Source organism: Bidens hawaiensis, unplaced genomic scaffold (assembly GCF_021521415.1).
Source record: "Bidens hawaiensis isolate Kalapana, Puna unplaced genomic scaffold, B.hawaiensis_p1.1 tig00025175_1, whole genome shotgun sequence".
NCBI classification, from domain to species: domain Eukaryota; kingdom Viridiplantae; phylum Streptophyta; class Magnoliopsida; order Asterales; family Asteraceae; genus Bidens; species Bidens hawaiensis.
The window spans coordinates 44486-116574 of NW_027494001.1; the positions used below are offsets into that span (position 1 = coordinate 44486).

The 72089-nt window shown below is 38.3% G+C and overlaps 2 protein-coding genes and 1 pseudogene across 3 annotated transcripts; all 3 read left to right on the top strand.

Moving 5' to 3' along the window:
* The first annotated feature begins 19506 nt into the window (after positions 1 to 19506).
* Positions 19507 to 39328, top strand: LOC143570916 (uncharacterized). Its single transcript, XM_077056435.1, has 7 exons — positions 19507 to 20637; positions 20789 to 21078; positions 35898 to 36033; positions 36148 to 36317; positions 37002 to 37116; positions 37230 to 37500; positions 38025 to 39328. The coding sequence occupies exons 1-7, from the start codon at positions 19968 to 19970 to the stop codon at positions 38047 to 38049; spliced, it is 1677 nt and encodes a 558-aa protein (XP_076912550.1). The 5' UTR covers positions 19507 to 19967; the 3' UTR covers positions 38050 to 39328.
* LOC143570917 (putative serine/threonine-protein kinase PBL15) lies at positions 21147 to 23841 on the top strand. The gene is made up of 5 exons (XM_077056436.1): positions 21147 to 21288; positions 21396 to 21562; positions 21909 to 22023; positions 22102 to 22378; positions 22922 to 23841. The coding sequence occupies exons 1-5, from the start codon at positions 21147 to 21149 to the stop codon at positions 22944 to 22946; spliced, it is 726 nt and encodes a 241-aa protein (XP_076912551.1). The 3' UTR covers positions 22947 to 23841.
* A 6889-nt stretch (positions 39329 to 46217) lies between the features above and the next one.
* LOC143570919 (arogenate dehydrogenase 2, chloroplastic pseudogene) lies at positions 46218 to 48658 on the top strand (annotated as a pseudogene). Its single transcript, XR_013142018.1, has 2 exons — positions 46218 to 47389; positions 48452 to 48658. The product of XR_013142018.1 is annotated as an arogenate dehydrogenase 2, chloroplastic pseudogene (transcript).
* Positions 48659 to 72089: the final 23431 nt, after the last annotated feature.

Sequence of the window (72089 nt, forward strand, 5' to 3'; positions counted from 1 at the left end):
CCTTAAAATCATAGAAAAATAATAGTTAGGATGGAGACAACCCCTCCATCTAAGTATCATCATCACTAGATGTCGTCATCTGAGGACACTTCTGAATGTGCCTCCTCCTCAGCCGGTTCTTCCTCCGGTTCTTCTTCGGGTTCCTCCTCGGGATCTTCCTCGGGATCCTCCTCAGGCTCCTCTTCGGGATCTTCTTCAGGTTCTACTTCAGGCTCTGCCTCGGGCTCGGCCTCAGGCTCTGCCTCAGGTTCTGCTGCGTTCTGAGCAAGTTGCATTTGTAGGATATCGCAACGTTCTAACGCTATCTCAGTTCGGGTCCTTGCTTCTTGGAGTTGCTCTTGCAAGTCTATCATCTCGGCTTGCATCTTCATCATAACCTTTGTTTGTTGCTTACTAGTCTCTTGCATTTCTTTCATTGCCGCTGCCATGCGGGCAATCTCCTCCTGAGTCTCGGTTCCATCTTTAAACAGTCTGGCAACATTTTCTCTAGTGTAGCGCATGTAACCCACATCACGCTCCAAACAAGAGACGACAGCTGCGAGAACTCGCTCCACGGGTTCGGTTATGGGTGGTAGAGTGTTAGGGTAAGCAGGGTGGTTCGGGTGAGGCAACGGGGGAACTTGTTCACGGTAGACCATACGTCTGATCATGTTGGGGTACCAATCCCAGCTAACGTCGTTTTCATACAGGCCTCCGGATAGGCGGTACCTCTTCGGTGCAGGAGTTTTGAGTTCCGGGACTACACGGGGTGGCGAGGCAGTAGGTAACTGCGGTTCCTTCCCGTGAGCATGCGTCATCGAATCGGATGATGATGAGGGTGGCGTCGACATTCCTACAGGTAAGCCGTGTATATGCGCGCGTATGAGTGAAGGAGGTAAAGAAATAAGATTTCAAGACTACACAAACCTATGCAGTGCGTATCATTATAACTAATGGGTCGTCGCGGTTATAGTCTAGTATGCATGCAGCTTCTAGTTCGCTATAACCAATGGCTCTGATACCAATCTGTCACACCCTCAAAATCCACTAACGGAGTTTTACCGTCAGAGGGTGTGAACTGGCAGGATCGGAATCATCAGTTATAATCAAACCATAAAAACGTTTAAATGCAAATAAGTGCGGAAGCGTAAAAACCTTAATTCAAAAGTTGCGTCACGCAGGACGACTTAAAACCAAATGTAACTGTTAAAATTTAAGTTTGCAGAATAAAGATGGTTTCAATTAATGCATGCTCCTAAACCGCGCGCCCCGCCTCGGCTACCTGAGAATAACATACTAAAAGTGTCAACACAAGGTTGGTGAGTTCACAAGTTAAATAAGATAAATCGTTTAGCGTTTTGCGTAACCTCGTTACGGCGTTTCAGTGTTGCGTAACCCCGTTACGACGTTTAAGTGTTGCGTAACCTCGTTACGACGTTTAAGTGTTGCGTAACCTCGTTACGACGTTTAAGTGTTGTGTAACCATGTTACAACGTTTAAGTGTTGCGTAACCTCGTTACGACGTTTAAGTGTTGTGTAACCACGTTACAACGTTTAAGTGTTTTGCATTACCAGATAGTGTTATGTCAAATTATATATCGATAGGTAGCTAATCTATACAACAAGTATCGCTAAGTGGTTCGCGACCGAAGCTGACTGTTTATCAAGTGCCCGTCACCAGGTCAATCCAGACCATGGTAAGTGTTAGCCAAAATTACACCCACTCAACCTCCAGTTGAGCTTAGCGTCGGGTGGGGTTTGTCAAACCCAGTAGTACTACTCAACAGTGACTCGCTATTCCAAATATTAACCGGTCCGATGTGTGGGACTTCAAATGTTACGTTTGCCGCTTAGCCCTTTACAAGTGATATATAATTTATAACAAAATCTTAAATATGCGTTTATCTCAGAAAATATGTTTATCGGAGTATGTTATCTCCCCCAAGTGAAAAACGTTTGAAAACAGTTCAAAGAGCGGGGTAAGTGAAACTTACTGTTTGCGAAGATTATCCCGATCTAGATCACCAAGTGATGCGCGTCGTAGAAACTCTCTAGCGTTCTAAATAACAAAGAGATTTTCTAAGTATCGGTACGTTTAACGAGTCTCTAGACTCGGCACATAATACCTATGCACGTAACAGATTTCGTGTTTCGTTTGTGAATCGTGTGTGACTTAAACAAGTACAATTGTGATATGATACATGAGTGAGCAATTACTTTCGTGTCACGTACTAATAACATACTTTACTAGCAATTATTCCCGTAAGGGCATTTTGGTCACACACAACAATTAACTAGCAATTATTCCCGTAAGGGCATTTTGGTCAACAAACAAAGACTAACTAACCATTATTCCCCATAAAGGGAAATTTGGTCAATTCATGGCAATCAACTAACAACTATTCCCCGCAAGGGTATTTTGGTCAAAATACAACAATTATATAAAAACTATCATATTTCATGCATTCCTATACAACTCAGCAGCTAGTTTCGTTATGACAGAATTTCTACTTGAAAGATTGCACTAGTTCACCGATCATAACGTCTCAATTAATTCACCAAAAATCACCACAGAAGCATACATATCTTAGGTTTCCAGAACATATTTTATTTTATTTTTATTCCACATATTTTTCTTATAATGACCAAAACATTACAGCAAACTCATATCAGTCAGATTCATGCGCAACAGAATGTTATTTACAATTCCCGTTAAACGAAAAATCCAATAAATGCAAGACCACTTGGGTTTGGTTCCTAACTCAATGTGTCAACTTCCAGAAGTGGAACCAACCCAATTGGTCTCGTAGTTCATGAGATATAACATTTACAACATAACCTAACAGCAGGTCTAACAGCTCAGCTTTGCATCACGTTTTTGTAAAATCATAAAAGTATATTTCCACTTATCCAAAAATTACGAATTTATACTTTATGAAAACTAGACTCAACCTAGTTTACTGCAGTACCCACAATCTCAACCAATTTTCACGTTTACACTTCGTTACAGTCACTTGAACATCGTACATACATTCTGTCCAGATTCTGTTCACATCAAAACTCAACAATTTCACTAGCCATGGATCATAAATAAATCATATAACATGCTAGACACTAATACTACTATCCATGCAACTCAATTACACCATACACACATGGTTAGGGTTTTATTTGAACTCACAATCAAGGACACAACAATTAACATGCAATACTATCAAACTAGTTATCAATTCATTATCCAAATAACAACAATCATATTAATCATATGCATGAACAAAATCGGCCAGCTAGGGTTTGTTATTAACCCAACAAACATCAAATTCAATCAACAAGGATGTGAAGGATGATCAAATATACCTTCCTAGCACTTTGTTCTTCAATCAAAGGCTTGAATTGATGGTGTATGTGTGTGTGTTTGTGGACGGCAGCCAAGAGAGAGCAAGGGGGAGGCCGATCGGGTTGTAGGTTAATAAAATAGGTTAGGGTTTGTAGTTAAGGTTATATTTATAGATATACAAGTTACACTCTAGTCCCTAAACTTCCAAATGTTACCTCTCTAGCCTAATTAGTTGGTTCTTGTTTCTTGTTTAACACTCCACATAACGAATCAAGTAACACACATATATCTAACACATAATTTACACATAATTATTGTTTTGACGTTTGTCGTTTATTTAACAATCGTTCGCGTCAACTTGTTTGCGTTTCGGTGCAAATCCCGAAAGACTACACATGTAGTAAGTGTTAAGCGTCATTTAAACCCTAGTTTAAATGTAATGAAGTGTGCGTTATAGATTCAACGATCTTAAAGTTTGAATTGACGGAGTTGAGTTAACGGGGTTAACCTGAAATTGACGATTGTCACATCATTCCCATGTTAAAGAATTTTCGTCCCGAAAATTTGAGTCAAGTCGTGATGAGAGCCTGAAAAAGTAAGAAAAATTTTCAGTTGTCATATCATCCCCTAGTAGAAAGAAATTTCGTCCCGAAATTTAGTTCATACCTCCGGTGATGTTTGACGGTTTGCCGGGTTTCGTGGTTTTCGGTGTTTGGTTAGCCCTTCAAAAAGGTGAGGATACTTTTTCATCATGTGATCCTCGCGTTCCCACGTGAACTCCGGTCCACGTCTCGAGTTCCAACGAACCTTAACGATTGGAATTTTGCTGCGTTTGAGCGTTTTGGTTTCCCAATCCAAAACCTCTACTGGTTCCTCAATGAACCGTAACTGTTCATCAACTTGTAGTTCCTCCAAAGGGACTACTTGGGTTTCATCAGATAGGCATTTCTTCAAATTTGATACGTGGAATACATCATGTACGCCACTGAGTTCTGTTGGTAGGTCCAGTCGGTACGCCACCGGACCAATGCGCTCAGTTATCCGGTACGGACCAACATATCGTGGGTTGAGTTTGTTTCGCTTACCAAAGCGAACCACACCTTTCCAAGGTGAGACTTTGAGTAACACCCGATCGTTCACTTGAAATTCGAGAGGTTTTCGGCGCTTGTCGGCGTAACTCTTTTGGCGATCTCGTGCTGCTGCCATGCGATTTCGGATTTGAACAATCTTTTCCGAGGTTTCGAGTACCAGTTCCGGACCAGTGATTTGGCTATCACCCACCTCTGCCCAGCAGAGTGGTGATCGACACTTCCGTCCGTACAGCGCTTCAAACGGCGCTGCCTTAATACTTGCGTGGTAGCTGTTATTATACGAAAACTCTACCAAGGGTAAGTGGGGTTCCCAACTTTTTCCGAAATCTAAGACGCATGCACGCAACATATCCTCCAGGGTCTGAATAGTCCGTTCACTTTGCCCATCCGTCTGAGGATGGTATGCTGTACTCATATCGAGACGGGTGCCCAGTGCGCTTTGCAGCGACTTCCAAAAGTGCGAGGTGAAACGAGAATCTCGATCGGAAATGATCGAGACAGGCACTCCGTGTCTAGACACCACTTCTTTCATGTATACTCGAGTCAGTCGTTCCATTTTGTCTGTTTCTTTAATCGCTAGGAAGTGTGCCGATTTAGTCAACCGGTCAACGATCACCCAGATGGTATCGCATCCCGTCGGTGTCTTAGGCAAACCCGTAATAAAGTCCATAGAGATGTGTTCCCATTTCCACATTGGGAGTTCCGGTTGTTGCAGAAGGCCAGATGGTTTCTGGTATTCTATCTTGACTCTGGCACAAGTCAAACATTTGCTCACGTAGGTGGCAATGTCGGCTTTCATGTTCGGCCACCAGTAAAGTGCCTTTAAATCATGATACATTTTATCTGAGCCGGGGTGGATAGAATATCGGGACTTGTGAGCTTCGTCCATCACTAGAGTTCTCAACTCTCCGTATCGTGGAACCCAAATCCGGTTCTCAAAATATCGGACCCCGTCCGATCTGGTTTCAAGTTGCTTGCTCATGCCCCGCATGAGTTCCGATGGAAGATTATCATCTTTCAAAGCTTCCAGTTGCGCATCGCGAATCTGATCGGGCAAGCTGGCATGAATCGTGAGTTGCAATGCTCTCACCCGTCTGGGTTTATCTGTTTCTTTTCTGCTGAGGGCGTCGGCCACCACATTGGCCTTGCCAGGGTGGTACTTGATGGCACAATCATAATCTTTAAGCAGCTCGACCCAACGACGCTGTCTCATGTTCAGCTCCTTCTGATCGTAGATATGTTGGAGACTCTTGTGGTCGGTGTAAATGGTAAACTTGGTACTGTACAAGTAATGCCTCCATATCTTGAGAGCAAACACCACAGCTCCGAGTTCCAAATCATGGGTCGTGTAGTTCTTCTCGTGAACCCGTAGTTGTCTAGAGGCGTAGGCTATAACCTTCTCGAGTTGCATCAGCACACAACCGAGACCTTGTATAGATGCGTCACAGTGTACCTCAAAATTTTCCGTTCCCTCGGGGAGGGCTAAAATAGGGGCGCTACAAAGCTTGGTTTTCAACAGTTGAAAAGCGGATTCTTGCGCGTCACCCCAGTTGTACTTAGTGCCCTTGTGAGTCAAAGCGGTGAGGGGTTGAGCAATCTTTGAAAATCCCTCGATGAAACGCCGGTAGTAGCCGGCCAGTCCTAGGAATTGTCGCACCTCAGTCGGAGTCTTAGGTGCTTCCCAGTTCTTGATGGCCTCTACCTTACCGGGATCGACATGGATACCATTCTCGTTGATCACATGTCCTAAAAAGTGAACCTCGCGAAGCCAAAATTCACATTTCGAGAGTTTAGCATACAGTTGTTCCTTCTTCAGTAGTTCCAGAATTATCCTTAAGTGCTCTTCGTGGTCAGTCTCATTCTTGGAGTAGACGAGAATATCATCAATGAAAACAATCACAAACTTGTCGAGGTACGCCTTGCATACTTGATTCATGAGATCCATAAATACGGCTGGTGCGTTGGTTAGGCCAAAAGGCATAACTGAAAACTCGTAGTGACCATACCGTGTTCTGAAAGCCGTCTTTGAAATATCATCTTCGCGCACTCTCAGCTGGTGGTAACCGGATCGTAGATCGATCTTCGAGTAGTAACTCGATCCCTGAAGCTGGTCAAACAAATCATCAATTCGGGGTAAAGGATAACGGTTCTTGACCGTCACCTTGTTCAACTCCCGGTAGTCGATGCACATTCGGAAAGTCCCGTCTTTCTTTCGGACAAACAAGACAGGGGCTCCCCATGGCGATGAGCTAGGTCGGATAAAACCTTTATCCAACAAATCTTGCAACTGAGTGGACAACTCCTGAAGTTCCGCCGGTGCTAGTCGATACGGGGCTCGTGCTATGGGTGCTGCACCGGGTGTCAACTCGATTTGGAATTCGACTTGACGAATAGGAGGGAGTCCGGGCAAATCCTCCGGGAAAACTTCCGGAAAGTCTCGCACAATCGGTATGTCCTCAACTCGTTTCTCCTCCGCGGGTTTCTCAACAATCTGCGCCAAAATTGCCGGATGACCCTTTCGTAAATACTTCTGTGCCTTCAAAAGGGTAATAATGCTGGTGGTCATGCCGCTTCTCTCGCCTCGGACCGAAATGATCTCGCCGGAAGGGGTGGTAATATGGACTATCTTATCATGGCATATAATCTCCGCTCGGTTCTTGGATAACCAGTCCATGCCGACAACGACATCGAAACTACTAAGCGTAAAAGGAATAAGGTCGATGTCAAAGACATGACCTGACAGTTTCAACTTACATCCCGCAAGTATATGAGTTGTTACTACAGTTTTACCGTTAGCTAATTCAACAGGAAACTTAGCGTCTAACGGGGTTGGAGTAAGGTTTAAAAGTTGGCTAAAAGCTTTTGACACAAAACTCCTATCAGCTCCAGTGTCAAACAAAACAGAAGCAAAACAATCGTTTACAGGGAACTTACCAGACACCACATGCGGATCATTGCGGGCTTGACCCGATCCAATCACAAACGCTCTTCCTTTGCCATTTCCTCCACCGTTACTGCCACTTCCATTACCCCCATTATTGTCATTCTGTTTCAGCTTGGGGCAATCCTTCCGGAAATGACCTTCCTGTCCGCATTCAAAACATCCCTTAGTCGTCATCGGTGGCTTAGGAGCACCCTTCGCCGCAAGGTCAACTCTACATTCCTTCGCTTGGTGACCTATCTTTCCGCATCTTTGACACTTGACACGGTCACACTGACCAACATGATGAAAGTTGCACCTGTTGCACTTTGGATATTTTCCAGCATATCCGCTCGAAACCTGCCCGCTACCGTTGTTGTTGTTGTTGTTGTTGTGATTCTGAGTATTGAAACTCCGAGTAAATTCGGGCTTACGGTAGTGGTGTTGCGGTGGGAGGTTTAAGGATGAAGTTCTGGTGTTGTCAAACTTTCTCTTTCCGCTGTTCGGGTTACTGTTGTTGTTACTGTTGCTGACGTGGTCATTACTCGGGTTGTCACGGGCTTTAGCAGTCGAACCCCTCGGTGGTAACGCACCCTGGGTCACAGCCTGATCCGTCAGTTTGTGAGCCAAACGGATCGCTTGTTGTATCGTGGCTGGTCGGGAAGACGTCACCATGCCCTGAATCTGTGGTGCTAACCCATCAATGTACAACTCTATTCTCTTGCTCGGCGGATCCACCATCCGCGGACACATCACTGCCAACTCGTGCGAACGAGTAGTGTAGGCTTCAATCTCCGAACCCACCATCTTCAACGACCAAAACTCTGACTCTAACTTCGCAATCTCTTCCCTCGGACAGTACTCCTCTCGCATCATGTTTTTGAACTCCTTCCAGTTCATCGCGTTAGCCAGTTCCAATCCAAGGATCTGGACGTTCGAATTCCACCAAGTGAGGGCGGAATCCTCAAGTGTCCCAGCAGCGAATTTGACCCTACTGGCAGGGGGACAGTTACACATCTCAAAGGCCGTCTCGGCCTTCTCAGCCCAACGCAGGAAGCCTATAGCTCCCTCAGTGCCCTTAAACGTACTGGGCTTGCAGTCAAGGTAGTTCTTGAAGGTACACGTTCCACTTGGACCTCCAGTTTGATTCTGAACGTGTGCGGCTAAAGCGGCCGCCACATGGTCATTCAGCAGAGTTTGGAGTTCAGCTGCAGTCATGCTGATGTTACCACGTCCTCGTCCAGCGTTTCTTCCGGCCATTTCCTAAAATCACAGTATAAAATGTTAAACATGAATTTTTCTTTCATATACAACACACCATACATGTAATAAGAGATAGGTAAGAAAAAAAAATCACATCACAACCACATATTAGTCTAAATAAAAATTCATGATTAAAACCATTGTATTCGCTACAAAGTATTTCCAATCAATCCTTAAAATCATAGAAAAATAATAGTTAGGATGGAGACAACCCCTCCATCTAAGTATCATCATCACTAGATGTCGTCATCTGAGGACACTTCTGAATGTGCCTCCTCCTCAGCCGGTTCTTCCTCCGGTTCTTCTTCGGGTTCCTCCTCGGGATCTTCCTCGGGATCCTCCTCAGGCTCCTCTTCGGGATCTTCTTCAGGTTCTACTTCAGGCTCTGCCTCGGGCTCGGCCTCAGGCTCTGCCTCAGGTTCTGCTGCGTTCTGAGCAAGTTGCATTTGTAGGATATCGCAACGTTCTAACGCTATCTCAGTTCGGGTCCTTGCTTCTTGGAGTTGCTCTTGCAAGTCTATCATCTCGGCTTGCATCTTCATCATAACCTTTGTTTGTTGCTTACTAGTCTCTTGCATTTCTTTCATTGCCGCTGCCATGCGGGCAATCTCCTCCTGAGTCTCGGTTCCATCTTTAAACAGTCTGGCAACATTTTCTCTAGTGTAGCGCATGTAACCCACATCACGCTCCAAACAAGAGACGACAGCTGCGAGAACTCGCTCCACGGGTTCGGTTATGGGTGGTAGAGTGTTAGGGTAAGCAGGGTGGTTCGGGTGAGGCAACGGGGGAACTTGTTCACGGTAGACCATACGTCTGATCATGTTGGGGTACCAATCCCAGCTAACGTCGTTTTCATACAGGCCTCCGGATAGGCGGTACCTCTTCGGTGCAGGAGTTTTGAGTTCCGGGACTACACGGGGGTGGCGAGGCAGTAGGTAACTGCGGTTCCTTCCCGTGAGCATGCGTCATCGAATCGGATGATGATGAGGGTGGCGTCGACATTCCTACAGGTAAGCCGTGTATATGCGCGCGTATGAGTGAAGGAGGTAAAGAAATAAGATTTCAAGACTACACAAACCTATGCAGTGCGTATCATTATAACTAATGGGTCGTCGCGGTTATAGTCTAGTATGCATGCAGCTTCTAGTTCGCTATAACCAATGGCTCTGATACCAATCTGTCACACCCTCAAAATCCACTAACGGAGTTTTACCGTCAGAGGGTGTGAACTGGCAGGATCGGAATCATCAGTTATAATCAAACCATAAAAACGTTTAAATGCAAATAAGTGCGGAAGCGTAAAAACCTTAATTCAAAAGTTGCGTCACGCAGGACGACTTAAAACCAAATGTAACTGTTAAAATTTAAGTTTGCAGAATAAAGATGGTTTCAATTAATGCATGCTCCTAAACCGCGCGCCCGCCTCGGCTACCTGAGAATAACATACTAAAAGTGTCAACACAAGGTTGGTGAGTTCACAAGTTAAATAAGATAAATCGTTTAGCGTTTTGCGTAACCTCGTTACGGCGTTTCAGTGTTGCGTAACCCCGTTACGACGTTTAAGTGTTGCGTAACCTCGTTACGACGTTTAAGTGTTGCGTAACCTCGTTACGACGTTTAAGTGTTGTGTAACCATGTTACAACGTTTAAGTGTTGCGTAACCTCGTTACGACGTTTAAGTGTTGTGTAACCACGTTACAACGTTTAAGTGTTTTGCATTACCAGATAGTGTTATGTCAAATTATAGATCGATAGGTAGCTAATCTATACAACAAGTATCGCTAAGTGGTTCGCGACCGAAGCTGACTGTTTATCAAGTGCCCGTCACCAGGTCAATCCAGACCATGGTAAGTGTTAGCCAAAATTACACCCACTCAACCTCCAGTTGAGCTTAGCGTCGGGTGGGGTTTGTCAAACCCAGTAGTACTACTCAACAGTGACTCGCTATTCCAAATATTAACCGGTCCGATGTGTGGGACTTCAAATGTTACGTTTGCCGCTTAGCCCTTTACAAGTGATATATAATTTATAACAAAATCTTAAATATGCGTTTATCTCAGAAAATATGTTTATCGGAGTATGTTATCTCCCCCAAGTGAAAAACGTTTGAAAACAGTTCAAAGAGCGGGGTAAGTGAAACTTACTGTTTGCGAAGATTATCCCGATCTAGATCACCAAGTGATGCGCGTCGTAGAAACTCTCTAGCGTTCTAAATAACAAAGAGATTTTCTAAGTATCGGTACGTTTAACGAGTCTCTAGACTCGGCACATAATACCTATGCACGTAACAGATTTCGTGTTTCGTTTGTGAATCGTGTGTGACTTAAACAAGTACAATTGTGATATGATACATGAGTGAGCAATTACTTTCGTGTCACGTACTAATAACATACTTTACTAGCAATTATTCCCGTAAGGGCATTTTGGTCACACACAACAATTAACTAGCAATTATTCCCGTAAGGGCATTTTGGTCAACAAACAAATACTAACTAACCATTATTCCCCATAAAGGGAAATTTGGTCAATTCATGGCAATCAACTAACAACTATTCCCCGCAAGGGTATTTTGGTCAAAATACAACAATTATATAAAAACTATCATATTTCATGCATTCCTATACAACTCAGCAGCTAGTTTCGTTATGACAGAATTTCTACTTGAAAGATTGCACTAGTTCACCGATCATAACGTCTCAATTAATTCACCAAAAATCACCACAGAAGCATACATATCTTAGGTTTCCAGAACATATTTTATCTTATTTTTATTCCACATATTTTTCTTATAATGACCAAAACATTACAGCAAACTCATATCAGTCAGATTCATGCGCAACAGAATGTTATTTACAATTCCCGTTAAACGAAAAATCCAATAAATGCAAGACCACTTGGGTTTGGTTCCTAACTCAATGAGTCAACTTCCAGAAGTGGAACCAACCCAATTGGTCTCGTAGTTCATGAGATATAACATTTACAACATAACCTAACAGCAGGTCTAACAGCTCAGCTTTGCATCACGTTTTTGTAAAATCATAAAAGTATACTTCCACTTATCCAAAAATTACGAATTTATACTTTATGAAAACTAGACTCAACCTAGTTTACTGCAGTACCCACAATCTCAACCAATTTTCACGTTTACACTTCGTTACAGTCACTTGAACATCGTACATACATTCTGTCCAGATTCTGTTCACATCAAAACTCAACAATTTCACTAGCCATGGATCATAAATAAATCATATAACATGCTAGACACTAATACTACTATCCATGCAACTCAATTACACCATACACACATGGTTAGGGTTTTATTTGAACTCACAATCAAGGACACAACAATTAACATGCAATACTATCAAACTAGTTATCAATTCATTATCCAAATAACAACAATCATATTAATCATATGCATGAACAAAATCGGCCAGCTAGGGTTTGTTATTAACCCAACAAACATCAAATTCAATCAACAAGGATGTGAAGGATGATCAAATATACCTTCCTAGCACTTTGTTCTTCAATCAAAGGCTTGAATTGATGGTGTATGTGTGTGTGTTTGTGGACGGCAGCCAAGAGAGAGCAAGGGGGAGGCCGATCGGGTTGTAGGTTAATAAAATAGGTTAGGGTTTGTAGTTAAGGTTATATTTATAGATATACAAGTTACACTCTAGTCCCTAAACTTCCAAATGTTACCTCTCTAGCCTAATTAGTTGGTTCTTGTTTCTTGTTTAACACTCCACATAACGAATCAAGTAACACACATATATCTAACACATAATTTACACATAATTATTGTTTTGACGTTTGTCGTTTATTTATCAATCGTTCGCGTCAACTTGTTTGCGTTTCGGTGCAAATCCCGAAAGACTACACATGTAGTAAGTGTTAAGCGTCATTTAAACCCTAGTTTAAATGTAATGAAGTGTGCGTTATAGATTCAACGATCTTAAAGTTTGAATTGACGGAGTTGAGTTAACGGGGTTAACCTGAAATTGACGATTGTCACAATAAATAAGTATCTCACTGAAAACCAAACCACCATTCATCCCGTGTATCAACAATTTTGAGATTCTTGTATAGAAGATATAATACAAACAAATAATAATAATAAACAACCAACTTAAAAGAAACATATTAGTATTTCGAACACCCTACTCATGATGTTACTCTTTACAATATTTTTTATAAAATCGGTTTGCTACACCCATAATTACAATCATTTTCCTATCATATATAATAGTCAAGTATACTTTATGGCCTTAACTTGTCATATTTAAAAAAAATGGCCTATAAGAGACACCACAATGTCATCACAACCATATACCCTTTCAAGAAGATATGAATTTTGCTTCATGAATATAAATGAATATCATCAAGGAAACAAAACTCACCATTACACCACTGTATTTTAGGGATCAAAACAACACATTTTCTATATCAGCTTAGCCCGAAACTCTAGTTGATAGAAGTTTGTGGCAATGAATAAGCACAATGGATTTCAGTCTAAGTTAACACGTGACAAAAATATACACATAATAATTAGATATAAAAGTAAGAGTACTAATATACACCATCATCAAAATACTATTCTCCTTGAATGATGAATGTTGTCACTTTAGCAAAAGTTATCAATACATATAAAAAAGTTTATTATATAGAATTAATAGTAAAAAAATAATCAAATGGGATGAAACATTTTCGTATTGCTCAGAGTAAAGACGAATAGTGGCACCTTCTAAATCGGTCACTAATAAAAACTAAAAACACACAACACAAATTTACACACACTAAAATCATTTTCAAAAGTTCTACACACATTCTTTTATTTCTATTTTTTTACTTTATTTACTACTATAAAATTATAGATAAGTCATTAATATGAAATGTTTAAAATATTTATTAATTTTTTTAATTATATAGTTATAACTTTCAAACGTGGATAATAATTATGCCACTGGGCAAAAAATGAGACAATTAAGTGTCATGTATCACAACAATGGTTTTTGTTTATTATATTAGTAGATGGAACCAATTATTTTATTATAAATAAGTAAACATACAAAATATTAAAAATGTGTACTTGGTTGTGATACATGTAATACAAAATATCAATTTGATATTTTTTATATATTATATATAAGTAAATATATGTAATACAAAATATTTGTGACTGCAAATACTATCAAAGAAAGGTGTTTAGTAATTAGAAATATAGTTTAACAAATTGTTACGGATATTATAATTCAAAAACCTATTATGATAAATAGCAATTATTATGGTAACTAATACATACTCTATATTAGTTGTAAGTAATTCAAAAACTTATTAAGGAAGGTTTTAAAAATTAATAATTGTTTTAATTTAAAAAAATAGGTATTTAAAAGTTAAAATATAATAGTGCCATTTAGCAAAATATTAGGCTAATAATTAGAGGATATGCGGTTCAACCATCATTTTTGTTTATTATAATAGTAGATATCCCATCATGTAACTGTAATATTGGTTATGAGCTTATAAGAAAACCTAGTTGCAATCCGTGGTTGTGGGTCCCCTCGTGGGGACCAAACCACGTTAAATTCTTGTGTCATTTATATTTTCATTTATGCTTGTTTATCATTGTGCATATGTGTGTTGTTTCGCTTCCATGCGGTGATTTGTTCCTAACAAGTGGTATAAGAGCTTTGGCTTGTTATTACACACAGTTTTGCACTGAGACGATTTGTAGAAATTGGTTTATCGTCATTCGTTTAATCAGATGCTACGGTTGGCGGCTGATTAAGGCTCTTGAAGAATAGATGCTTGAAAAGGAATATACTTATTTGGCCATGTGAAAGAGAACCAATAATATATTTTTTGTTGGTATGTTGCCTTGGAGGAGCGTCCAACGTTTTGGTGTATCAGAAGCAACTTTGCAAACTAGGTGGTTTTATTTTTTAGGGTTATTGTTTTTTCTGTGATCGGGATTGGGTAATAATCCGTGGAGCTATTTTTTCTTGTGGTGTTCTTCTGGTTCAGTTGCAACAACAGAAAAAAAATAAAAGGAACATATGAGTTATTTTGTCAGTGTTTAGTAGAACAACCGTCAATTTTAGGCCCGTGCCATAGTTTTGTCTATCACTGTCCGATCTGTGCTTCATGTTTTTTATTGTTATAGTTGAAGACGGGATGGTTGTGATCAGAGTGTTCAACAGTTATGGGTTGGTTGGTTTGTCAAAGGGAACTTGAATGTGGTACTGATATGGGGTAAACCTGGAGAAAATGGAACCAGTGGGTGTGCTGGTGACGACATAAGTGAAAAAAAGGTTATTGGCAAGTAATGTAAAATATTGCTCATTTGGATGATCTTTGGTTAGGGTTTGCGTTAACTGGTCGTGTGTATGATCATAGAACCCTTGGTACCACTTAATTTCATGAAATTTCTACTACTGTTAAAACCGTTTGCATGTTAGCTGGCTCAACTCTGTGATTCTTATTTCTTATTTCTTATTCGTTTGGAATTGTGAAGTCATATCTTGTTTGTTGGTGATTAGTGGTACATCATTTGAGAGGTTCGGTATCTTGTGTTGGGTAAAGTTATTTTCTAGGAAAATATGAGTGGGGTTCATCTCATGGAGTGTTGGTGTGGCATGGGTTGAGATTGGGATAACAGAGACAGTGGGAGCTAGGCATAGTCGACTTGGTAGGCTGCATGGAGGTGGGACATTTGAAGAGTCGATGTCGAAAGGTTTAGAATTTTGCTTCTGAGAATGTATATGGGTTTGATGCATTGGGACTCCGTGAAGGAAGTGAAGACTCTTGGGTTCAAGATTCCGGTATACTTGATTTCTTGTTACTCACTTTAGTGAAGCATTGTTGAATATTTTAGTTAAAGACTTTGGAAGATACAGTTTCTGTATTATCGGAAGAAGTGAACCAGCTTTCGAGTTATAAGGTCTTGGCTCACTGAATAGGGTAGAGCTAAGGGTTTCAGCTTGCAGACATGAAGACAGTGATGTCAACATGAGCATATTCGGAGGTATGATTGGTAAGAGTGGGAGCACACGATGTGTAATGGGTTTGTTTCCAAAGGGACGTTGGGTTCGGAAGACCGGGAATCCGAATGTGAAAATATCTCTCGGTATAGTCTGCTGATTTGGAGAGTGTTTATCCTTTGAAAGTTTTTGGAGATGGTAGTGTGAGTAAGTGAGGGCCAGATGAGTCATTGGCAGGTTTTGCCATGGCTGGGTTATGATGACTGGATTGGAGCTCTTGGGAGCTTCAGTAGGCCTTTTAGGTAACTGGTGAGAAGGGCCGCTGCAACTAGGGTGGATTGGTAGAAATCTTAGCTTGTTTCAAAAGAACTCGAGGCTTAGAGAACTTCTGTTATTAAAGTTTTAGATTGTTCTTGGAACTTGGAACTGGAGGCTTGCTAGATTTTTGTTACTTAATATAACTAGAATTACTGGATGACTGGGATTGTTATTTTCTTGGATGGTGGGCTAGAGTATCGCAAGACCTTCAAGTGGGAGACTGCTGGGTTATGAAGGCCTTTGGGCCGGTTTTATTAGGAGGCCCAATTTTGGTTCCTAGTTATGTTTAATCATAATCTTGTTTATTATATATATCCTATCATGTAATTGTAAACTTGGTTCTGGGCTAATAAGAAAACCTAGTTGCAGCCCATGGAATTAGGTCCCCTCACGGGGACCAAACCACGTTAAATTCTTATGTCGTTTATATTTTCGTTTATGCGTGTTTATCGTTGTGCATATGTGTGTATTTTCGCTTCCGTTTGCCGCTTAGGTCTTAACAATTGTCAGTGGAATTTATCCAATGGTGATTTAATTTAGTGATAGTGAAATGTTTGGCTCAGCAAGACAACTTTGATTTGGACATTTCTTTCAAAGGGCAATTCCATTTTGCCTAGGTCTTGTGAATTTCTGCGAATGACCCCTTGATTATTATCTTCCATGCATTTGCGGTACACACCCGGTTCATTCACGTAGTGAGTCTTTCCCTACCAATTTAAAGTTTGGCGTTGGAAAAATCTAAGTTGAAGTGTCCGCATGCTTATTTCCATGTAGTTTCCTCATAAATTGAGAACAAGTTATCTATAATCGTCACAATATCCAATTGCATTATCCACAAACCATTCTATACATACCAAACCCAACCCATTGTCATCCCTAGATCAGCTTGATGGGTTTTCTTCCGTCTCCATCCCAGTCGCTCAATAATGCAGGATGGCTGACCGCAAAGTCAACTTTCTATTATGTGAACCTTCTATACCAGTTTTAACTATTCTTATTAAGGCTATTTATTTTAATCTAGGAGGAAATCTTATGAAAGAAGAATGCGATCGTGTGAAAAAAATATATAATAGAGACAGAAAATATATAAAGAAAAATACTAGTTTAATTTAACGACTAATCACAATTGAATTGAAGATTTTGTTTTGAGTTCTTGACATTTCTCAAACTTTTTCATTCAGGAGTTTAGAACAAAGAACCGACTCAAATTACTATGGTTCGTGTTCGTGTTCAAGTTAGTATTTTCTCTGGTTCCGGTTCCACAGTTCAGGTACGTGTTCTTGGATCATGTTTCAGTATTCGGTTAAAAGTGACATACCTCCCCAGTTGTTCCTTTCAAATAATCTTACGGAGACTAGAACCCGTGAATTCTTGTGGGCTCCTTACTTACCTTTCCTGTAAAGCCCAAAATAATTAATGGAAGTTCAGCCCAATGTTTTCTTCAAATGGCCCATTCCACTTTGGTTCCAACCATTCTTTTCTTTTAATCCTTCACTCTGGCTTCCTGCTCGTTTCACTAGCATCTCTTTTACACACTTAATTTACTCACAAGATATTCCTTTAAAATTTTCACCTCATATTATCAACAATATTTGAATTGATGCCTTAGAGTGCTATGCAAGTTTAAATTGGCGTGCAAGGCATAAGTTTAAAAAAAGATGAGGATGCTAAAGACTCCTAATACGCGTCGGTTCAGGATTTATTTATTTTTTAACTTTCATCCTATTTATAGTCTAACGTATCTTAGGTTAGTTTATAAAAACCATGTAGGGTTTCATTACTGCTTACATGGCAGTAACGTGACACTCTAACATACATCATATGTTAAAATGAAAATCACTACACATTGTCTAGTGAGACCATACGGTTTTAGTGGTGTTTTGAAGATAAATAAAACAAAATAATTGGTAGGGGAAGGCCTCCACTGGTGGTTGTGAGAATGCCAAATTGCCAGTGGAATTTATCCAATGATGATTTAATTTAGTGATAGTGAAATGTTTGGCTGTAGCAAGTCAATCTTGATTTGGATATTTCTTTCAAAGGCCAATTTCATTTTGCCTAGGTCTTGTGAGTTTCTGCGAATGACCCATTGATTCTTATCGTCCATGCATTATACGGACAGGCACGGGTCATTCACGTAGTGAGTCTTTCCCTACCGATTTAAAGTTTAGTGTTGGAAAATCTTTTTTGAAGTGTCACGCGTGCTCATTTCCAAGTAGTTTCCTCTTAAATTGAGAAATGGTTATTTATAATCGTCACAATATCTAATCACATTATCCACAAACCATTCGGACATACCAAACCCAACACGTTGCCATCCCTAGATCAGCTGGATAGGTTGTCTTCCGTTCCCTTCCCGGTTGCTCATTAATGGTGTAGGTTGACCCTAACGCCAACTTTCTATGATCTGAATCTTCAATACAAGTTTCAGCTATTCTTATTTATTGATGTAGGTCTCATAAAACACGAATATATCAAACAAACAAATTTGCTCTTGATAATCGATTGAGACGGGTATGGGAAATCATGCGATTGAAGAAAAACATAAAGATAATATAGAGGTTAAACGATTCCGTAATCGGTATAGAGAGATTCAAATATTGAATAAACACCGACCCCACCCAAGGTGAGCTCCCCTTGGGTGGGTGATTTACACCAAGAAAACACACACTAAATTGAAATACAAGTGTCATATTTATAGCCAATAACATTCCTTATAGAAGCTTTCTCGCCGTCGAAGCTAAACGCGTGCACTGAAATACTCGTCTAGAATCCGGATTGCTCGCTAAATTTAAACGATTGATTGACCAAATATATATTTAACGGGTTTTGCCACTTTGATATCGTAAGTCATAATTTTTGGCTTTACAATTGGCTATTTTTTTTAATCAAATGAAAGAAGAAAGCGATGTTGTGGAAAAAAATATATATAATAGAGACAGGAAATAAATAAAGATAAATACTCATTTAATTTAATGGAAGACCTTTGGGATGGATAGTCACAACACAATGGCAGAACCAGTCAAATAGGGTCACAAACATTAAAAATATATTCTAGACTTTATTTCATATTTTTAATATGTATTAGATTAAGAATTAAAACTATGTCAAAAATAATAGAGAAATAGTCAACAATGTTGTCGATTATTTGCTTCAATAGATTTCATATATATGGATGATCCAATCTGTAATTTGTGTTCTTGATATCCAACAACAATAAATTTCTTTTCTCATTTGTTTCAACTAATCTACCAATAACAATTTGATGTATCAAACTACTAGAAAGCCATAACTTGGATTCTCTGTTAATAAAACCTTTTACATTTTACGAAGAACATGACTCTACGATTTTAAGGGGTCGGTGTTTTGAAAATAAATGATATAAAAATAACTTGTATGGATTGTTTGCGGTCAAGGTCTCGTGGGTGGTAGGAATGATGCCAGTGGAATCTATTCAATAGCAATTTGATAAAGTCTGTGAAATGTTTAGCTCATTTCCTGTAGTAAGATATTCTTGATTTGGACATTTTCTTCAGAGACAAATTTCATTTTGTAGCCCGGGTCCCTCACGTAGCGAGGCTTTCCTTACCATTTTAAACATTGACTTTGTATAAAAATCTTATTTAAAGTGTCGCACATGCTTATTTCCATGTAGTTTCCTCTTAAATTGATAACTAGTTATTTATAGTCGTCTCAATATCCGGTCACATTATCCACAAACCATTCAGTACATACCTCAATATGTATTCTGCAATTTGTGAAGCTGCCAAACTGTCATCATCAACTTTATCGCAGCCTTGTATCCGGTTTTCTCTTGCAGAAGTCGAAGCTGGAACCGGAAACTTTGATGATGAAAATGTCCTCGGAGAAGGTGGATTTGGGAAAGTATATAAAGGTAGTGTTTGCATAGAAGAAACCACTCATGTTGTAGCATCAAAAGGCTGGATTCTACATCCAGGCAGGGCGAAAACGAGTTCCGAGCTGAAATTGAGGTGATTTCCAAGTTACGGCACCAAAACTTGGTGTCCCTGATTGGTTTTTGTGATGATAACACGGAGAAGATTCTTGTTTATGAGTATATGCCACATGGGACCCTTTACCATCATCTACACAAAGCCGATACTCATTTAAGTTGGGTTCAACGAGTAACGATAGCCATAGGTGTTGCACGTGGACTGGACTATCTTCACAAAAGTGATGAGACGAAACAAGGAATCATTCATCGTGATGTGAAGAGTTCCAACATTCTTTTGGACGAGAACTGGGAAGCTGTCATTTCTGATTTTGGGTTGTCGAAAATAGTATCAATTGACCGGTCAATTTACACGAGTGCAAAGGCTCATTTGGGTATATGGATCCAGAGTTTAATCACAGGGAAACTGACACCGGGAACAGATGTGTATGCATTTGGAGTGGTGTTGTTTGAATTGTTATCTGGGAGGCATGCTATAGACTTTAACAGAGGCGAGGAGTCAACTTTGGTACGGTGGGCCCAAAGACATATGAAAGAAAGAAAATTAGATCAGATGGTTGATGCTAATATAAGGGGAACAGTTTCCTCAAAATGTTTAGGACGGTTTGTAAAAATCGCGGATCGTTGTTTGCTTAGTGATCTGAAAGAACGACCTAGCATGGCCGAGGTTGCAACGTCACTTGAAGATTTACTACAAGTACAAAAGAAATGGGACAATTCCGCAAAATCATCGGTTACAGCTTTATTCACTTGGATGATTCCTATGTTTATCCAAGGTATGGAAAAAACTTCCTAATATAATTGTGTATGCATATTCTTTCACTCTTTAGTCTTGAAAGCACATTATCACTTGATATATTGCCCTGAGCCCCTGATATAACTTTCATTAGCCATTTGTTTATTTTATCCTTTTGTTCGTTTTCCTAGACCATAGACGCAACTTTCCACCAACACACCCTGAAAACGATATAGATCGGGTCTCTTCAACCAAAAAGGAAATAGTTGCTAGAGATTTGAAAGTGTACACATTTGACGAACTGAGACGTGCAACGAGGGGCTTTTCAGAAGGCGCATACTTGGCTGCATGGAGTTACGGAGATGTTTACAAAGGCCGGGTTGATAAAACAACATATGTTTTTTGTAAGAGTAATAAAGGAATGCCAGTTGTAATTAAGTCACTTTCTTGGAACAAAACTATCAAACTTGAAAAGGCCAAGGTAAGTATCTCTTCACATCTCTTCATGAAACCCGACACATACAGTTGTGATGTGTGATCACATTAAAAATGCAGTTGGAGTTGGAAATTTTGAACGAGTCTAGACATCCCAACCTTGTTAAGCTCCTTGGATATTGCTTGTCAGACAAACAACTCTTCTTTGTGAACGAAGTCGTGCCTAATGGAAACTTTGAGGATCATCTTTTTAGTGGTATGCAAAATAAATTAGATTAGAGATAAACCAAATAAATCTTTTACTGTATGTTTGAAAATGATGCAAGTTTATCTTGAAATACTTTATATGTTCATGGTTTGTAGGAGCTATAGCACGACTTCCGTTGGTTACAAAAGTGAAAATAGCTGTAGGAATTGCTCGAGGGATTGCTTTCTTGCATGACGCACGAGATTATGCAAACCCACATTTGCATTGGGGAGGAACAAGCAGTATGTTTCAGCTCGACAGGCGTAAGATATTGCTGGATGAGGTATAATATGAGCTCTTTTGCCATAGGCATTAAAATACTAGGACCATATATAACCTTGTTTGAAGCTCCAATTTTTGAATGTGATGATTTTACGCAAACTAAGACATTTTGTAAATATGTGTGAAAAATCGATGTTATAATTCATGCGTTTATTTTGTCATCTAATTTTTCTGCTCTCCCTTTCCATGTTTAGATTTTACTTTAACGGCATGATATGCTAGTTAAATCTTTTAGGAATTTATCAACTTTGTCTTACACAATGTGCTTTTATTAATTATTTGTTTCCGCTATGCATCGCATTCTTTAAAACCCCTTCTGCCTATATTCATGAAATATGAATTTGCAGGATTTTACAGCAAAACTTTCGGATTGCGAGCTTACTAAGTTAGCACACACTCACTATCCCTACAATATTCAGGATGATAATGGTCTTGTTTACGGCGACTATTATCCAGGGTTCAGTAAGTTGCTTCATCCCTGTTGTAATATTGCTAGTGTTTATCCAATGACATAGAATAATTAAGGATTTTTTTCTGCAGAACCCTTGCAACTGCAAAGCAATCTTGATGGTTTTACACTTATACTTGTGGAGGTTCTAACAGGGAAACAAATCTCTTATGATAATGAAGTTCAAAACATGGATGATTTATTGGTCCAAAATGGAAAAATGTCCATACATAATATTGCAAAGTTATGTTTTGAAATTTGCAATGAGGATGATGCAGAACTAAAGATGCTCACATTGTTGGAGGAGCATGAGATGCATATCTACGACGCATTTGCAACAGCAACAGCAACAGCCGAGAGTTGTTTAATGTAAGCATCCCATAATTTGAACTCTTCGATTTCTCTAGATTCATTCAGGGACATTTTGTCAATTCGCAAATCTCACACAATAGGTCAAGTTAGGTAAATATTTTCATGTTTTGGGTCATTTTGAATTCCTAACTAGTCAATATATTATTAAGTATGCATGATAAACCAGTATTGGTCAACGCATGCGTGTGTGGGTCAAACACGGGCTTTGTATTTATTTTACACTATAACAGGTTAAATGGGAAAAAAATCAAAGGGTTTAGCTTAGAAGGAAACTGACCAAACACTTTAAATGTCTTCTAAGAAGTATTTCTAGTACAACTTTATCAATTAAGTTACTTAAAAACATGATTATACAATAGTAACAATATAGTTACTGTAATAATATTAATCCGCTCAATGTTTCAGTATTTAATGTGTTAAGTTTATTCTTCTAGTTTTGTGTGTTACCTCATTTTCTAGTTTTATGTTTCAGTAATTAATATAGCCTTTGATCATTTTTATGCTAATACCATCGACTTTTTTTCTTGGTTGTGTATGTAGTAGGGGGAGGTCATGCAGAGTATAATTGCAGTGGGAATGGATCGATATATAGAAATGGGATTGATTCATTATATGATTCACATAATCATCCTAATTACACCAGAGGTCCTCTGTTTCCACTACTTAAATCCATGACTTTTAGGTCACATGACAACAACCTTTGTCCTTATCGTTGCTCTCTAACATACTAGCCTTAAATGACTGAAACCTAATTGCAAGCCGAAAAGAGTTTTTGGATCCACAACGAGCCAACTAAAAAAGTTGATGGAAAAAATCCTAAGCTTTGTTCTCTCACATTTGGGTTGAAAATCCATTATGTTTATGGAATTGTAGCAATTTTTTTCGGCAGTGTCATTCAATCCAAGCATGTGATTGAGTTTCTTGCATGAAAATTTTGGATTATAGGTATGATTGTAGTATCGATGATAGGTATGACAATTTGTAAATGACTTGATATCTTTCTAAATCATGTGGAGTTGGTTATCAAATTAAAATATTCCATGTGTAACAAAATCAATCATCGAATAAAATCGAAGTTTGTTTCCAAAAATTAAAAGTTTTTCTTAGTGAAATTCAAGTATGAAGTTCGATTAATGAAATTAGACCAAGTGAGTTTTCTATATATGAGTCAAATCGACATGCAGGTTGCCAGGTTGGGGGTGTAAAGTCGCAATGGTACACACATATAGTTATATCAATTATGATGAAACTACAACAGTAACTTAGGTACTAGAAACTGTACTTTGGTATTAGACCCAACAACTATCAAAGTTCTACGTGACCGAAGAGATTCAAATCCGGGTAGTTGGGTAGTTATATGTGATGTCACGGGAGAGATTTAGATTCGGGTGGTTGTTAACTCGCCAACATAGTGTCTGTGTTTGTGTTTTGTGTGAAAAGGAGGACTTGCGGAATTTTCAAGGGTGCTGGATTGATTTTCTGAAATATGTGTGGGGTGCGGAAGATGAAGTGTGGGAGTGGGTTGTCAAGCCACAAGTGGGAACCATGATTCTTTGTAACTTTTTTAAACATAGATATTTCCCGTTATTTCCTTCAAAAGTAGTAGATTAGTTTACACTCATCCACTCCAAAGATCATGCGAATTAAGTACTAGTGAATAATAAGGACTACTAGTGTAATCTTAGAAAAGTATGGACTAAACCTGCAATATGAAAAACCACATTGATCATTAGTGTAATTAACTCTTATAATACCACTACAACAAAAAAAGCTTTTTAATACGTACAAAAGCGTCCTAAAATGCTATTTTATAGGACCTTTCATTTAATAGGACAACCGAGAAAAGCGTTTCATGTAAAGGGGTCGTAATAAGTCTTAGAATTCAAAAAGCGTCATGATATCCCAAATAAGATAATGAAACCCATTTTATGGTCACATAATATATTCATTAACAGCCCAAAAGCGTCTCAATAAAAACATATTAGGACACTTTTACTATGTTTTGACATGTGCTTACCTAATTGTAAACTTTTGATACACATGCAAACGTCCTTAAAAATTAATTTATAGGGCCGTGATGATGGAACATTATAGTACCAAGAAAAGGGTCCTAATATCCCAAACAAGATTATGAAACTAAATTTTATGGTCACATAATATATCTATAAACAACTTAAACGTCCAAAAAAACATATCATGACACTTTTACAATGTTCTAACATTTAGACAAAAATTTGAAGTCCTAACAAATCATGTTATACAACCATTTTTTAAACGTCCACACATACATTTTTACTATACGATTATGGACATCTAAATATTGAAAAAAATAAAACTTCATTATAAGAAAAAAAACAAAACATAAATAAGTTATAGCATTATCTAACATAAATTCTTGTAACATTCAACAAAAAAAAATTAAAAGCAATAAAAGAAACCAGCACCAAAAAATCTTGAGTCATCATACGTACGTCCTCAATCCTCACGGACTACCTACAAATAAATCATCCATGTATAAGCATTAAATTCCATGTTATTAAAATTATTCGTATCACATGTTTAACAAATTCACACCGAGATGAATGGACAAGGTCGTGCGATGGATGCACCAATACAATCTTGAATTGTGGAAAGTAACTCATATGGTCTCACCAACTTTTCATCTATTTTTATTGGTACTTGAACATTTACCTCACACCATTTTGACCACCAACTAACTCATTTGGGTCCAAGCTCTTCACCCATCCTCTTGCTACAGGCTCAATATGGTTTAGAATACTTTTGAGGAAAACTTCATCTCCGACCTAGATTTTAGTTTTCAACAAACAGTTATATATTAAAGTCGAGTCATCATAGTGCAAAAATTATTTCACAAAAAAAAAAAGGTTTTACACTAGCAGGCTAACATTTTATAGAAAAAATAATATGATAAAAGCATCAATAGACATTCTGCAATATGAAAACATGTATTGCAACGACTTTATACCACTACACCACTTTTTGTATAAAGCTTCATTGCTAACTGAGACGCCACATGTCAGAAAACAATCAAGAGTAGAACTCTATCACTACATCAGTGATACAAACTTGCACCCATCCAAATAGCAGTAAACATAGCTTATTGGTCACTCAGATACCTGAGAATTAAAGGATATGTGAACCCCTAAGTTTTATGCCTTTATAAGTTACTAGCTTTAGAACCCGCGTAATACACGGGATGAAAAAGAATTATAAAAATAAATATTTTTATGCATTAGTGTATGTTATATGTGAACCAATATATTACACATAATAATGATAAACTGGATTTTAATACCACAAATCACAAATATGTTAAAACCTCTTTGTCATTTGAAGTTGTATTGGTAATTCTTTTTCCCTTTTATTTAAATTTAATAGTTTTAGTTCGTCTATTTTTCACCATGAATAATGCAAATGGCACCACCTATCATCTTAAAAATGCATTACCAAACTCGATTAGAATCCTAAGGATAATATGTTCCAAAATCATTAACACGTAAAACAAAACAAAAAAAAGTGGGACCTAAAATAAATACCCTGGGTTGTGTGGTTTAAAGCCTGTCATATACTTATAAATGATTCATGCATTATAGCCTGATTTAACTTATAAAGTCAAAGATAACAATTCAATTTTAGGTAAACACAAACTATGAACAATAATCGGTTATGAAACCTTCAACTCTAGATAGGTAAGGAACATATACATATTTATGAGATTATTGACAATGTAAACCAGAACACAGCTCCATTAAAAACTGAACAAAATATAGAACAATCATCTGGATCTGCAGCAATCTGCTAACATTCCAGGGCCTAGCAGACTGATCTGCAGTCCCAGATGTTGAATGCCCACACGAAGAAATAGACAACTACCAATCAAAACAGTCCAATTCATAAGTCAGTTTATATACTTCCACAGTGACTCCAGAGCCCGAGGAACCAAGGATTTATATTTAGTAGAATAGGCTTTGCGATCCAAAAGGGGATAGCGGCGCAGCTTGTTGCTCGCTTACCCATTATCCAGATGTAGTTTGTTTTGTGTTAAATGATAATAAAGTAAAATGCATCATGACAATGAGAATAAAAATTTGTTGTTGTTTTTGGGTGATTACATAAATCCAAATCCTAATAATAAAACTGAAACTAATTAAAATATCAGCAAGCACAATGTATACAGATTGCAATCAAATACACACATATACAGCGAGGTGATCCGAAACAAACCAGCAATCAGTGGAGAGCGACAATGATACAAACTTGCAACTGAGAAACAAAACTGAAACGTGCGAAGCGGTGATGGATATAGGGTTCGCAAAATCAGTGATTAGATAAGAATGTAAAAGAGATGCGCAATAAACAAAGAACCGATTATATAAAAATATAATAGATAGAAGAAAAGTAATACCTTGGAGATAGATACAAACTAATTAAACCTTGAGGAACAATTAACAGGTCCTTGAGATGAATACACAATCGAGATATAATGGAAAGGGATTTAGGGTTTCGATGTAAACGATAATTTAGAAACATTATATTGAAACCGGGTATGCGTCATTCATGGCCCGAATAATTTTTTTAGTTTGGCCTGTAGGCTTAAGAGGGAAAACATAAGCCTGAACAGGTGTACCTCATTATTTTATTTTATTAGAAGAGTAAGGCTAGGTTGGAATCTGTGTAATACACGGGATTGTAAAAGAAGTAAAATGAGAGAAAAATTATAATATATACAATTAAAAACATTATCGATTTCTATAGTTAAAATCAACAAATACAGAGTAATAAATAAATGGGAACAAAAATACATATTACATATCAAACGAACGTAAGCAAATCCCGTTGAACTGTTCACTATACTTCATTCATATGTATGCCAACCATTAGGAATGGTAGATGATATCTCATACTCCTTTATGAAACCAATATCGACTCGAAGAAACTCGTTGGAATATCCATAAATGTTTTAATTGAAAAAAGTGTTCATACAATTAAAATAGAAGAATTCAAGATTTAAAAATTGTTAATTTTCTTTGTAAGCTAGTGGGTTAAAATTGGTTGAATGTAACTAACTCTTTAGTGCTGAGTATGTATAGTATTAATTCTTAAAATTTAGCATAACAAATACCTCCGATTCAAGTTTGGCTACATGAGATTCTATTCAAGTTTAGCTGGCCGACATAATCGCATGATAATCAACCCCAATCATTGTTGGGATTGATTTTCATTTATTTAAATAATTTCTTTTTAAAGGGTAGAATTGTGTTATAATAAAACTCTAGCGAATAAGCGTCCTATACAACATATGTTTTATGACACAAATATTAAATGTCTTATTAAGGTGTATTATAATAACACCATAATGATTAAGCGTCTTATAAATGTTAAAGTGATAAGACCATAGTGTAAAATGTCCTATTAAGTTATGTTCTTATATGACATCGACTAGAAAGGGTCCTATAGCACCTAACATTTATGACTTAACTACAAATGTCCTATTAACTTATGTTATAATAAGACCTCCAGTGATCAAGTGTCCTATTGCATTACTACATAATGAGACACCAACAACTACATGTCTTATAAGTTACTTTATTATGATTTAGATTTTAAGTGTCTTATTAAGTTATATGATAAAACGACCCCAAAGAATCATCCATCCTATTAAATAAATTTTTAGGACACCGGTTCTGTGACGTACATTGTAAAAGGACCCCAAATGTTCATTTGTCCTATTGATTAGATTTTAGGACCCTATTTTACAAGAGTCCCACACAAAAGGTTCTAAAAAGCCCTTTTTGTTGTAGTGTACCCACATGATATACATAACAAGGGTAGGTGTGGAAGGCGATGGATGTTGTGTGGCCGCCCATAACCGACACCACTATGGAACGTTGTGTGGTTTAGGGATGGGCGAGAAGAGTGTGACAAGTGAACCGTTGTCAAAGTGTCAAAATTTTCCCCTTCCTCTCCTAACCAAACGACTATTTTCTAGAAAAATCAATAAACCTTAGCCCAACACATTTTCTTACAACAAATTCACATCAAATATCATCCTTAAAAAACATTTTTTTTTGTTATCTCAATACTAATTAAAAAGTGGCTATGACAACTTGGCCATATGCTAAAAATGGGTGCAAAAACCGTCAATGAGTTAGGCCTTAAGATCTTCCACAATTTGATTCTCTTGAAACGCTAAATTTTTTCGTCCCCTTAATGTTGGAAAGATGGAAAGACTGCAATGAATATGTAGCACTCATCTTCCTCACAACCGGATAGGGACGAACAACTACAAACAGTACTACTGGTTTTGCTAAAATGAACCATACTAACAAAACATGATTTGAAGATAGAAAACGACACTGGAAAAAAAATATCACATCATGATGGAGCATATGTACCTTGAACAAAAAGATATGGAATATCAGTTTTTTACACTACAAAGCAATCTTGATGGTTTTACACTGATACTTGTGGAGGTCTTACGGGGAAACAAATCACTATGATAATCAAGTTCGAAAGATGGATGATTTATTGCTCCAAAATTGAAATATACCGACCCTAGTTGGACTAGATGGGAATCAAGCCAGATGTGAGAGACTATTGCGACAAAGATCATTCAAGTAGAAAAAGAGTCTCTCAGGGTCACAACAGAGTATTTCTAGTACAACTTTATCAATTAAGTTACTTAAAAATTTTTGGATCAATAAACCTTAGCCCAACACATTTACTTACAACAAATTCACATCAAATATCATCCTTAAAAAACATTTTTTTGTTATCTCAATACTAATTAAAAAGTGGTTGTGACAACTTGGCCATACGCTAAAAATGGGTGCAGAAACCGTCAGTGAGTTAGGCCTTAAGATCTTCCACAATTTGATCCTCTTGAAACACTAATTTTTTCGTCACCTTAATGTTGAAAAGATGGAAAGACTGCAATGAATATGTAGTACTCATCTTCCTCACAACCGGATAAGGACGAACAACTACAAACAATACTACTGGTTTTGCTAAAATGAACCATACTAACAAAACATGATTTGAAGATAGAAAACGACACTATAAACAAAATATCACATCATGATGGAGCATATGTACCTTGAACAAAAAGATATGGAATATCATTTTTTTACACTACAAAGCAATCTTGATGGTTTTACACTGATACTTGTGGAGGTCTTACGGGGAAACAAATCACTATGATAATTAAGTTCTAAAGATGGATGATTTATTGCTCCAAAATCGAAATATACCGACCCTAGTTGGACTAGATGGGGAATTAAGCCAGATGTGGGAGACTATTGCGACAAAGATCATTCAAGTAGCAAAAGAGTCTCTCGGGGTCACAATAGGAAAGACAAACAGACACAAGGAGTCTTGGTGGTGGAATAAGGACGTGCAAGACAAGATAAAGTGTAAACAAGAGAGTTTTAGGGAGCTTTTGAGGTGCACGAATGAGGAGGAGCGAGTGGGATTGGGGGAGACATAGCATGGCATCAAATTGAGGTGGAAAACCTACTTCCATAATATTTTCATTATCGGCAAGGCAGATCAAGGAGAAAATGACAGCACAACAACACAACGACAACAATCGAATAATGGCTACCGTTGTCATATCGCATAGGAAGAGGTGAAAATTGCACTTCAGAAGATAGGAAAGGCTAAGGCAGTTGCGTAGATAACATTCCCATAGAGGCTTTGAGGAGCTTGGGAGAGGAATTGAAGGAGTTATGTGGTTAACCGCTTTGTTCAATACCATATTCAAAATCGATAAGATATCCGATCAATGGAGGAGTATTTTTGCAGTTCCTATCTATAAGAATAAAGGAGACACCCAATATTGTGGGAACTACAGAGGAACTAAGTTGTTAAGTCATACTATGAAATTATGAGAAAGAGTTATTGAGGCTAGAATTAGACTGGAAACTCACAATACAGTGAATTAGTTTGGATTTATGCCCAGGTGGTCCTTTACAAAGGCGATACACATCCTAAGAAGGTTGATGAAAAGGTACTAGAAGAATCGAGATCTACATATGGTGTTCATTGACTTGGAAAAGGCATGTGACAGTATACCACGCCAACTACTTTGGGATAACCTTGAGGTTAAAGGGTCCATGGGAAGTATGTAGATATAATTCAAAATATGTATGCTAGGATGGAAACATGCGTTCGAGCGCCTGTGGGGGATAGGCCTTCAACAGGGTCAATGTTGAGTCCATTTCTTTTTGCAATAGTCATGGACAAGTTGCCAATAGTATTAGTATGGTTGTGCATGATGTTTGCAGACGATATTGTGTTAGTCATTGAGACTAAACATGAGTTAAATATGAGGTTGGAGGAGTGCGAGCAGCTTTGAAGAGGAAAGGGTTAGGATTGGTTGCTCTTAGACCGAGTACCTTTACTGTGACTTTATTGGTGTAGTCAATTATGAGGGAGTCCAAATCAACATTGAGTTAAACATAGATGGTTTCGTGGTCAACAAAGTTCAAATACTACGGGTCATTTGTATAGTGCGATGGGGGCATAGATAGCGATGTTGCTCATTGCATGTAAGATGGTGTGAATGGAGAGCAACTTCAAGGGTATTATGCAATAAGAGGTTCCTAACTAAATTAAAGGCCGGGGGGTTTTATATGGTTACAGTTACACCTGCGATGTTATATGGAACAGATTCTTGGCCATCAAAGAGACACATGCATGTAAATTGGAGATGAGAATGCTAAGTGGATGTGTGGGCACACAAGGTTGGACCGGATAAGAAACGATGTGTTTCGGGAAAGTTTACGGGTGGCTAGTATATCAGATAAGATAAAAAAGAGAAGATTGAGATAGTTTTGATATGTGGAAAGGAGAGAGATGGCGGCTTTTGTTAGGTTAGTAGAAATCCTTACTATAAATGGGAGGAGGGGTAAAGTATGGATGAGATTTTTTTTCTCGAATACCCGTACTTTTATCCGTTTATTCCGTACGAGTACGAGTACCTGAATTTACTGATTTTAGGTACGAGTACTTTCGGGTACTGGTACAGGTGTTACATGTACTTGGTACTTGTATGGAATATGGAGGGGATTTTTTTAAGATTTCTAAAACTCATAACTCTAATCATGTTTTTTATTGAGATATCCTTAAGACTTCAAGTGTGGTTTTCAAGATAATTCATTATAAAAATGTTAAGCACTCAATATAGTTCTAATCAAACCCTTCTTCTTCTTCTTCTTCTTCTTCTTCTTCTAACAACCACCATCAAATGTGCCACCAACAAACATTCGGCTCCATAACTTTTTTAGTTTTAGTATTATGTTTTGGTTGTGGTATTACGATTTTGACATTATAGATAATTGTTGTCGGTACCGTACCGGCATCGACCAAAAGTTTAGTCGAGATTTTTTTTTAAAGAAGAAAGTGGTACCAAAGCAAGTACTGTACCTAAAGCACCCGTACCGGTAGCATAAAATTCTTCTCTCAACTTTATGTACGTGTTATCTCATTTTCTAGTTTTTGTTAATTAATGGTGTACCTTTATATCATAATGTGATGGTAAGATTATAGAGTGTTTGATCATTTTTGTTCTAATACCATGGTTTTTTTTTTCTTGGTTGTGTATATTGTAGGGGAAGTCATGCAGAATATAATTGCAGTGAGAATGGAGATGGAGAAATGGACCGGCTGTTGAAATGGACTTTTGTAAATTGTTAGATCCGAGTTTGATTTAGGACCTTGTTAATGGAGTTGCCAAAACTTGATCAAGCTAACAAGTTTGCGATGAAGACCCCAACTACGTCCACTCAATTTAGTTTAGGGGAGTGTGTAGATTTATAAGCTAAATTAATGTTTAATGTTATTATTATTATTATTAGTTATGTTACATTTAAGATTATAGGTGTAAGGTTTAATAAAGTCAGTTTTTGTGGATTAACCGTTTACTGTTAATGGCGCTAACCACGAAACTAACCGCCAAAACCTTGTGTATCTAGTGTACCAAGATACTTGATACAACCTTAAATCAATTAGCCATATTTGTACGTATTACTTTACAAATCTTATAGAATTTCCATGTTGTTGATTATGTTAAGAGTTTCTTTGATCATGAAAGGAGTAACTTACACTAGTGTATTTCGTAGATTATACATCGTTTCTGGCCACCAAAATATTTGTAACCATAGAGTACTATTTATAAGAACTGTTTCACAAGATCAGTTATTGGATCATAACAGTGTAAATTAGCTAAACTAATTTGGATTATTTTCAACTGGAACCCACAAACAAGTTTGATTAGTTAAACTGACTGTTTTGGGTCAATGTGTCGGGTTGACAGGCAACATGTTTATATTCATAATTTTATTAGAAATTATATATGCCATAACTTATACCTGGTGGGAAATTTTTTTGTCAAAGATTTAAAGTTCAAAGAGAGATTGGTGTCATTTTTTGTATTTTAAATGCGATTGTTTTTGTAGATTGCAATTTTCTGTTGGTAATTAATCCCGCAGCAACATACCAATTGATTAGCAATGGAGACCGTCATAATCCTTTCAAGTTAAATTTTATTTTTAATTTATATGTAGTTGTCAGTGATCTGTCGATAAGGTATGAGGATTCTATGATCCGTGGGTGATAATGGACAAATAAGTGTTAACGTAAGTCTTTTCTTGGTTTTGATTCCCAATTAGTTGTCTACTAATGATTTGCAATGAAACACTTGTGGTTTGCGATGGCATGTTTGTCGGAAACTGTACATTTCCCAAAACCACAATATCTAATTAAGAGTAATTTCCTAGATATGATTGTTGATTTGTGTCGGTGACATTTCTGACAAAGTTCTGTTGGTAATGTTATGATCTATAAATATCAAACAGTTGGAAGTTTCAACACTATGAATGACAAACTGTCTGCATATAAACACATGGAAAATCGTTCTTTGGGTGTACTTAATCTGCCGAGCACACATCAACAAGTGAATAATGAAGATCATTGTTAGCAACTTAGTTGGAATTGGTGGTCTCAAATTTAAATACTTTGTTATGTGTGCCTAATATCACAATGGGATGTTAGATTGGTTGGAACTAATGTCCTTGGAATGTGGAGGCTGGAGCCATGCCCTATGTGTCAGTTCGAATCATCGAATCATCGGAGGCTGTGGGTATAAAACATGGAGATAATAGGAAACCATTACACAAATAAATATCACTATTACACAAATAAACTTCTAGCGAAAACATATTTGTTTTTTTTCCCCTAATACCTTCCGTGTAAGATGTATGCTTCAAAACACAATTAAAAAAAATAAAAATTAACAAATCTTTGGTCTTAACAAGAACAATAAACAGAAACTGATTTTGTATTGATCAAGAGTGTAAATACAAAAACAAAGCACAACACTTGGGGACCTTATTGATGTTAACTAATTTATTGGATCATGTATAACATGTAAGGTTGTAAAGCAACTGAAAGTTAATATGAGGTTAGTTATATTGTCTTTGGTTGTGTAAATGTGACTTGCCTGCCAGGGTGTTACAAGAAGGTTTATATCATTTCCTCGAAATGATATTATGTAACGAAGAGGAATGAATATGCAAGAAGAAAACGATCACGTGGAAAAAATTACAACAGAGATATTGTTTTAGGCTGGCCATGTGGATGCCAGAGATAATGTAAACTGATTTTGTTCAGAGCAATAATTATGCGTTGACTCAGGATTCCAACTTATAACTGATTGGTCCTTAATTTGTTTCTTTCTTACTCAGTTCTTTCACATGGTGACACTTTGCTTCCACATACCATTTTGAAGTTGACTTTGGAAACACCTTCTTTAGATGCATGGGTGCTCCCATTTTGAGTAGTTATTTGTAGGTGATCTAAGATCCTATCACATTATTCTCAAAGCATTCAGTAAATACCTCAATATGTGCTCTGCAACTGATAATGCTGACAAACTGTCATCAATGACTTCATCAAAGCCTTGTCTCCGGTTTTCTATTGCTGAGATTAAATCGGCAACCAAAGACTTTGATGATGAACAGGTCCTTAGACAGGGAGGATTTGCGAAAGTGTATAAAGGTTGTATGCGTATAGAAGAAACTAGTCATATTGTCGCCATTAAAAGGTTGGATTCTATATCCAAAGATGGTGAACTTGACTTCGGGGCTGAAATTGAGGTGATTTCCAAGTTATGCCATGATAACTTGGTGTCCTTGATTGGATTTTGTGATGATAGCAAGGAGAAGATCCTTGTTTACGAGTATATGCCCCATGGAACCCTCTACCATCATCTACACAAAGCCGATACTCATTTAGCTTGGGTCCAGCGACTAAAGATAGCCATAGGTGCTGCACGTGGGCTAGACTACCTTCACAAAGGTGATGAGACCAAACAGGGAATCATACATCGAGATGTGAAGAGTTCCAACATTCTTTTAGATGAGAACTGGGCCGGTATGATTTCAGATTTTGGGTTGTCCAAAATAGTCCCTGTAATTGACCGCTCAATTTATACTAGTGTTAAAGGCACATTTGGGTATATGGATCCAGAGTATTTCTACACTAGAAAACTGACATGGAGGACGGATGTGTATGCATTTGGGGTGGTATTGTTTGAATTATTATCTGGGAGGCTTGCTGTAGACGAAAGAAAAAGTGACGAGGAATGTAGTTTGGTAAGGTGGGCTCAAAAATGTATTAAAGAACGAAAACTAGATCAGATGGTTGATTCTAGTCTAAGTGAAACAATTTCATCCAAATGTTTAAGATGATTTGCTCAACTTGCAGATCGTTGTTTGCTTAGTGATACAAAAGAACGGGGTACCATGACCGACATTGTAGCGTCACTTGAAGATTTACTACAATCACAGAAAAAATGGGACAATTCGGAAAATTCATCAGGCACAACAGGTTTCTCATGGAAGATTTATAAGTATCTTCTTCCCTCCACTAAAGAAAACAATGGTATGGACAAACTTCCTAATATTGTTTTGTAGGCATGTTCTTTCACTCTTTCCAGCACACAACTAAATCACATGTTACAATGCCTGATATAACTTTCACTAGCCATCTTTTAGGAATTTTTGTTTAAATCTGCAAACTTTATCACTTTTGCTCATTTCCTAGATCAAAGATACGCCGGCTTAACAGGAAACCTTGAAAGAAATATGGATGGGCCCTGTTCGAGGAACAAGGATATAGCTGTTGCAGATTTGAAAATGTTCACACTTGATGAACTGACACGTGCAACGAAGGGCTTTGCAGAAGACGCATACTTGGGCGCATGGAGTTACGGAGATGTTTACAAAGGCCGGGTTGATAAAACAGCATATTCTCTATCTAAGAATAATAAGGGAAGGGCTGTTGTGATTAAGTCTCTTTTTTTGGAACAAAACTATCAAACTTGAAAAAGCCAAGGTAAGTGTCATGTATTTCACCCTTCTTTTGCAGCTTACTATATCTCTTTCATGAAACTCGACACGTACAAGTGTGAAGCGTGATCACATTCAAAATGCAGTTCGAGTTGGAAATTTTGAAAGAGTTTAGTCATCCCAACCTTGTTAAGCTCATTGGATATTGCTTGTCAGACAAACAACTCTTCCTTGTGAATGAAGTCATGGCGAATGGAAACTTTGAGGATCACCTTTTTAGTGGTATGCAACATAAATATGAATATAATATTAGAGATAAACCAAACAAATATTTTACTATATATTTCAAAATGATTCAAGTTTATCTAGAAAGTTTTGTATGTTCATGGTGTGTAGGAGCTATAGCACGACTTCCGTTGGTTACAAAGGTGAAATTAGCAGTAGGAATTGCTCGAGGGATTGCCTTCTTGCACAAGGCACATGATTATGTTAACCCATATTTGCATAACTGGGGAGGAACCAGCAGTATGTTTCGGCTCGACAGGCATAAGATATTGCTGGATGAGGTATAATTTGAGCTCTTTTGCTATAAGAATTAAAAAATCTAGAAGGACCATAACCTTGTTTGAAGGCTTACAACTAATTTACAAATGAACTTACTCCGGAATATATCCATTACCCTCCTAATTTAGCAAGTTATTGTTTGTTTTAAAACTTTAGGAATCATATAAGTATCTATGTTCTATGATACATGGGATTAGGTATACACATACTATGCTATTTCCGAAAATTTATTTTGATAAGTGCTCATCCAAGATTTTAATATTTTCGTACTTGGAGCAATAAGATAAAAGTAAATGGGTAAGACAGAGTGGAACATATAATTGAGCATAACCATGGATTCTCTGGAGTTACCAGCGAATAATACTTGGATGAAAACGACGTAATAAGCATGTGACAAATGTCATAATTGGTTTGCCCGACTATTGGACCTAAGTTACGGTGCCCCAATTCTAGGTTTGATGAATTTACCCGAAATACGCCCAATTCAAGTGTTTATTTAGTCATCTAATTGTTCAATTCTTCCATATTTGGATTTTACCTTAGGGGCAAGATATGCTAGTTAAATCTTTTATAAATCTATCATATCAACTTTATCTTAAACAATGTGCTTCTATTAATTTTTTTTCTGCTCTGCATCACATTTTCAACACCCCTTTTGCCTGTATTCATGAAATATGAATTTACAGGATTTTACAGCAAAACTTTCGGATTGCGAGCTTACTAAGTTAGCACACAGTCTCTATTCCTACAATATTAGGGATGATAATGGTCTTATTTATGGTGACTATTATCCAGGGTTCAGTAAGTTGCTTCATCTTCTCTTGATCTCTTCCATATAATCCAACGTATCTATTGTAATTTTGCAAGTGTTTATCCATGGACACACATATGAATAATTAAGGATCATTTTGCAGAACCCTTGCAACTACAAAGCAATCTTGATGGTTTTACACTTATACTTGTGGAGGTGCTTACAGGGAAACAAATCTCTTATGATAACGAAGTTCAAAACATGGATGATTTATTGGTCCAAAATGGAAAAATGTCCATACATAATATTGCAAAGTTATGTTTTGAAATTTGCAATGAGGATGATGCAGAACTAAATATGCTCACATTGTTGGAGGAACATGAGATGCATATCTATGACGCATTCGCAAAGGCAACATCCGAGAGTTGTTTAATGTAAGCATCCCTTAATTTGAACTCCTCGATTTCCCTAGATTCATTTGGGGACATTTTGTCCATTCGCAAATCTCACACAATAGGTCCAGTTAGGTAAATTTTTCATGTTTTGGGTCACTTTTGAATTCCTAACTAGTCAAGATGGATTAAGTATGCATGATAAACGTATTGGTCAACGCATGCGTGTGTGGGTCGAAAACGGGTTGTCTTATTATTTTACACTAGGAAAAAAATAAAAAGGTTTAGCTTAAAACGAAACTGATTAAACACTTTAAATGTCTTCTAAGAAGTATTTCTAGTACAACTCTATCAATTAAGTCACTTAAAAAAGTGATATTACAACCTTAACAATATAGTTATTGTAATAATATGTGTTAAGTTTATTCTTCTAGTTTTATGTGTTACCTCATTTACTAGTTTTTGTTGAAGGTGTACCTTTCTATAATAATGTAATGTTAGGATTATATAGTCTTTGATCATTTTTATGCTAATACCATGACTTTTTTTCTTGGTTGTGTATATAGCAGGGGGAGGTCATGCAGAGTATAATTGTAGTGAGAATGGATCGATCTACAAAAATGGAACTAATTCATTATATGATACGCATAATCATCCTAATTACACCAGATGTCCTCTATTTCCACGACTCAAACCCGCGACCTTCACGTCACATGACTATAACCTTGTGTCCTTACCGTTGCTCTCTAACATACTAGCTTTAATTGACTGAAACTTGCAAGCCGAAAATAATTTTTGGATCCATGAAGAGCCAACTAAAATAGTTGACGAACAGAATCCTACGCTTTGTTCCTCACATTTGGGTCCAAAATCCATTATGTTTATGGAATTGTAGCGATATTGTTCGGTAGTGCCACTCAATCCAAGCATGTGATTTCTTGAGTTTCTTGCATGACACGGATTATAGGTATGATTGTAGTATCGATTATAGGTATGGCAATTTGTAAATGACTTGATATATTTCAAAATCATGTGGAGTTTGTTATCAGATTAAAATATTCCATGTGTAACAAAGTCAATAATCGAATAAAGCTAAGTTTGTTCCCAAGAATTAGAAGTTTCTTAGTGAAATTCAAGTATGAAGTTCGATTAATGAAATTAGACCAAGTGATTTTCTATATAGGAGTCAAATCGGCATGCAAGTTGCCACGTTGAGGGTGTAACGTCGCAATGGTACACACATATAGTTATATCAGGTATGATGAAACTGTAACAGTAACTTAGGCATTCGTAACTGTACTTTGGTATTAGACCCAACAACTACCAAAGTTCTAGATGACCGAAGAGATTCAAATTTGGGTAGTTGGGTAGTTATATGTGATGCCACGGGAGAGATCCAGATTCGGGTGGTTGTTAGCTCGCCAGGATAGTGTATGTGTGTGTGCTTTGTGTGAAAAAGAGGACTTGCGGAATTTTCAAGGGTGCTGGATTGGTTTTCTGAAAAATGCGAGGTGCGGAAGATGAAGTGCGGGAGTGGTTTGTCAAGTAACAAGTGGGAACCATGATTCTTTGTTACTTTTTTAAACATGGGTATTTCCGTTATTTCCTTCAAAATTAGTAGATTAGTTTACAGTCATCCACTCCAAAGATCATGCGTGTTCTGTTACGTATTAGTGAATAATAAGCACTACTAGTGTAATTTTAGAAAAGTATGGACTAAACCTGCAATATGGAAAATCACATAGACCATTAGTGTAATTAACTCTTATAATACCCGCATGATGTACATAACAAGGATGGGTGTGGAAGGCGATGGATGTTGCGTGGCCGCCCACAACCGAAGCCACTAAGGAACGTTGTTCGGTTTAGGAATGGGCGAGAAGAGTGTGCCAGGTGAACCATCGTCAAACTGTCAAAATTTGCCCCTCCTCTCCTAACTCAAACGACTATTTTCTAAAAATAAAAAAAAAATCAATAAACCTTAACCCAACACATTTTCTTACAACTATTTCACATCAAATATCATCCAAAAAACATTTTTTTTGTTATCTCAGTACTAATTAAAAAGTGGCAGTGACACTAGGCTATACACTAAAAAATATGGGTAGAAACACCGTCAGTGAGTCGAGGCCTCAAGATCTCCCACAATTTGATCCGCTCAAAATGCTAATTTTTTCGTCATCTTAATGTTGAAAAGATGGAAAGACTACAATGAGCATGTAGTACTCTTCTTCCTCACAATCGGGTAGGGACGGAAAAACTACAAACAATACCACTGCTTTTGCCGAAATGAACCATATTAACAAAACATGATTTAATGATAGAAAACGACACGGGAAACAAAAGATCACCTTATGGAGGAAAAAAGATATGAAATACCATTTTTTACTGACTTCTTCTTAATGGACGTAGGCCTTCATCAGGGTCATCTTTGACCCGTTTCTTTTTGCAGTAGTCTTAGACGAGTTGTCAAAGTCGATTTAGGAGACTGTCCTGTGGTGCATGATGTTCGCAGGCAATATTGTGCTAGTTGCTGAGAGAAAACAAGATCTTAACTTGAAGCTTGAGGAGTGGCGAGTAGCTCTAGAAAGGAATTGTTTAAGGATTAGTCGCTCTTAGACCTAATATCTACATTGTGACTTTGGTGGGGTAAACAACGATGAGGAGGTCCAAATTACCATCGAAGACCAAGTGGTTCTGCAGTTAACGAAGTTCAAGTATATTTGTTCGTCTTGTCCAGAGCTATGGGGATTTAGATAGTGACGTAACCCACCGCGTCCAGGCGGGATGATGCAGATATAGAGAAGCTACATGAGTGTGTGACAGAGGAAATTTCTATAGGGTTGCAGTTAGACCTACTATGTTATATGGAACATATTGTTGCCCATAAAGAAGGCACATGCGCGTAAACTGGAGGTGGCGGAGATGAGAATGCTAAGGTGGATATGTGGCACACAAGGTTAGACCGAGTAAGAAATGATGTTTTTTCAGGAGAGATTAGGAATGGCTTGAATACCAGATAAGATAAAGATTTGGAGATGGTTTGGACATGTGAAGAGAAAATACGACAACACCTATTAGATGTGTAGAAAACATTACTATAGAGGGGATGAGGGGTAGAGGCTGACCCAATTTAACTTGGAAAGAGAGAATTAGACATGATTTGATAGACTGTCACCTCTCCAAGGACATGGTTGAGGATATGAATTCTTTGAGACGTAGAATTAATGTTACAGACTTTTAGGAGAAATATATAGTTCTTGGTTAAAATTAGGTACTAGGGACTTGGCTCAACCGTTTCTTTAGAGCTAAATGATATTGTTGTAGTATTTTCTAAAATTATTATTTTATTTCCGATTATTCATTACTATTATCACTATATTTATTTATCTATTTATTACTACGACCATTGCTGTTATTATTAATACCCATTTTTATTTTATTTATTATTATTATTATTATTATTATTATTACTACTACTAACTGTTGCTACTACTGCATAAAGGTGTAGTGTTGAACGTGACATTTCTTTTATTCAGTTTTATACACATGATTTTGAGTTGGGTATCTTTTAGGAAACAATCTCTTTATTTTTCGAGATAAAGGTAACGTTTGCGTGCATTCCACCTTCCCAAAATCTGTTAATAGCTTAGCTATTGGTGAGATTTTGCTGGGCATGCTTATTTGTTTGTTTGTTACTTGTGGAGATGCTTACGGGGAAACAAATCAGTTATGATAATGAAGTTTAACGTTGGATGATTGATTGGCCAAAAATTGAAATATTCTGGCCCTAGTTGGACTAGATGGGGATCAAGCCAGATGTGGGAGACTATGGCGACAAAGATCATTCAAGTAGCAAAAGAGACTATCGGGTTACAACAGAAAAGACAAACAGACACAAGGTATCACACCTCGACCAAAGGCGGCGGAACATGCCGGGGTGCAACGGATTGCCCATGAACACAAGACACTATTAAAGTGACAATATTTAAACAACTAATTAATTTCATTCAGTCACCAAAAGTAGCACATCTTGTTCATACAAAATAACGTCAAATATAAGAATTTAATTGTTCATTATTTTAGTAACCTAACAATCTCAAAATAAGATAGTATTTTCAAATTTCAATCAACTAATAATCAAACCTGTAACACTGCATAAAATAATATTTTTCAACACGTATGTTAGTGAGAAATTTCATAGTTTTTGAGTATATATAATATGAGGCAAAATCAACAAACGTATATGAGACTATAAATAAAAGCATCAATTGCGGTATATAAATCATAAGTAAATGAGGATCCTTTCTAATTGGTAACAACCGACATACTCGGATAATGAGGCCATATTCTACTAGCACAAGGCTAAAGTAGTTTGGGAAGTGAATGATCATACTTATTGAGGCTCAACAACAACATCAAAATAAACACTCGTGCACGTAAAACATATGAAACATACAACACACAATAGTGCAAGTATTCAAGCATAATACACCCTAAAGTTTGTGGTTTGAGGATCGAGTATTATAAATCATTCTTGTTTTGAATAAGTATGCATGTTACCCCCAAAGTGTAAAAAGGAAAACGGGGGATGAAATGCACTCACATGAAATAAGTAACTTGAAGGATAGTTTGCGATAAAATGGGAGAAGGATAAGTTCAACGGGCAAGACCTAGATTAAAAAGGGTCTTGAGTTATTAGATGGTTTTAAAAGCTTTAAAATAAAATAACTTGACAAGTAAAATATATAACTAAAGTTTGAAGGTTAAAAGGTAAATACATAAGAATTAAAGTAATGGTTTTAGAAAAGTAAGTTTACTCGAAGTCAGCTCTCGGTATTCCATTCATTAGTTTTTACTTAACCTTTGTTAAGTAAATATTTGGGTATAATTGCAATATTGCAAAGTTAAATAGATACCAAAACGAGATTTTAAGGGTGTTCGGATTTGTTGGCTCGAGTCTTGATAATTGGTCAAGCTCGAAGCCGAGATTCCAAAATGTTATGAGATAACTCAATGAAATCAAAAGAAGCTTAACCAAGTGTGTAGTTCTATTAAGAAGAACCTCGACGTCCGTTAAGCGAGTGTTTGGTTTTGTCGGTCCAAACTTGTTATAAGATCAAGTTAGATCCAACATACCAAGTGTTTTGAGAAAACAATATAAAATAAGTTTATAAAATAGTTTTGGAGAAAATATGAGATTCGGTGGCTCAAAACACACTAGTGTGTCTTAAGCGAGTGAACTCGGTTTAGTTCGGTCTTGTTTCGGTCCTTGACTCGAAATAAAACCGAGGATGGTTACCACATACCCAATACCATGGAACTTTATTAAAATAACTTATAAATGATAGTACTCAAGTTTACATACAACATGTTAAAATAAAGTGTTTAAATAAAAGCTCGGTTTCGGTTCGGTCCTTAACTCATAATAAAACCGAGGATGGTTGCCACATATTCAATACCATAGAAATCATTAAAATTAACTTAAAAATAATAATACTCAAATCTTTCATACAATATGTTAACAATAAAGTATTAAACAAAAGTTCGGTTTTGGTTCGGCTCTTGACACGGGATGAAACCGAAAATGGTGGCCACATACCCAATACCATTGAACTATTAAAAATGATTTGGAAACTAAAAGTAAGTAAGGACTAAACAATATTAATAAGCATAAACAAAATTAAAGTATTTATCAAGGACTATAATAGTCCTCCATGTAGCCTTGCCTTGTAGCACGACACTTCAACCGACCATGGCCGGAGAAGTGAAAGCCGAATGAAACAAGGGGTGTATATTATATATATGTTGTAACATCAAGCTTTTAAGTAACAAGAATTAGTTAGAAAAAAAGATTAGTATTAGTTTGACCTTGAAGAGTCAAACTAAATGAACTTGAGTAATGGATACTTGGATCTTAGATTGAAAGAGAATTTGGAGAAAAAAGAGCAACCAAAATGGTGCATGGGACATTGCTTTTATAGTGGAAAAAGTAAGGGTTGCCCATAAGGGTTATCCATTAGTTTAAAACACCCCTTTAGCTTTGGTTGTTTGGTGATTTGGGTCCCTGAAGTTCGTTTTTAATAATAAAATGGTGTTTTCTTGATCCGACTATTGTGAAACATAAATGAAACATAAAACCCAATATTTTATTAATAACGAAGAATCCGAAAGACAAAATGGGCCAGGTTTCAAATACAAAAACAAAAACAAGTTAAACCAAAAATGACGAATGTCACACAAGGAGTCTTGGTGGTGGAATAAGGACGTGCAAGACAAGATAAAGTGTAAACAAGAAAGTTTTAGTTAGCTTTTGATGTGCACGAACGAGGAGGAGCGAGTGGGATTGAGGGAGGCCTATAAAAATGCAAAAATAGAGGCGAAGAAGGCGGTGTCGGAAGCTAAGAACATAGCCTATAAATGGATGTACGAACATCTTGTGACAAAAGAGGGGGATCATCTTATGTTTAGTATTGCCAAAGCAAGGGAACGTTGGAGGCAATATCTTAGGGTAGTGAAGTTTATAAAGGGAGAGGATGGACAAGTATTATTCAAAGAGCTTGGCATAAAATTGAGACGGAAACGTACTTCCATAATCTTTTCAATAGCGGCAGGGCAGATCAAGAAGCAAATGACAACACAACAACAACAAAGGAATAATGGCTACTATTGTTGTATCACACCGTAATAGGTGAAAATTGCACTTAGGAAGTTGGGAAAGGCTAAGACAGTTAGCCCATATAAACATACCCATAAAAGGCGTGGATGAGTCCGGTAGAGGAAGGAGTTATGTAGGTAACTGCTTTGTTCAATACCATATGCAAAATCAGTGAGATGCCAGGTCAATGGCTTCATCATATGTGACATTCATCACATAGCATTGTCATATCCATCAGAAGACCCTTTTGCAACATACTATTTTGATTCTTGAATTTATTAGTCTCACCATTTTTGTTGTTTCTTTCTAGGCACTCTTTCTTCAAGTAAGTCACATACATAACATTTTCTTTTGGTTGTTCTTGACTTGGATCTTGACTGACCTTTTGATTTTGAAAATCTTTGTTCTTATCTGCCTCTTTGGTGCTTCATTTGTGGTTGCTCCGTTTGCAAACAAGCCATCACTTGTATCTTCTTGGACATCATTTTTTTTGTTCAGCTCTTTAGAATTCTTGGCAGCAGGACCTCTTCAGTGGACAAAGATTCTCTGCCATACATAAGCGTGTCCACGAAATGTTCATAATCCAATTTTAACATCTATATTTTCAAGTTCTAACACTAACTTGTTGAACTCGTTAATGAGATCTTTAAGAGTCTTCCCATTAGCCATATGAAACGTGTATAACCTTTTCTTGAGACACAATATGTTGGCTAATGACTTAGGCATGTACAGTCTCTCAAGCTTTGCCCATATTCGAGTGACTATTGCCTCTTTTGAGACTTCTCATAAAATCACCAAGAGACAAATAATTGCACTGTGAGCCTTCTCCATCATGTCCTTATCTTTCTCATTCCGCCGGTAAATTCGCTTCTCCGGCAAGAGCATCAACCAAACCCTGATGAACTAACGTGGCTCTCATCTTCACACGCCACAAACCGAAATCGTTGTTCCCATCGAACTTCTCCAGATCAATTTTGGTAGACACCATTCTTGATCTATCGGATTCTTCATGGATTACACTAATTCTTTTGGATCGAGAGCCAACAAAGCTTTGATACCAATTGTAAACAATTACACCCAAGAACTATGAATTAACAAAAACCGAACGAAGATTTCTTATTACGATCATGAAACGAATACGAATACAAAAGGATTTGGAGAAAAGAATATTGATTTGAAAGATCCAAAAGAAACCCTAATTTGATCCATTTATCCATCCCCAATTAAGTCGTTAACAACTAATTAACCATCCGAACTTTCACCCTGACACTTTTAGCCCTCCAACTTCTACACACTTAACAATCTATGAACAAACTTCACAATATATGAAAAAAAATGTCAAAACTAGTCCCTTATAGAAAAATAACTAATTATTGACTAACGTTTAACATAATCATGAGTTTACTTAACCACTGAAGCTTCTAGGTCGCTACAATAAATCTTAGAAAAAGTCATCTTTGATGTGACATAAACTGAGATTTGCCGTATAGCACAAATGTCGAAATGACATGACAAAAGTAGATAGCAAGTTATACTAAAATGGTATTACTTGTCAAAACATGTTGAAAGAAGAGTTGAGCATTTCTCTTTTAGAAGCTTAAACTTCCTAAGAGAAGCTTCACATTGCCTTTAAAATGAGGACTTCACCAACAATATTTTCATTCAATCTTATCCTATTCTCTCTACTCCTCTTCATACTTACTCTCTTATCACCTCTTACCCGTATCAAATAATTGATTCTCACGTCAGAGGCTGATCACAGAAGACCCCCTCCTACAGTGAAACTAACCGATCGTTCTATTTTATTTTTTAGTAGTTTAGAAAACTCTATTATTGTCATACTCTTGACTTATCATATCCTCATTGTCGCTATACTCGTTATAACAATAGGGGTTGGAAAGTTCGTTTTGGTGTTGACTACTTTGGTGAAAAACACATCTCTCTATAATCATAATCTTAAAAATAAATCAAAAAATAATAAATTAAAACCACACCCGCATGTCTTAAAAACATTTTCGATCCTCCACACCTAAATTAAAATAAAAATAAAACCTTTCAACCCCTCTTCTTCTTATTATTATTATTCCGCCGTAAACCCCAAAACCCTCGCCGGAAAATGCTCTCCATCTCTCCGGCCACCACCACCACTCCCACCACCCACCACCACCACCACCACCACCACCACCTCCACTCCACCCACCACCTAACCCCTCACCGCCTCCAACCACCACCACCCCACCGCCGCACCCCAACCCTCCGCCTCCACCGCACCCAAACCTCCGCCATCGACGCCGCCCAACCCTTCGACTACGAATCCAAACTCAACACCCACTTCACCAAATCCAAAACCCTCAAAATCGCCATCGTTGGCTTCGGCAATTTCGGCCAATTCTTAGCCAAAACCCTCGTCCGTCAAGGCCACACTGTTCTCGCTTATTCAAGATCCGATTACTCAAAACCAGCCCGTGATCTCGGTGTCACCTTCTTCACTAACCCAGATGACCTCTGTGAAGAACACCCAGAAGTCATATTATTATGCACTTCAATATTATCCACCGATAAAGTCTTAAAGTCTCTACCTTTACAACGATTAAAACGAAGCACTTTGTTCGTCGACGTGTTGTCGGTTAAAGAATTCGCGAAGGATTTGTTCTTGCAAACGTTACCGGCGGAATTCGATATATTATGTACCCACCCGATGTTCGGGCCGGAGAGCGGGAAGGACGGGTGGACCGGGTTACCGTTTGTGTATGATAAGGTTCGGATTGGGAACGAGGAGAGTAGAGTTTCGAGGTGTGAGAAGTTTTTGGACGCGTTTGCGAGGGAAGGGTGTGTGATGCGGGAGATGACGTGTGCGGAGCACGATATGCACGCGGCGGAGTCGCAGTTTATAACGCATACGGTCGGGCGGGTGTTGGAGAAGCTGGGGTTGGATAGTACGCCGATTAATACGAAGGGGTATGAGCGGTTGTTGGATTTGGTGGAGAATACGTCGAGTGATAGTTTCGAGTTGTATTATGGGTTGTTTATGTATAATAAGAATGCGATGGAGCAGTTGGAGCGGTTGGATTTGGCGTTTGAGGCGTTGAAGAAGGAGTTGTTTGGGCATTTGCATGATGTGTTGAGGAAGCAGTTGTTTGGGAAGCGGGAACGGGCGGTTGGGATTTTGCAGCAGCCGCCGGCGTTGTCGAAGTTGCCATCTAATGGGAATGGGGGGTTTGTGTTGCCACCGGGTTCGACGGATTTGAAATGGGGTTCTGGTACTAGTTGATGGTATGTTTATCTTACTGTTTCTTTTTCTTGTTAATCTAGTTGTTGTGTAATATGCATTGATAGTCTTTATGTAGTGCAATATGTATGTTAATGAGCCTTTTTTTGGTGAGTATTAGCAATAAGAAAGTTCAAATATTTGGTGATTTGTGAAATGCCTAAAATACCCTTTGCGTTAAAGAAAACGAAGGAATCTTGTGTGTTGAAACTGAAGCTTCGGATTAATATTTAGTATTGATAATTGATAAGGGTGGCAATTCTTGATATGACAGAAAATAAATCTGGTTTTGGGTTGTCATAGATAAGCTGTTTAGTAAAGATGTTGTGTTCGGGTTAATCTGTTTAAGTGGTTTAATTATAGGGTTTGTGTTCGGATTGACATGTTTAACCCGTTTAATTAAGAAGGTTGACAGTTTATGACTGTCAGACTGTGTAACTAGTTTGTAACAAATGGCCAAACCGTTTGTTCTGTTTAGATAGATGGGTTAATTGGGCTGTGCTCGGGTTACACAAATTTTAATGTGTCAAGGTTAGGACTGGTGTCTTTTGCACAAACGAATATATTGGTTTTGATTTTCAGATATTACAGGTTGTATCTTATTTGGCATGTTTAACCTGTTTACTTAAACGGTTTGTGTGTGGATCGGCATGTTTAACCCGTTCAACTCATTTGTTGCAAACCGGCAACCTGTTTAACAAGTTTACAATTTGATTACTTCCCTTTTCTGACTCGTCAATCTGGTTACAACATGCCAACCTGTTTGACCCGTTAAGATAAATGAATTAAACTAGTCGTGTTTAGGTTACACAAATTTAGGTGTGTCCAAGTTAGGGTTGATGTCCTTGACAGTTGACACAAATATATATATATGGGTCATGGTTGAATTCAATGATTCAACCCTACTCGTTACCCCACTGACCGACACGATTAACATTCTATATTAATAGGGATATTTATCTTTAAATTCTTTGTTAAGTAGGATATTATGCTATTTTATCAGATAATGGATGTTTTATTTATGTAACTTACATTTACTAATGTTTGTATTGTTATGTCTTATGAAGGCTTAGAGCTGTTATGCTGTGCTATATGTAACATGTCAGCTTATGAGGCAGGGGATATGCTAAAGGCATCACCATGTTTCTTCACTTGTATGATGCTGTAATTTTTGGTCTTTAGTTATTTATTTATTTATTGTATTTTGAGTTGTGGTGGTATTTTGTTTAGAAGAATTTGCAATTGCAGTAGCAGGTAGTGTTAACCTAAACCATTTCTTTTAATGATGTGCTTATTCATAAACCTGGAAATCAATAATGAGATTGTTTTTATATAGCTCCATACTTCTTTTTGAATTTAGATATGGGCTTCTGTTGATGATACTAGTGTTTAGAGGTGGTCAAACCGGGTTTTTTTCTAGAACCGGGTAGGAACCCGTTTCGGGTTTGGTCAACAAATGTCAAGAACTGAGTTGGGTAGGAACTGGTTTCAGGTATGTTCTGGTTTTTGACCGGATCTTAACGGTTTTGCCCGGGTTGGGTCCTGGTTTTGACCAGGGAGAGTTGGAACCGGTTTTAGGGAGAAACTCAAATATGGTTTGTACCTGTGGGTCGGGTAGAAGCGGGCTGGTTTCGGGTAGGGTTCGATCCCGGGTACAGGTTCAGGGAAAAATCCAATACCAGGTCGTACCCGCGGGTCGGGTACGGGTAGGAACCGATTCTGGGTCGGGTCGAGTCTGGAACGAGGTATTTTATGCACCTCTAGCTAATTGTACACATACTATACCTCCGAATATTCTGTCCCCGTGGTTTATACATATTTGTGTTCAAATATTCAAAAATCTATTTTTGAATTATGGAGATTTGATACAATAACAACTATAATTCTATGAACACTTGATGTCTTTATATCCAACCATAAAAAAAACTCAACACATCATAAGTTCTGATAAGGAGCTTATTCAAGTTGAACAAGGCTCAAACTTTGACATAACTTAAGTTATGAGTGGATCTATGGGGCTCATGACCAGTGGACGAAAATGTCTTGGCAAGAGGGATCATGTGCGAACCTCTCGGCTGCCATACCCAAAATTCTACCATTTAGGGGCTAATTTTGTCAATCAAGTGTTATCCTACTATTTTGCAAGCTTTAAATCCTTTCCGTATTTATCTCCTCTACTCACAACTACAAAAATTTGAAAATGAATATGGCGGAACAATAATATTACATAAAAATCACTACATATTCTATCTTCTCCACTTTTAACACGCTAAACCACTCCCTACATTATAAAAACTCCACTCACAAAAAAAATAAAATTTAGGACATGATAAATGTCCCGCATGCTCTATTACACGGAGTAATGTAGTTCGCTTGTATCTATATCGAGCCCCTTAAGGTCCACCAGTGAATCTATGTGGCCCTTCATAGTAAACATCTCCAGAAGTCTGTACATTACAAGGTTTTAAACACTATGAGCGATTCGAGTAGGTTATTATAAATAATCACGCAATAATGGAGGCTAAGCGAAGCATTTAATTATGAATGAACTTACGACATATATCTCCCACTTGTTGTAAACGCCTCATTATGAATTGCAGGGATATACTTCTCATACTCCTCCAACATTGTTAGCACCTTTGATTCACAATCCACATCATCAACCATTTCAATACAAGAGTTTGCAATGTGACTCAACAACATTTTTCCTCGTTGAAGCAAGAAATCATCGATCTTTTGGACTTCGTGTTCATAGAAGATTAGTCTTCCCGTCAGCACCTCAGCGAGTACAACTGTAAACCAATAGAGATTGGTCTGCAGTGCAAGGGGCTCTGACAGAATGATCATTATTCCGACGAATGCAATTACATAAACACATGACAAGCTAAAATAATTATTCAAAATGAAGTAACTTACTAAACCCAAGAAAATAAGCATGATCATGAAGACTATCATTGTTGTTCGGTAAAATAACCATGTACTAATTTCGTTATGTCGTAATCTGAAAGCTTTGCGGTAAAATCCTGCAAAATTTTGGTGTAGAGGTAGGGTATGAAACCCACCATGCGACTAAGTATCACCAAATATAGACGCTGGACAGAACACCAAGCGCCACAACAGCGCCATCGTGGGGCGTAATACATGGCGCGGAGAGTGTAGTCCAATATTCCCTCTCCTGATACCTCGGGAACAGTAAGGCAGAGGTCCCACCAGCATGGGACAAAAAGATGGTGACCCACATAGGGATAAACACCAAACCAATGGGGATTAGACAACACATAAAGGACGGTACAAAACAGTACAACCACGTCCTTGTCAAAAGGCCATGATGCCACCAACTTCTACCAACCACCACGACCGCACGAATGGAGAATGTTATTGGTGGAAAACCTGACAAGGTGGCTGGTCATACTCTCTCTCCTCCGGCTATAAATACCAGTAAACCTCCAAATGGTAAAGGATATACTTTCTCCTCTTATTACTATCATTACACTACTCCGTACTATCAAGTACTGATTCTCACGCCGGAGGGTGGTTACGAGAGAATCCCCCCCATTCCTCGTAACGAGCTCACGGTGTTTTGTTTTGCAGGTTGCACTTGTCTGCGCCAAGAAGGTTTTATAACCCCCCGTGTAGGATACGTAACCATCACCCTCGGACTAACGTGTTAGACCTTGAGGGGTGGATCCGTGTTTCATCATTGGCGCCATCCGTGCATATAGCTAGAACTGTAACTTACTCCGTTCTTGACTCAGATGAGTGGCAAGACAACACCGAAGGAGGTTGGCCAAAAAGCCAACCTAGAAGGGAACATAGAAAATCTGGACGTAGAGGAGGCGGGGGGAGGTCTTTTAAATACCTCCACCATTCACCCTACCGTCACGGATAAACTAAAAAAAATACACGTTCCAAAACAACCATGCCGCCAGACATCATGGCGTGGCTCGAGGCTGAACAACCAAAGCTAAGAGACAAAGTACAAGAAAAAATGGCGTCCGTTGTGAAACCTAGATCACTGTTTGATACAGCTTCTAGTAGCAATGAGGATGACGAATCTGAAGAGAACTCAACACCAGCTCGTGCGAAAACACCTTTCGCTAAAACATCTCCTGATAAGCAAAACAGCAAAGCAGGAGACAAGTCACAACGATCAAATCTGAAAGCAGACTCACGCCTAGATGACCCAGACTATGAAGAAAGCTGGAAAGAGCCAGACACCAAAAAGTTAGTGAAATACCATCCAGAAGCAGCGGTTGATTTTTCCAAGCCATACCGACCAACAACATCGCCGGGAAAGTCAAAGTTCGTAGCAAGAATAGCCGAAGCAGAGCTACCAGAAAACCCAAAAATCCTGCCAACGGTGGGTCAATATGATGGTATCTCAGATCCAGATGACCACTTGAAAACCTTCACAGCCGCGGTTCTAGTGTCAGGGTGGACTATGCCGTTATGGTGCCACATCTTTACGCTAACCCTGGTGGGAGCCGCTAGAGCATGGTTCGAAAGGTTTCCATATGGCCAAATTACGAGCTGGGAAGACCTAGCGAAAAAATTCACCCAACAGTTTAGCCAACAACGGCGACACATCAGTGACCCGCGCGGACATTTTGAATGTCGTTAGAAAAGATAGCGAGACACTCGAAGACTTCATCACAAGATTTAACAAAGAAGGCCTGAATATCGGCGGCGTAAGTGACGAACTTCTGCGGGCAGCCTTTCGCCAAAACGTAAAATGTGACGATCTTATACGTAACCTTACGGGCAGAGATGGCATGCCGCAGCGATGAGATGATGTTATGACCGGCCAAAAGGTACGCACGAATGGAAAAAAGCTTGGGAAAATAACTGGCAAAAATTGAGGCCAGAAATGACATTAATAGGGCCCGCCAGGGAAAAAGAATGTCTTCCGTATGGTCAAGGTTGAACAGCGACAGAGAGTCTACCTTCGACCCATCCAAAACAAGACAAAAGGTCAGTCGAGTACACCCCAGTCAAACACATCCAGATGGACTCCGCTGACAAGAAGCCCAGCCCATATAATGTACAACGAAGGGATCCAACTAAAAAAACCGGCACCAGTTAAACAGGGCCAGGCACAGATATGAGAAGCTATTGCGACTTTCATGAGCAATATGGTCATTCAACAAACCAGTGTACGAACTTGAAAGACGCGATCGAAGAATGCGTCAAAAATGGCAAGTTAGATCACCTCGTCAAAAACATACGAGGAAAGTATAGACATCCACCCCCAAGAGATGGTGGAAGACCAGAAAAGAAGATCAAGGACCTACACGCCAACATGATCTCGAGCAATGTTCAACACAAGAAGAGAAAAACAGACTGGGCGCCATGGAAGGAAGAACAAGTTATTTTCCCAAGAGTAAGAGGAGGGGCAATCAAGAAGGCTCCATTAGTAATCACAACCGTCTTCAGAAATTACAGGACGCCGCGCTTCTTTGTTGACACGGGGCAACGTCTAACATCATGTATCGCTAGTGTTTCGACTTGGTGGACGAAAAAGACAAACGTCGGTTGACAGCAGTCAACGCCCCAATCTCGGGATTCAACCAAAGCATTGCATACCCACTAGGGCAGCTAACATTCCCAGTTGAGATGAGCGATGGGCTCCATTCGCGAACGGAAGATGTCGACTTCCTAGTAATGGAGACCCCCCACCCACAATATGATATAATATTGGGAAGAGAAGCCATCGGTGACTTCAACGCTACCCCGCCATCTCTGAGGAGACACGGGCGACACTCAAAAACCTGTTGGTCAAGAACATTGATGTCTTCGCATGGACACCTGCGGATATGACAGGGGTCTCGAGAAGCAAAGCGGAACACGAGTTAAAGGTTAATCAGACCTTCGTTCCAGTAGTACAGAAGCGAAGAAAAATGGGACCAGAACAAGCAAAAGCATGTGATGAACAAGTTCAGCAATTGATCGATGAGGGTATAATCAGGGAAATCCAATACCAAACATGGGTAGCCAACCCGGTAATGGTACCCAAGGCAAATGGCCAATGGCGCATGTGTATAGACTTCAAAGATCTAAACAAAGCCTGCCCAAAAGATTGCTATCCGCTGCCTGAGATCGACCTTAAAGTAGACACGCTTGTACCATTTCAGTTCAAATGCTTTTTAGACGCGTACAAAGGGTATCACCAGATCCACATGGCGGCAAAAGACCAAGATAAAACGGCGTTCAGAACGAACAGCGGAACGTATTGTTACAAAATGATGCAATTTGGTCTTAAGAATGCTGGGTCCACATACCAAAGGCTGATGGATAGAGAGTTCAAATCTCAGATTGGAAGAAATTTGGAAGTTTATATGGATGACTTGGTCATCAAAAGCATGACGGAAGGAGCCATGTTGAAGGATATCGACGAAACATTCAGAACTCTAAGGTCAATTAGCATGAAGCTTAACCCAGGAAAGTGCTCATTCGGCATGGAAGAAGGCAAGTTCCCGGGGGTAATTGTGATGAACGGTGGCTTCAAAGCCAACCCAGAAAAATTGGAAGCCGTGTGGAAAATGCCGTCACCAAAAACAATTAAGCAGGTGCAAACGCTGAATGGCAGATTAGTTGCACTGAATAGATATTTATCTAGTCATGCAGAAAAATCATTCCCGTTCGTCTCGACCCTAAGAAATTGCCTCAAGAAATCTCAATTCCGATGGACGGACGAAGCGGAAGCGGCATTCCAAAAAATTAAGTCACGCTTGGAAGAATTACCAACGCTTACAGCTCCCAAAGCTGGAGAACCGCTAATAGTATACATAGCAGCGTCAGATAGAACAGTCAGTGCAGTCTTGATGGTGGAAAGAAATGGCGTTCAAACGCCTATTTATTACATAAGCCACACTCTAGCTGACGCAGAAACAAGGTACTCTACCTTGGAAAAGTTGGTCCTATCCCTGGTCCAGACAGCACGACGATTGAGAAGATACTTCCAAGGCCATCCGATACATGTTCTCACCAACTTTCGATTACAAAATGTGCTAAGCAGGCCAGAACTGTCTGGAAGACTCGCAAAATGGGCGATAGAATTGGGAGAACATGCCATCGAATACAAACCGAGGCCAGCAATTAAAGGCCAGGTGTTGGCTGACTTCATCGCAGAAATCCCTCAAGAAAAGGAGGAAGAATGTAAAAAAGAGATCGAAACCCCGGTGGATCAAATGAAGGATGAAGTCTTGAAGATGTTCACAGATCGAGCTTCCAACGATGAAGGCGCCGGAGCGGGCCTAAAGATAACAAACCCAGAAGGGCAACATTTCACGTACACACTACGCCTAGAATTCAAAAGCACAAACAATGAGGCGGAGTATGAAGCATTGTTGGCAGCACTGCGAATAGCTAAAAGGCTAGGGGCACGCCACTTGGAAGCGCACGTTGATTCCATGTTAGTGGCGAACCAAATAGAAGGATCATACGATGGAAGAGACGATAAGATGGCGTCTTATTTGACGCAAGCTAAAACGTTAATGACAACTTTTGCCACATGCAAAGTGAAACACATCAAGAGAAGCGAGAACAAACAGGCTGACGCCTTAAGCAAGCTTGCAGCCGTCGGTTTTGAACACCTAGCAAAAGACGTCCGCATCGAGGTCCTAGCAACACCTTCAATAATGAACAAGAAAATTCTAGTCTGTTCAGAAGCAGAGGAAAGTTGGATGACACCAATCATCAACTAACTCACAAAAGGTATCCTACCAGAAAAGAAAGCAGAGGCGCGAAAGGTTCGTCACAAAGCGCTGAACTATACAATTCAAGACAACATTCTTTATAGGCGATCGTACCTAGGACCACTCCTCAGGTGCGTGGACCCACAAGACGCAAATTACTTGCTCAGAGAAATTCATGAAGGAATATGTGGTGTACACGCAGGACCAAGAATGGTGGTCACGAAAGTCATGAAAACAGGGTACTATTGGCCAGGCATGCATGTGGACGCCGAAAAAGAATTGAGAAAATGCAACGCTTGTCAACGCCACGCGCCAAACACGCTACGCCCAAAGAACGCCATGATACCGGTAACAGCCTCATGGCCATTCCAGAAATGGGAGATTGATATAACTGGACCTTTTCCAGAGGCGCTGGTTCGGGTGAAAATTTTGATTGTGGCAATCGATTACTTCACAAAATGGATTGAAGCAAAGCCGGTCGCGACAATCAACGCAGCCAGCATCAAAAAGTTCATTTGGGAATTCGTAATTTGTCGTTTTGGATTACCCATGAATTTGGTCAGTGATAATGGAACACAGTTTGCTGACAAACACATCCAAAACTGGTTGAAAGAGCTCAATGTCAAGCAGACATTCACCTCTGTCGCTCATCCGCAAGGAAATGGCGAAGTGGAACGCGCCAACAGCATAATCGTGGGCGGGATAAAGAAAAGGTTAGCAAACCACAAATCAGGATGGGTAGATCAATTACCTCATGTACTATGGGCCATAAGAACGCAAAGAAACACAAGTAATGCGGAAACACCATTCAGCCTAACATATGGTACTGAGGCAATGATCCCCGCCGAAGTCGGTGTTCCTTCTCCAAGAATCGCATTACCAAAGGACAATGATGCGGAAAGGCGGTTAGATTTAATGCTTCTAGAAGAACGTCGAGAGTTGGCCGCGATAAGAGAACAAAATTACAAGCGCCAGCTGGAAAAGTATTACAACACCAAGTTGAAGATATGTGAGTTCAACGCCGGAGATTACGTCCTTCGCAACAACGAGGCATTAAGAGCGCATGCACAAGGAAAATTGGCGCCGTCATGGGAAGGCCCGTATCAAATTAACAAAGTATTGGGAAAAGGCGCCTACACGCTGATGCATCTCGATGGGTTAGCGATTCCTAGAACATGGAACGCAGTACAATTGCGAAAGTGTTATATGTAAATCGATTTCAACTGTAAAAATGGGCCAAGGGTCAATTTTGAATGGAAAAGATACTCCGCATTTCACAAAATAAACATCCATTTCATTTATATACATGGAAATTACAAGCAAGCACATATGCCCCCCCACACAAAAAAAAAAAGCAAAATACAAGCCAAGATGACATAGCCTAATCTACATCGTTGATACTCTTCCCAGAGTCAACGGCAACGCTATCTTCTTGACTACCGGCAGGAGCGGCGGAAGGCCCAGCTTGCGAGGGTTCAAGCAAGTTCCTCAACAGCTGCACGCCATTTTCTTCCTTCGCAAACTCAGCAACTTGCGAAAGAATAGGGAACGTAAGGGAATCATATTCTGTCTCGGGGGCAGTATACTCCTTGTCCACATCTACGGCGTGAAGAGCGTAGGCTTCAAGCGGAAGGTTCTCACGCATATGCGTAAGGGCTTCTTGGAAACCAGCCTCGTGGCCAAGCCGTTGGGAAGCATTGACAACGACTCCAACACAGCGCGTCAAATCATCATCGCTAATGATGAGTTGGGCAACCTACATAAAAAACAACAGTCAGTAGGATAAACAAAAAAAAAATAAGACGAAGGAGACAAAGGTAATACCTTGCGAATGGCATGCTTCAACAACCAGTCACGGTTAGCGGCAGCGGCAACAAGTTCAGAAGTCAAAACTTTAATGGCTTCCTCATTGGAAGCCAATGTGTCAGCCAGCTTGCCATCATACGCCTTCCTCAATGTAGCTTCCACCTCCAACTCTTCAATTCGCTTACGGAATGAAGCGTTTTCACTCTCGAGTCGGGCGGAAGCCTCCTTCGCAGCAAGGGCGCGACTGCGTGCCTCTGCAAGATCAGCATTGGACTTCTTGCACGCAGTCTCAAAGTCCTTATAATGGGCAGCGCGCTCGCGGGCAGACTCTTTAAGGTCAGCCTCGGCCTTCGCCAGTTTCGCCTCAACAGCGCTTAACGCCTGGCGATGATCAGACGACTGTTGACCGGCTTTCCAAACGCCAGCCTCGGCTTCCTTCACCATTTGTTCCATCTCTCTCATACGAGCACCAGCTTCAATCTTGTCCTCATGAAGGGCACGGTTCTCGCGAAGCAACTCCGCGAAACAAGAAAAAGCCTGGACTTGGTGAAAAGCGGTGTCAGAGTACAGAGTACTCCGAGGCTGGATCTTACGAGCAATGCGCTCACCAGGAGGAACAACATACTCCAAATATTCAGAGCAAGTGGCTGGATACTCAAAGTTAGCGCCACAGTTAATGGTCCAGCGAGGGCGGAAAATTTGGTTCGCCTCCATAAAATCCTGGGGGTCCATATCTACGTCAAGAACGCCCCCACTCAAACATCCGCTAAAGCCACCGCTGCTGCTACCTTGGAGTTCAAAAAATTTACCCTGTACCGTCGCACCAAGTTTAAATGGTGGCAACGGCACAACCTCATCACCATCAAGAATAAAACCCTTGTCTGGTGAGGACTGTCTTGATTTCAAGAAATCAGCAACAGAAAGGCTTGCTGATTCAAGACTAACCATGGGCGATTCGTCCACAATCGCCTTCATCGGTTGAGTAGACGAAGCTGGCGGTGAGACAACCGGAATTGGCCCAGTTGACTCACGGACAGTCCTCACAATGGTTTCGGCCTCAGACGGGTCAACCACACCCGTCATCATCGGCAAAGTCAGCATATGTATAGTAGGCCCAGCCTCCGACAAGCTGCCAACACTTGTCATCACCGGCAAACTGGCAAACAGGGCCGCCTGAGAGGAAGTAACGCCAGAAGTGGCGGGAGAAACAGTTGATGAAGAAATTGCCAACACGCCTGTAATAAGCAAAAACGATTTTCAGAGGAGACTAAATTCTAATCAAAAAGAGAGAAAATCATACCTGGAGATTTAACAAGGCTACGCTTGACAAACCCGCCAAGACTAGGTCTCTTGAAGACGCAGGGCGTCTCTTCATCATCTTCATTAATCACTGGGGTGGGTCCCGAATGGTGTGGAATAGCGAACGCCCCACCCAGTGAAGAGGAGGAAGAGGAAGATGGACCGGTAGATACGAAACTCGTATCCACAACGGTCCCAGAAGCTGCAGCTGCAGAAAATACATCAGTAGCCACCAAAATTGGAGTGGCACCCGATGTAGACTGCGTCGACCCAACAACCACAGGCTGTGAAGCTGTTGGCGAGGAGAAGCCAACAGAAGCCTGTGCGGAGGTGGTTAGGTGAGACGCCATGCTGGCACTCACACCGAGTGCTTCAAGCAATGATGCCGATGAAGGCGCCGGTTCCTAAAAAGGAACATGGGAAATCATGACGAAATCGTCATCATCATCCACGGCGTCTCTTACGGCGGCGTCTATCGGAGACGCAACCGTCTCCCCAGCACCGCGTTGTACGCTCCTACTACTGCACTTAGGAAGGCGCACAACGTTAGATCTTCTACCTGTAAAAGAAAACGAGAAGTTAGCAAGATGGACAAATAGATAACACAATGAAAATAATTGAACCTACCACTCTGAAAAGCAACAGAGTTAGGAGGTGGCAGCGGTCGCGAGGCAGGTGATCGCCCCATAGGAAGAGGAAACACAAAGTTTCGAGCGGTCCGAGTAAGGATTGGCTCCTCACGGGGACCTAACTCCCTCCGCCCCAACATTTTGACGCCATCAGGCGCAGGCTACAGAAGGAGCATACGGTCGTCCACCTCTGAAAGAAAACCAAGTTAAAACATCGCAGAAACAATTCACACTTGGGAACAAAAAATAAAACTGATGCTAACCTTGACCGCCGTTAAGAATAGTAGGCACAAATGCCGCATCATCCCAAATTCGGCTCATGTCGAATAACACCAGCGCGCGCTCCTTATACTGACGGAGTGGAGAGAGGCTAGCCTTCAGAGTGTTATACCAGTCAGAACCGGTATAAAGAGCCACTTTCGGCTCAGGAAGCTCCTTCACATCCATAAAAAACATGGGATGTGGAACCACACGCGCAGAGACGTAGAAGAACACACTCTTCCACTCGTGCAAACTCGATGGTGCATCTAAGGCAATAGCCTTCTGGACGAGTATGCAAGTTGTACCACCCATGGGTGAAACACCATCGGTAGAAAGCACATAACCGGTCAGCCGTCGGTGTAATACCGAGGCAATGACAGGTATATTCGAAATGGCGAAGACGAGCCATTCCGAATGGATGAATCTGGCTGAGATGCAGCCCAAACACATCCAGAACGTCCACCAAACACCGGGTAAGGGGCAATCGGAAATTACCCAGAAAGAAGTACTCCCGGTATACGGCAATCTTGCAGGTGGGAGCCTCACGAGCTGTCTTGCCGGAGGCAGGCAACTCAGGCTCATACTCAGGGCCTATTTTGTAGAACCTGACTACATTATTGAAGTCATCGGCAGACATACGACAGCCGACGAACTCCATGCTATTATTCTTCTTGCTTTTAGAGGTTTGGGAAGATTCAGCCATAAAACAAAGAAGGCTTAGAGGAAAGGAAACAGTGAAAAATGATGCTTAAATGGTGTAACCCCCTATTTATACTAACCGCAGTTAATGAAGGAGGAGGGATACAAAAAGGATGTTTAACACGTGGTCCAATCAGGAAACTCCACGATAATAGGGCGACAGAAGATATGTGTTACAGCTCGGCGCGTCACCGGGATTCTCGCCCACTCGCCTGACACAGGCAGAAAGCCTGCAGGGTAGAACAACCGTCGTCAAACTGTCACGTCCAGCAGCCACTTCACTGACTTGCATTTAATTCACCCATCAACGCCAAAACCATACGTTATCCATATAGAAGGAAACAAAGAAGGTAAGTGTTGGCCAACAAAGGCTCCGCCAAGGGATGATTTAAACTAAATCACCCGCCAAACAAGGCTCCGCCAAGGGATGATTCAAACTAAATCACTCGCCAAACAAGGCTCCGCCAAGGGATGATTTAAACTAAATCACCCGCCAAACAAGGCTCCGCCAAGGGAGATTTAAACTAAATCACTCGCCAAACAAGGCTCCGCCAAGGGATGATTCAAACTAAATTACCTTTCGAACAAGACTCCGCCAAAGGATGATTCAAACTAAATCACCCGCCAAACAAGGCTCCGTCAAAGGATGACTTAAACTAAATCATCCACCAAACAGGTTTCGCTACCCGCCAGTATAGGCCATACCGCGGGATAACTTAACATAATATAATCATAAAATTGTGATTGCAACCAATAAAGTCACCCACCAAATGTGGAGTTATCCGCAAAGGGAAAATCAAATCAATAACAAAAGTCAGTGAAAGACATCGTATAACCAAAAGCCCATGATAAGTTTACAGCCCCCACTTCTTGATTGAAGGACGACTATGGACTAGGTGGACTTGTAGAGGTAGGGTATGAAACCCACCATGCGACTAAGTATCACCAACTATAGACGCTGGACAGAACACCAAGCGCCACAACAGCGCCATCGCGGGGCGTAATACATGGCGCAGAGAGTGTAGTCCAATATTCCCTCTCCTGATACCTCGGGAACAGTAAGGCAGAGGTCGCACCAGCATGGGACAAAAAGATGGTGACCCACATAGGGATAAACACCAAACCAATGGGGATTAGACAACACATAAAGGACGGTACAAAACAGTACAACCACGTCCTTGTCAAAAGGCCATGATGCCCACCAACTTCTACCAACCACCACGACCACACGAATGGAGAATGTTATTGATGGAAAACCTGACAAGGTGGTTGGTCACACACTCTCTCCTCCGGCTATAAATACCAGTAAACCTCCAAATGGTAAAGGATATACTTTCTCCACTTATTACTATCATTACACTACTCCGTACTATCAAGCACTGATTCTCACGCCGGAGGGTGGTTACGAGAGAATCCCCCCATTCCTCATAACGAGCTCACGGTGTTTTGTTTTGCAGGTTGCACTTGTCTGCGCCAAGAAGGTTTTATAACCCCCCGTGTAGAATACGTAACCATCACCTTCGGACTAACGTGTTAGACCTTGAGGGGTGGATCCGTGTTTCTTCATTTGGTTCATGAATACATCATGTATAAATCACAGGGAAACAATCTAGTTTTAAATGCACATAAGAACAAAGCTCAGATTATACGTCATCAAGCAATATCTTATTTCTATGAAGCGGATACTCACAAATCTTTCCTTTGCGATAAGGGTTTACTCCTACTTCATCTTGAGTCCTGTGCAAAAAAACAATCCCTCGTGCAATCCCGACTACTATTTTTACCTTTATAACCAACGGAAGTTCTGCTATAGCCCCTATTATACAAGAAAATTAAACAATACTCAACTAAGAGTTGCATATTTTTCAGTTTTGATTTGTTTAAGGGATTTTAAGTTATGCAACTTACCATTCGACATGAGATACTTCAAGTTTCCATTGCTCATGAATTCATATGCAAGAAAGAGTTGTTCACCTTCCAAGCAGTATCCTATGAGTTTAACAAGGTTGGGGTGACAAAACTCTTTCAGCATATCTGGATCAAACTGTGTTCAATAGTGATGTGTTACATGAAAGAGAGACTTATTTTGATACGCTTAAAATTGAAAATACTTTCACTCTTAGAAGACTTACAATTTTGTAGCTATTAAGTCTCTTAATCGCAATCGGTAATCCAGTATCATGCATACACGGTGCATATGTCATTTTATCGACCCAGCCTTTGTAAACCGCTCCATGAATGCCCTTGCCTAAGTGCATGTCATTTCCGAAGTACCTTGAAGCACATTTCAATTCATCATATGTGAATATTTTCAGATCTCTACCCAATAGATCAGCATTCTGATGAGTCATTTCACCATGATCTCTTCCATCCTTGTTAGTTGAAGAACCTGTTCTTTGGTCTTAACGAAAAAACAGAGAGTTAATAATATAACTAAAGACAGCAAGTGGCATGCGTATCTCATGGTTACAAATCATTGTTACTTATGAAACGACACATAAAACGAAATGAATAAAATTCCAGGCAAGTTTTTCAAATAGCTCGTGGCTCACTTGAAAAAGAAACACTCATTTAGAATTGGCTCGCTTTTAAAAGAGCCGAGCTCGAGCCAATGTAAGCTCACTCGTTGGCTTGCTCATTTGATTCGTTTAAGTTAAAAAGCTATTTTATAAATAAAACCACACAAGCTGGTCCATGAGCCCACTTGATACCATCTAATATTAAATTTTAATATTACCTAGAATTAATAAGTATTAGTTTTAAAGCGAGCTGGCTTGATGAGCCAGCTAAGCCGGCACGTTTAACATGGAGCCCGAGCTAAAGCTGGTTTGGCTCATAAAAATTTTGTGCATACCGAATGCCAAGAGCCTAATTAAGACTACGACTATTAATTAACACACAACACTCATGAACAGGTTGGGCATACCAGAACTTTTTTTGGTCATGGAAGGAAGATACTTATGAATCTTCCAAGTAAACCCTATCGCCGTGCCTATTGAATTCACAAAATTGTCATTTTTTTGTTGTAGCTCCAGTATAGCTTGAAGTGACGCCACAACCATTGTCATGGTAGGACGTTCTTTCGGAACTCTAAGCAAACAATGATATGCAATTTGCGCAAAGCGTTTTAAACATTTTGGAAAAATTGTCCCCTTGATACTGGGATCAACCATTTGATCTAATTTTCGTTCTTTCACACATTTTTGAGCCCACCTTACCAAACTACATGCCTCACCATGCCGATGTGACTGGAAGCCTCCTGGATAGCAATTCAAACAATACGACCCCAAAAGCAAACACATCCGTTTTCCTCGTCAATCTTCTGGTATAGAAATACTCTGGATCCAAATAGCCGAACGTACCCTTTACACTTGCATCAATGTAAGACGATGATTGATTAGTTGGGCCTATTTTGGATAACCCAAATTCCGATATCAAAGCCTCACACTTTTCATCCAAAAGAATGTTCGAGCTTTTAACATCATGGTGTATGATTCCGTCTCGTGTCCCAACACATGTGTGAAGATAGTCTAATCCACGTCCACCACCTATCGCAATCCTTAGTCTCTGAACCCAATTTAAAGGAGTCTCGGTTTCATGTAGATGATGGTAGAGGGTTCCATTAGGCATATATTCATAAACAAGAATCATTTCCTTGTTATCATCGCAGTAACCAATAAGAGAAACCAGGTGACAGTTACGCAACTTAGAAAGTGTCTCGATTTCGGCCCTGAACTCAAGTTCCCCTTGTTTGGACATAGAATCTAAACGTTTGATGGCTACAACAAGACCACCTTTTTCACTAGAAAGTTTACCTTTGTAGACCTTTCCGAATCCTCCCTGTCCGATGACAAGTTCATCAGCAAAGTTTTTTGTTGCAGATTGAATATCTGCTAGAGAAAAAGGACGACACGGATGTGGTGATAACATGATTTTGGTTGGTTATTGAGATTTTTGCACGACTTTCCTTAGAAATAAGGTATTAAGAGCTTGGTTCAGACACAAAGTATCACTTTCAGTTACGTCTTACAATGTCTAGTTTCAACCATGGTAGGTGCTAAGTCTATCTTATCATGTGATGGAGTCAAAACAAAAGAATCATGAGAAGACAAAGTCAAACTCAATAATTGGCATACGAAGACTTTTATCCAATTTTAATTATTGAAGGGTTCTAGGAAGTTCAAACCCATATATTAAACTAATAGTAATAATCCAACACATTATGAAAGAACTTGTTTCTGTATAATTCTTTTGGTCTTCGATCTGGCTTAACATTATCATGAAATTCAATTTCTATTTTAAAAGTTATGCATGTATTTTAGTTCTATTCAAAATGGGTAACGGTTCAGCTTGTTAACTGTTTCTCTATGTTTCGATGTAATAATTACTTTTTAATCATATTTGTAAGTGCTACATTTTAGATACTCCCTCCGTCCCATTATAAGTGTCTTAGTTTGACTTTTCAAGTCTTTCTTTTGCAACCTTGACCGTAAATATTTTTGTTCGTGTCGTATAATACTTGATGAAAATTATATCAATATAAAATACATTTAAAACCCAATCCATTCATATATTTTACATCAAGTATTATATAATACAAACAAAAATATTGTCGGTCAAAGTTAAACCAGAAAAACTTGAAAAATCGAATTAGGACAGTTATAATGGAACGGAGGAAGTATATTTTTAGGATATATGATGTAAGTAATGGCTCAATGAGTGAGAACATATATGACTACTCATTTATTAAAGTTTATATAAAATTAAAAAGTAAATTACATGAATGGACATGTGACTTAGGCCAGCTTTCAGATTTCGTCCCTAACTTTTAAAAGTTGCAATGTTAGTTCCTATCTATCGTTTTCAGTTCCATAAAAGGTCTATGGTAAAGTAAAATGACAGTTATGCTATTTTCAAAAGTTACGATATATGTATTATTAATGATACCGCTATTGCAACTGCTACCACCACCTATGTTGTCAAGATTCCAAGTGCCTTCTTCCATTCTTGGTTTCAAGACTTTTCGCGTATACTCGTTCCTCGTTTAAGTAAATGATTTCATAAAGGTTTAAGTAACTAAGCTAGTCGGGACATGATCGGCTCAGCCAGATTTGCTTCGTGATTTCCTTGTCTTTGGTCCGGACACGAATACGTGAAGTGTTCCATCTTGTCACATCATAAACACTTAATCATGTGAACGATCCTTTTCTTTTTCACATATCCTTCAGTTGGATTTTGACTTATTCCGTGTCCTTTGATTTCTCGTTCCCTCCACGTCCCCATGATCTTGTCGTGCTCTTACCCCGTTCACTTGGTGCATAACTTGACTGACCATGGTTCGAGCACTAGACTTTATGGAACATAAGCTTCTTTGATTCTCAACAATTGAATATTTTCATCCTTTATCTATTATTAATAAGCTTTTAATCTTCCCACCACATAATCGAAACCAATTGTCTTTAAGTCAATGGGCCAGTCAATCGAGGTCACCATATGTATAAATTTTTCTTTGGTAGCCCGTTAAGAAACCTCTTAACTGTTAGGCCTCATTTTGTTTATTCATGTTTTAAGCTTTTGTATTAGATGTAACATGTTATGAATTTATGTAATTTGCATTTTTTAGCTAAATTTGTATTGGGCTTGAGGCCATGAACATGTAATTGCTCAGTTGTGCAAGCCAAAGTGGGCCATAGAAATACCCACATCCTTTTTCAAAGACTCTCCTTTTTCTCTATCTAATTTCTCTCTCTAAAAGTGTGTGTTTATTATTCTTGATCCGAGATCTGGATAGTCTTGGTGATTTCTGCTCACCGAGACTACGTTGATCCGAACTTAGTTGCTTCCTATTCAGGTTTTACTCTACAGTGTTGGTGTTTTGAGCTTGTGCTTGCCTTTTTCGGTGGTTTCTACAAGTTTCAAAGCTTATTTTCATTCAAACGGGCTAAAGTTAAAGTTGATTGATTGAACAATGGCAATTGCGAAAAACTGTTCATCATAACTTAATTTGCATATGGTGTTCTTGCAGGCATTGAATTCGCAGAAATTTTTTTCTCATAATCAAGTTATTCTCGCATAGGAAAAAGCACTATTCTCGCGAGCTTTTTGTTCTCGCAATTAATGATATTCTTGCAATTCGCAAGTGTTGGGATTAATCTCGCAATTGGAAGTATTCTCACAATTCGCAAATAGTTTCTTTGCGAATTACCATACTTAGCAGAATTCAAATTTGTGATCCTTAATCTTGCAAAATCAAGAACAGCTTCCGAAGCAGAATCTTTCTTGAAACATTACTTTCTCATGGACAATATATCGGGTTCAAACAACAAACCACCCAAGTTGGTCGGTTTTGAGAAAATCAACAATTGGAAGTACCGGTTCATGAACTTTGTACAAACACAAGACATAAGAATGATAAGGTCTATCGAAGAGGGTGCTTATCGTCCAAAGATCCAAAACCAAGCCGATGTTGAACTTGAAAAGCCCCTCAATTAATTCACTCTCAAAAACCTTTATCAGTTGATTGTTGATCAGAATACTTTTGGTTACTTGACAATATGCTTGGATAAAAAAGATTACACCAAAGTGTAAAGGAATGCACCACTATCCAAGAACTTTGGGAAGAACTTATCGAAAAATTTGAAGGTAATTTGGACATGAGGGAATGAAGAAAAGAGATGCTAAATGGAGAATTTAACATGTTAAACCACATTCACGGTGAAAGCATCGAATCAATCATTAATATTTTAAAGCATTGAACACAAAATTGAGAAGTCCTGGTATCATCCGAGAAGTAGGTGAGATAAGCAAGAAGCTTCTCAACTCGTTTCCTTACAAATGGAACAACAATGTAACCACGATGAAACACACAAAAGACATGTATAAAACCACTCTTACTGTTTTCATCTTGATCATTCGCTCATTTGCTATGGATGATAAACTCAGGATGTTCAATGATGTGAGCTCTTTTGAATCAAGGGGGTGTTTCCACCAGGACCAAGGCAGGAACAACCTTTTTGAGTCAAGCCTATCCAAGTGTCCATGTTGTTGATGGTATTGAGGGTTTCCATTCAAGTTTTTAGGAAGTGGGTATCACACATGCAACATCTGCAAATCACGTGACCAACCGTGTTTTTAACTATATATTATGTTATATTATATTATATTATAGTGTGCTATATTATATTACATTAAATGACATTAGACTACATTAGAAAAAGGGTTTGTTTTGAGAGAAGTGTGAGAAGGTTTTAGAATAAAGTACACCACGTGAATATTACATTATACGATTTTTAGAAAACTACTAATCTCAACCCACACATAACATATCATACTTTTATAATATTATATTACACATTACGTCATATCACAAACCATAATCACATTTATTTTCAAACTGACTTTGATATAATTTTAATCGAATATTATACCGCTTAATTCTCAAAATTCGCATAGATATATATATTATTATGTAAATTTAAAAATTAAAATATTGCATTACATTATAAAATGGAGAAGCGTGAGATGACTTTAAAATAAATTAGACCATGTAAATATGACACTATATAGTTTTTAAAAACTACTAATTTCAACCACTAAATCTTATAACCAAATGCCTAGATCTATTTTTATGCTTCACGTAAAATTATTGTTTTTTACATTAACTCCACACATATATTGTTTATCATATAATATTATATTATATCATACTTTTATAATATTATATTACATATCATATCATATCACAAACCACAATCAAAACTTTTTTTAAACGATGCTTGGATGAAACTTTAATGAAACATTGTACTGCTTAATTTTAAAATCGTATAGAAATATATTATTATGTAAAGTAAAAATTTAAATATTTTTAAAATAATGATATTTTTCGCATAAATGAGAAAGTAACTTATTAACCCCTATGGTTCAACATAATCATGAAAAAAAGACACTATAAACAAACAAAACCAACTATATTATTTATAGTAAAAGACACATATGAATTGATTCTACCTATGCTATCTACACCTTCAAATGTTATTTATATGACATTTTAAATAAAATTATTTAATCCGACCACATCTATTTCAAGCTACCAACACTCAATGTTGTGAGTGTTCAAGCAAACCAACCAAATCATCTCTCCTAGTTTAATACTACCAACCTGTGTTTTTTGGAAGTCTCTTGAATAAACTGTATAGTTACTATATTTACGTTTATGAGTGTTCAGGCAAACCATAATCACATTTATTTTATGTAATTTTAATCTAACATAACACCGCTTAATTCATAAAAATCACATAGAAATATATTATTATGTAAATTAAAAAATGAAAATATTACATTACATTATAAAAGAGTTCTTTGTGAGAAGTGTGAGAAAACTTTAAAATTAAGTACACCATGTAAATATGAAACTATATGATTTTTAGAAACTACTAATCTCAACCATTAAATCTTATAACCAAGGTCCTATATCAATTCTTATGTTTCTCACAAAATTATCGTTTTTAACATTAACTCTACCAATATATGAATTATCATATAATATCATATTATATCATACTTTTATAATATTATATTACACATCATGTTATATCACAAACCACAATCACAACTATTTTCAAACAATACTTTGACGTAATTAACCAAACATTACTCCGCTTAATTCTTAGAAATCATCTAGAAATATATTATTATGTAAATTAAAAATATTAAAAACGATTATAAAATAATCGTATTTTTCGCATGAATGAGAATAACTTAACCCCTATAGTTCAACATAACCACACAAAAAAAACTGTATAAACAAACAAAACTTACTAATATTATTTATAGTAAAAGACACCTATGAATTAATTCTACCTATGCTATCTACACCTTCGAATGTTATTAATATAACATTTTAAATAAATCATTAAAGCCAAGCACATCTATTTCAAGCTACCAACGCCAATGTTCAAGCAAACCAACCAAAACATCTCTTCTAGTTTAATACTACCAAACTTGAATAAACTATAGAATTACTAGATTTACACTTACGAGGCATGCTAAGTTTGATCTCTCACCATGAAGATTGTAAATGAAAGTAACGGGCGGCTAAATAGATCGATTGAGAATACGTTGTTAAAAAATTAATACGAATTATTATTATTAAATATAAATACCCGGCGCAGGTTGGTAAAACCGGACGATGGTAAAATCCAAGCATTGTTGGTTCTAAGCATTGAGACGGTAAGTCGATGCGAAGTCGCGAATTCCGTCGGCTTCGATTATCTGAACGTTGGTAAAACCCGAATATTATCAATCATGGGCATTGGGGCGTTGAGTCTACGCAAATCCGACATGTCTCTGTCACGTTCGTTATGGTACAGGAACTAAAAAACATATCAACATTTGGTCGGTTTTGTTACGATACTGGAACTAAAACAAAGGCGGCGAGTCTACGCGAATAGGGTCAGTTGCCGGCACATTTATTAAGGTACCGGAACTAAAATAAAGCAAAACGATACAAAATAAAAATAAACCTGCCATTCGATCGTTTTCTTTACGTTCGTTATAGGTTGAAACTAAAACAAAAAAAGTGTTTTGCATTAATAAGGTATCACAAATGGCCCAATGACGTATTTGCGGGACCAAAACTCTTATTTATTTACATTAACATATTTAACAAAAAAACATAAATAAAATAATCTGAAAAACAGATAAAACAAAACTAAATACATCAGTCAGAAGATAGGAGTTATATATCCAGATCTCACAAGAAAAAATAAATAAATACCAAGAGCTTTGGCTTTATATTCACATTCCACAATAAAAAAAAATTAATACCAAGACACTAGCTTTGTGTTCACCTCGAACCTGCAATGCATGGTTTTTGTAATTCCCTATTCCTAAGCATAAACAAATTTCCAACAACCAACACACCAACGCACTACAATGTGTTTAACATCAAAATGATTTATATAAATCAAAACAAAGGTAATAAAATAATCAAAAAATCTATTGTGACACCAAACTTTATAATTATACTATATATATAATGTTACTTTGGTTTTGGAAGATGCTATCTAATTCCAGAATACAAGATTTTAACAAATGAGATTATAATTTAAAGAAACACGTTTACAAAATCACAAGTTATATTATGAATTTAAGTATACATTCATTTAATTTAGTTACAGATAAACACAAACCAAAACTTTTACATGGCCAATACTATAAAGTATTACAAGTGAGGCAATAGTCGATGTAGCTTTATGCTGCCCTAATTTTAAAAAAAAACTTAGGCTTTCGGGGGTACAAAATGTAAATACCATGGCCATAACTTCTTTAGCTAATCATTGCCCAACTATTCAAGAAATTTCCCCTGAACGCTATGAATAATCAACATGTTATGATCCAATCAAACATAGAGATCGATAAGACGGATTCAATACACACAATTCAAGAAATATGGATCGATCGAGTATCTGTATCCATGATAAGAAGAGACAACAAATCAATCAGTGTTAGTACAACTAAAAATGAAAAAGGATGATGATTTTGATATTGAATTGGAAAGAAAAAGAACGATTAGATTGAAGAGGGTGGCTAGAAACTGTATGAGGATGTTAGGGTTGGCTATATACCATATAAATAGAAAATGATTTGATAATTTTTGTTAAACCACTAGTGGGTATTTATAATACAAGAGATAATATAAACACGAGGAAATATGTAATTATATTAAATGCAAATAATCTCCACACCAATAGTCAAAAGTCGCAATATCTTCGTTACTTGTATATTAAATGCAAAGATATCATATGAAGGTACATGTCTCCAGCTGTAATCGTCGTTACTTGCACATTAAATATGAAAAGGCATAATATTTGTGTATAACATTTGGGGCTTATTGAATATTTTTTTTCAAAATTATGTGTTTTCAATATGTTTAGCTACTTCTTATGTTCGAGCTTTCAAATTACTCATTTATGCATTTTGGCTTTCATTTATGTTTATTGGTTTCCATTTATGTCTTTGTAACTTATGTAATTTTTCTTTATATTAATGTAAGGGAATTTTGGTAATTACCAGTCCCATTCGTTAGTTTGGATGCTCACTCGTTAAGTATGTTTAACGAATGAGGCTGTAAGTTATTGTTCATGTCAGTTCGTCATGGAATGTTGATTTATGAGGTATAGCGAATGAGTCATTCGCTATACCTCATTATATTATGTAAAGAATGAAGACGAATGAGACCATTTGCTACGGGATGTGTAGCGAATGGCCTTCGTCTTCTATATATAGGCTGTTAGCCTTCTTTAATTAACAAGTGTTCTAATTATTTCTAGCAAGCCGTTACTCTGCCAAATTCATTTCTCAAACACTTCGTTCACTTTCTAACCTACTGCTAATCACCTATAGATATCAAATAACTAGATCCTATATATCAAGTCCGGTATGAATTGATTAAAGTATTAAGCTCAATCTACAAGCTCTCTCAAGTGGTATTAGAGCTAAGCGTTAGATTGTGTAAGTGATTTAAGGTATTCTAATGGTGAATTGATCGATAATTCACTGGTTAATGTTTAATTTTGGATCTGAATCTGATTTTGTCGAATTTGGTTCAATTGACATGATGAGATGTTTAATTGATACCGGATTGATCGATAATTGATTCGTTATCAAATTTGTGTGAGCTGTGTGGAGTTAATTGTGTTATTGTTTGATATTGGAATGGAATTGGATTATATTTGAGATCATCCAAAACAGAGGTTTCTGTTTAGGTGTATTTTGAATTTTGGACTTGTATTGTGTTGGAATTAGTGGTTCGTATGTGTTTGGGATTGTCCGCGGGACGTAGACGAGTATTTTAAGCTATTATTTGTGATATTTGGTTAAGTTTTGGATGAGTAATCCATCAGTTTGTGTTCGTCTGGATTGTGGTATGAATATGAAAATCCAGATCTGAAAATTAATTGTTGAAGATTTGAAGATTCAAAGAATCCATTCGTTATGGTATAACTCCTCATTCGTTATACTGTAGATAGCCATTCACTATCAAGTTATAACCGTATTTCGACACGTGTCCAGTTTGTTACAACTGAATAACCGCTTATTCATTACTGTAGCTTATTCGTGATCAGCCATTCGATACATAAACACATTCGTACTCACTCATTTGTCATGAAGTTTCTGATTCGTGAATCCTTATTCGTTACGAAATCACATTCGTGACATCATCATTCACTACAGAAACACTGTCTCATTAGTTAACCTATTCGTTACCATAAGTATTATGTTATCCTTCATACCATCTGTTATGCCATACGCTTGAT

Coding starts and splice junctions, on each gene's coding strand:
- LOC143570916 (XM_077056435.1), top strand. CDS start 19,968: ATGCCACATGGGACCCTTTACCATCATCTACACAAAGCCGATACTCAT. Junction 21,079..35,897: donor TCAAACTTGAAAAGGCCAAG/GTAAGTATCTCT, acceptor TTCAAAATGCAG/TTCGAGTTGGAAATTTTGAA. Junction 36,318..37,001: donor ATAAGATATTGCTGGATGAG/GTATAATTTGAG, acceptor ATGAATTTACAG/GATTTTACAGCAAAACTTTC.
- LOC143570917 (XM_077056436.1), top strand. CDS start 21,147: ATGCAGTTGGAGTTGGAAATTTTGAACGAGTCTAGACATCCCAACCTT. Junction 21,563..21,908: donor GTAAGATATTGCTGGATGAG/GTATAATATGAG, acceptor ATGAATTTGCAG/GATTTTACAGCAAAACTTTC. Junction 22,024..22,101: donor CGACTATTATCCAGGGTTCA/GTAAGTTGCTTC, acceptor TTTTTTCTGCAG/AACCCTTGCAACTGCAAAGC.